The sequence below is a fragment of the Mercenaria mercenaria genome, chromosome 18 (genome assembly GCF_021730395.1).
Source record: "Mercenaria mercenaria strain notata chromosome 18, MADL_Memer_1, whole genome shotgun sequence".
NCBI classification, from domain to species: Eukaryota; Metazoa; Mollusca; class Bivalvia; order Venerida; family Veneridae; genus Mercenaria; species Mercenaria mercenaria.
In genome coordinates, this window is record NC_069378.1 from 10,615,962 (window position 1) to 10,688,050 (window position 72,089).

Below are 72,089 nucleotides of genomic sequence, written 5' to 3' on the forward strand. Positions count from 1 at the left end.
TATAAGTAATTTAGATCTTTCAGGAACCAGGGAATTTGATTAAGATATTCATGGTTCATAACCATTTCCATGTATTGAATTCTTACAAACATTATAAACATCAATCGTCAGATGAATATTAAAGCATCTGCTCAATTCATTGATCTTGCCAAATCGTTGCTTCTTTAAGTATTGACTCTCAAGGTCAAGACCTATTTGGTTATCATTGGAAGTAACCCAATTTTTCTGAATCTTATTCAAACCACATTTGTGTGTATTTTCAATACTGTCAACACAACATTTTCATCATATACCATGTTTATACATCTAACTTCGGCACTACAACGCAATTGTTCCTGGTGAGAGAAAACAAATGACAGGAATATATCGAAAATATGGTTTAAACAGTATTTATTGATATAGTTACAATTGTTACAGTTTTACAAATATACAAACATAAAGGATTAAGTAGGAAGCTATAAGCTTTTTTTTAGAAACTCGCTATTAGTTCAGTTAATTAACACATCTTGAAGTGTTAAGACTTGCTCTTACTTGGACTCGGTATTGTTTTACTTTCTGGTCTTATATATCATTAAGTCCATTAAATACTAATGTATAAAATAATTAACTTAAGCCGACGCTAGTGGGGGGGGGGGGGGGGGGGGGGGGTTTACTTTCTGGTCTTAGATATCATGAAGTCCATTAAATACTGATGTATAAAATAGTGAACTTAAGCCGACGCTGGGGGAGGCGGTGTTTTACGTTCTGGTCTTAGGTATCATGAAGTCCATTAAATACTAATGTATAAAATAGTTCACTTAAGCCAACGCTAGGGGGCGGGGAGGGGGGTTTGGGGAGTGACAGATTTTGGTATTTTCCATAACCTCACATGAACTGTCTTCATCTCAAACTAAGCCTTCTGAATTCCTGAATATGTCAATACTTACAAACGCCTAAATACAGAACATTTATTGAAATTTGGATCAAATACCATTCAAAATCGTCTACTTTCCGCATCCAAGTGTAAATGGTATAAATTGATGTATCATGTATAAAAAGTACATACATACAATTATAAGTACTAAAACACTAAGTACTAAAAACAGCACTTTTACATGCCATGCTGTTTTGTCACCACTGCGTCAATCCTCTGTCAGGAATAACTTTTATTTACACTGTCATATAACCTTGAAAACATGGTGGGAATTAATAATTAAATATGATGCACAATCAACCGGTTAAACTCATTTTTTGTTTTTGTTGGGTTTAACGTTGCACAAATATAGCGAGTATTCAGTCTTGATGGTGAAGGAAGACCCCAGGTGTCCCTATGTTCATTATTTCATCAGGGGTGGGCACCTGGGTAGAACCACAGGCCTTCTGTAAGCTAGCTGGATGGCTTCCTCACATGAAGAATTCAACGACCCGAGTGAGGCTCGAACAAACATCGGTGAATGGCAAGTGATTCTAACGCAGTAACCTGAACCACTCGGAGACAGACCCCTAATCACAGTTCCAAGACGGTGCCATAGTGCTCCTTTGTTTGTTCGCTACGCCCTCGTTGTATTTAAGCTTAACTTAATGTTGTTATAAATGCTGGTCCTTTTGGGTCAAGTAGTCTATTCAGTTTATATGATTATGTGATAGAGTTCCACTTGATACAGTACTCGGGGTCTTCTAAGGTTTGCTTGTACCATTCAGACTCACACTTGCCATTATTCAAACTGAAAAAAGTAATGTTTTTATGTACAAATCAGAAGAGCCTACAGTTAAACATACTCTCTAAATGTGATTAACATCACGAACAATCAAAGGCCTGAAGGGCCTGAGAGTCGGCTAATGATTGATGTACTGGTAGTAAAGTCTACCAGTTTCAGTTTGGTTTTAGTTTTTTTCCCCAACTGAACAGAGATTGTGTTACAACAGATGAAATGGACATTCAATCGATGCCTAGTAAAACTTTGATTGACATTATACAAGTATTTAAACCCAATATATTTCTCTAAAATTGAAGAGTGGTTCGCAAAAATAAAAATGTTGAAAGTACAAACTACAATTTGACAGGTGACACTAAGATACTGCCCATGACTATAAATATTTTTCCAGTAAACATTTGCCTCCGGCATTACCAAAACAGGCAATTATCGGCTGGTATATATTCGCACATGATAAAATTTGAATATGAAAATTCATATATTGAAATTTTATAGCGCGGATTGCCACATACAATTTGTAACGGATGGACGAAAGAACTGTTCAGATATTTTACAGATAAGGGGCCTGGCAATAACCGTGTCACACGCTAGGTATTGTTCAATCATATTATAAGGGATGTGAATTTAAAGTATACTTACTTTTGCGTTTAAAGATATGTAAATGTTGCTGAGTGTCAATATATAGTGTCATGAATGTTTACACTGACAGGAAAATTGCGCATTCGAAACTAAGAGAAGTTACTCGGACTAGCTACCAATTTCGGAAAAGATAACCAATATTAATAAATGCAGTTCTTTTTTAGTTAAAACCATCATTTATTCTATTTCAGACCTGTTAACCCCTTCAAAACCATGTCAGTAGTCCCCAAGTCTATGTACTTTCAATTATCCGTTTTGATTCATGTAGACAGACAGGCCAAGACTGGGCTGAAAAAATGTTTGAGCCATTTTTACGTGGTCGGTAGCAGGGTGGGCGTGGGGAGGGGTGTTCCTTCTCGCTTTGAACTGCAGTCAGATTTTGAAATGGGCATTGTTGCAGGTGGTAAAAGGGCAAATGTATCAAACTGTAAAGTGGCAATATGGGGGGAGGGTGTGGGAGGATACCCACTCCTTCAAGTAGGGTTTGTTGTATCACCACAAGGAAATTTTGAAAATGTAGACCCTTGATACAGCCTTTGGTGCGATTTCTAACTGAAAATTTTATGTTTCAATTTCTAAATATTACCAAGATTCTTTTTAGTATTACAATATTCAAAGTATGAATGACTGTCACTTCATATTTTTACTTTCAGGTCATGCCTCAGCACTAGAATATAAGTCTGATTTTGATTCTATGTATGTATTATAAAAATAAATTCTAGAATCATTTCTGTTACAATAATATCTATCATGTCTGTTACTTTAATGTTTAAATTTCATAACACAGCTCGATATTTACCCAAAATATATCCGGATATGATTACACTTTCTTTTATACTGCCAAAATCTCCAGTTTCAACAATATGTTTTACAAATTGTGATGATATGAAGACAGTTAAGCAGCAATTGGCAGTATCTGACATTGAAGTTTACGGTGAAATTATTTAAATCATTTCATAAAAAAAATTGTTTCGTTTCGTCAAAGCACTCCAACATAGACGATCTACTTTCGATTTCAAAAACTACAAGAAAATACAATTTAATGTTTCGCCGATTTGTTTATTTCTCGAAAAATAAGAAATAAAATCATTTTTAAATACAGTAGTAATTAAACAAATCAGTAAGAGCTCTTTCTCGGGATAATTTATCCGCTTACTGACTGCAAAATCAAGCCATGTGTCATCATGAAAAGCAGAATGGGTGACGGTTTCATTTTTTTGCGAACCTGAATCGTAAGCAAATTATCCAAACCAGTCAAAATTCCAGAAAGGTTACGATCTAGATTCTTTCTAGTATTACAATATCCAAAGTATGACTGTCACTTCATCTTTTTACTTTCAGATCATGCCTCAGGACTAGAATACGAGTCTGACATAGATTATATGTAGGTGTAATAAAAATAAATTCTAGAATCATTTCTGTTACAATAATATCTATCATGTATGTTACTTGAATGTTAAAATTTCATAACACAGCTCGATATTTACCCAAAATATTATATCCGGATACGATTACACTTTTCTCCAGTTTCAAAAATATATTTTACAAATTGTGATGATACGAAGACATTTAGCAGCAATTGGCAGTATCTGACATTGAAGTTTACGGTTAAATTACCTCTTATTTAAATCTTTTCATAAAAAAGTTGTTTCGTTTCGTCAAAGCAGCCAAACATAGACGATCTACTTTCGATTTCAAAAACTACAAGAAAATATAATTTAATGTTTGCCGATTTGTTTATTTCTCGAAAAATAAGTATTAATATCATATTTAATATCAGTAGTAACTAAACAAACCAGTAAGAGCTTTTTCTTCCGATAATTTATCCGTTTACTGACTATAAAATTCAACCCATGCAAAGTCGTAGAAGCATTGTTATAAACAGGTCACGCGTGTTCGCCGAGAAGTGTCCAGAATTTAGTTAGGATTCATCCGCGAAGTCTCGCGGAAGAAATAACGTACTGCACATATCTTATTCGGGTCATTTAAAATGAAGCTGTCATAATTAAATTTCATCGATGTGGTAAACTCTTTGATAAGAGACATTCCAATGCTTTCAGAGGTACCCACTCAATAAAATACTAGCAGTATGTTCTGGAACTATATTTTGTCTTTCGCTGGATGGTACGCAAGCTTTGTAAGTCTGCGCAATTCATAAAATGCACAGCACAATAAATTTGTTATTTGCGCAATGATTTTAAAGATTATTTTTTGAAACGGACAGGGTAACAAATGGATAATTTGGCTAATAAGTTAATATGCAGTTTTTATTTGAACTTGTGAACATCATATTTGCTATTTTGTGACAAAAGTGCATAAAATTCCTCACCATAATCATATGCGCAAATGTATTACCAAATCCCGCAGAATAGTTATGCGTGTTTATGCTTAATGAGTTACCGCGGAAGAAAATACGTGGCTTTATTCGAGTATTGCACAATTACAAGTCATAAATATGACAGATTACATCGTATATTGGTCATAGCAAATAGGATTGACATAAATGAACTTCATTCGATCAATGAACTCTTTGAAATTAGAGACAATCCAATGGAACTACATCACTTCGCTGTGTCGTGAGGCCATATAAGAATGAGAAATCGTGCGATAGCAAGGACTCGTCAAACGCTTGACAGCGTTTAGCCGACTCAAAAATTGCCTTTGACTATAATATAAGTAAAAGATCCACAACCTTAGCAACTATTTTCATAATTATTTTACCATATCTGCATATGTTTCTTTTTTTGAACTACCGTCCATGAACAGGCTCAACCAAACCGAGCCTGCAACATTTTCATTTTTGTCATATTGAACGACCTGTGGAGTTTCCAGTTTTTCTATCTTATCATTTTTCATTTCCTTTAGTTGACGACGCTGACATTTTCGTGACTGTATTAAGAAACAAGATATGTTGCCAGAAACATGATTATAGACAGGTTTTACAGAAACAGAAAACTCTTATCTTCCATAACTACTAATTTTCTCCCAACAAAACTCGCAATGTCATTAAACTCTACTGCAGAACAGGAATGATTAAAAAAAAAACTGGATTAGTCAATATATCCTGATTTAAGCTATCATTAATTTTCTGCCCGTCTTGAGAGAAATTTGCATTTCATACAGTAGCTCCATCTTTAAGATGATCAATGATATCAATTGTCATTGTATTTCCTGGTGAACCATAAAAGGATTTTATGTCATCGTAGCCAAGGATGAAATAAGTCATCAACAGGATCTCATATAAAATGTCACCACTCAACCATACGAAAGTGTTTGTTACCATTCTCTAGTGTGTTATGGTAAAAAGCAGTATTGTTATTATCTAGCAATCAATTAGAAATCAAATAATTGTACTTAAGGAGGTAGGTTACCTTGTTACCAGGTAAAATTCAAATTAGTTGAACCCCAGTGATTTTTTGTAATTCGTGTAATTTAATGTTTTAACTGCTACAATCTCAGTTCCGTTTATCTCTGTGCCTTCAAGTACAATTTTATCCAGGTTTGAAGTACATGACCCTCTTAAGGTATTTTATATAGAAAGAAGAAGGAAAATACGGATATTTAACACTTTTCAGTGTATTTTGGTTTCATTGTTATCCGTAGAAGTCTGCATAATTAATAGTTTTACTAGTATGCGCATTAGCTTTCTAATAAAAGCTTAAAATGTATATGTCGCGGGGCTCGTGTTTCCATGGTGACGCATTTTCTTTCATTTTTTCAACAATTATGTATGAAAACGGGTTTTTCGACGGCTTCAGTGCCATTCTGTTATTGACCAACATGGAATATTTGGGTAATATGATTAGCAAAATACCAAGAACTTTTCATGGTACTATGTTTTTCTTGAAGTTTAGAGTAACCATGGCAACAGAGATGTTTAAAATAGCTTATATGTTGCTTTTTATCGTAATTTCTTATAAAAAAATGTTATATAAAATTATCTTTCTTGTTAATGTAGCTTTAAAACATCTTATTTCTAACGTTAGTAATATTTTCGTATAAACTGCAGTTAATTTAACAAATTTCACAGCTTAAAATACTTACAGCAGTGCCTGTCGTCTGACATTTTTATTGAAAAATCGTTCCGCATGCTGCTATTATTCTCGTGGATATTGTTGAAATAAAAATAAAAAGCCGAAGCTGTGTTCCTTAAATAGACCAGTGTCAACGCTTTTGAATTTTACAATTAGACATATAGGTCACGGGCTTCGTTTCCATGGTAACATCAATTTAATTCAAGACACCACAATTTTATACTGAAATTTGAACAATTTTGGAGCTTAGTTTTAGTATTTAAGTAACAAATTATCAACGGAAACTGGGAAATAGGTATAACAAATCAAACTGTCCAATTTTTATTTGTAAATGACCGTAATAAGTTACCTTTCACCCAGCTATATTCCCAATCACATCAGTTACCATCATCCATTTTCTTACATTCCGCATAACATTTCAACATAATTACATAAAAGAAGCAAAATATTGATCATCTTTCAGAGCAAAAGTCTAATAAAAAGTATTTCAGCAAATAATGGCTGTTTGAAAATAGTTCAAATAAAGAAAAAGCACAGAATAACGTGCTTTCAAAATAAAAGCTATTAATTTTGCGCGGTAACTGACACGTAACGTCATGACGTCATTTTAAGGCAACAATGTTTTGAAGCGTTTCTGCGGCAATTCATTCATTATTTCTGCATTATTAAACCATTAAACATAAGATCGGAGGCAGGTTCAAGATTTATTTCCAGAAGAATGGATATACAAACACATTTAGTTTGTCGTAAACGTCGTCGTAAATCGTCACGTTAGCTTCCGGTTGGACATGCGCACTTACAAATATCAAGGTAACCTACCTCCTTAAACATAACACTTATAAACAACCAAAGTCTAGTTATTGTAATAACTTCTATTTCTGATACTTATTATGACAGGGTTATTATAACATACAGAGCGAACAATACAGATCTTGTTTATTTATTTGTACGGTTAAACGTCACCCCAACATAATTATAGGTCATATGGCGACTTTCCAGCTTTGATGGTGGAGAAAATCCCAAGGTGCCTCTGCATGTATTATTTCATCACGAGCAGGGCACCTGGGTAGAACCATCGACCTTCCGTAAGCCAGCTCGATGGCCTCTTCGCATGAAGAATTCAACACCCCTAATAAAGGTTTGAACACACATTGATGAGGGGCAAGTGATTTGAAGTTAGCGACCTTAACCGCTTGGCAATGGAGGCCCCCAACCTTGTATTCATCACAGTGGTATATACGTTTTAGCTAAGCTATTGACTGGAACATGTTTATATTCCTAAGTATGTGATAAAATGTAAATATCTAATCATCAGATAAGCGGATTGTGATATAACAAGCAAACAGTATTTGAACTTGAAACACCAGTGTTCATTTTCAATTTCGAAATTCTAAAAAATTAAGTCACGATTCCCCGGGTATTGCAAAAGCAAATAATACAAGAAATCACCTCATAATATGAAGTTTCACTGAACTAATATGTGTATATTATGTGAAAAAGTACGAAACATCTTTCTAATGCAGTGTTCGTATTCAATCACAAGCATTCAGTTTATCCTACAGCATCTTTGCCTTTTATTCTTTGTTTTGTTTAGCTTCGCAAGCTTGTTCAAAATTTGTTATATCTTTGTTGTTTTGATATGATTCTATCAATAAAACATTAATTGAAACTCCATTGCAAACGATCAGAGAAATTCTGTGTATACAATAACAAACATGTTTTAAAGTCATACCATAATCAAACCCTCTTCTCAAATCAATCTAAGTTAGATGTATCATTTCGCGTGAAGGCGTGTATGTCGATACATGTACACTTCTAATCAACTGACGTCATCACAGTACCAAACAATAAGTCATAGAAATGTTTGCTTAATATGCTGTGAAGTACTTTTATCTGAGGTGTGATGTTTTCCTGTAAAAACGTAATCGTCAAAGAAACTTCTATATATGCTAGTACGCATAATTGGAGATTACTGCAGTAAGAGATTCAAGAACATGAATGCTATCTTCCGCTTACTGTACTTGATGGGCATTTATAAATTAACCTAAAATTGGTACTTTTATAGATTTGATACAAACGGAATAATTTATCTCGCAAAATTAGTATGTTATACTACGACTCCGGTTACAGGGACTTTCTTCTGACATTTGCATCGAGTTTCACATAATTACTACACTATACGAACTTTGTAATAACGTTAGATGTTCTGATAACCTTGACAAAATAAATAGTATAAGAAACACTTGTATGAAGAGCTGTTAGATATAATTTTATCATTACTTCTTAGGACATATTGTTGTGTAAAGTGCCGTATTGTGGCTGTAAAAATATTCCCCGTTCTTGGATTCAGTGTTGTTTTATTTTCTGGTCCTTTGGGACCATATAATCCATTCAAAAAATGTGTAATAGATTTCCGCTTAAGACGGTGCTGCGTGGGAGTGGTGTCCGGAGGGTGGGGGGGGGGGGGGGGGGGGCTGAGGGCAGTTGCACTTTAATTACCATTCAAGGTCAAACTCAACCTAACCAAGTCTGCTATTATTTTGCTTGTTGAATTCTATGCTTGTTATAGTTACACGTTCTGGACAGGGTTTTGGTATTTTAAATCATCTTTTTAAATTGCGTAAACGGACAAAGCACTTTAAATACACAAAAGAAAACGATGAAAATGTTGGGCATCAAGATGTTGAACAACAAAACATTTGCTTTATTGAAAATAAAAAGTAAATACTGACAAGGGATAAATCACATTGGTTGTATAATTCCCTAATACCTTATCAACAATAGGTCATGTAGCAGTACCACCAACCATCACTATATCCTTTTCAATAAGGATCTTTGTTGCCGAGTGCCTGTTAAACGTTACTGTGTTCGAATTTCTGTATGTTTGAAACCACGCGCGAAATGCAGATGTTTAATGGTAGTTAAATCAGTATCCTGCCTTGTGCAAAATCTGTTGTTTGATCCGAACATGCCTAAAATGATAACCAAAGGTTTTCCCCAAACATTACAAGCTGGAATGTACTTTTTTTAAACACATGAGGTTCCTTTATTTTTTTAACTGTTTCTAATTGACGTTTTTTTTCAGAAATTTCAAATCGATTACATCAAATGCGCGGCCATTCTACACATTTGCTGAGAAAGTTTGGATCTTTTATAATACCATCATCTCTCCGAATGTCGTTTTCTTCCATTCTATTTTATATATTAAGATATTTTATAATACATGTAGTTGAAAGTTATTTATACGCCAGGCGCTGTGAGTTTCCAAGAAAGAATGAAGTAATCAGCCAACGGCTTAAACTGATTTTAGAAATTCCAGCATTTTGGCATCATGTGGGATTTTAATAACCTCAAAATACATTTCTATGCAGAATGAGGACATGTAACATTGAAAAATGAAAATGAATGTAGTGTTTAACAGTTAAGTCAATGTTTTGAAAAATAGAAATTCAAACAACACCCAATCATAGAAAGAATGAGTTGTTTTATATGAAAATTGAACATCGTATAAAACATGTATATTGCTCTACATAATGATTGCAAATCTACTATTATATGCATTGAATTCCTTAAAAGGACAGCATAAAGGGCCACATTTAAGGACCGTTCAGCGCCTTTAAAACCTCACCATTCTCAAAGAACTGTTGCACATCTTTGTTTTGAAGTATTTACAATATCATCCAAGTGCTGAATTTTCAAACGACTAAATTTAACATAGTTTTCATCAATTGTTTATGGCAAACTTTTTAAAGGGGGCAACTTTTATGTATCCTGTCACGTGGGACAGTACTGTACATCAAATATTAGACAAGTCGGTCGTTGGTAAAGACGTTGTTCGTTTATTAAATATTTGTGCGGTTTGGTGATATACTGCTAAACCTTGAAGAAATATGAAACAAGGATAAAACACAAATCATAATGGCTTATCGTGCACATATACAATATCGTATAACGCTGGTCAGAGTAAAACCAAAACCGCAAAACTCCGTCACCCTGAGGTGTAGTCTGGGGTTTTGTGTTTTTCAAAGGGGCGTACATTTAACATCAGGAAGACTTTCTCCAGATACGCAGGCAGATATTATAACGGCATTTAATAATACATCACGCTATCTAGATGATATTCTTAATATGGATAATCCGTTTTTTGGTCAATTGGTGGGTACTATTTATCCTAGGGAGCTTCAGTTAATTAAAACTAACAATTCGGATACTGATGCTTCATTATTAGATTTACATCTCTCTATTTATGACAATTTTATACATACCAAAATTTATGACAAGAGGGATGATTTTAATTTTAGTATTGTAAATTTTCCCCATTTGGATGGGGATCTACCTCAGGCTACATCTTATGGGGTATATATTTCTCAATTAATTCGGTTTGCCAGAGCGTGTAGTCATGTCAAGCATTTCAATGAACGTAATCAATATATTACAGGTAACCTTCTTCAGCAAGGCTACCGTTATTACAAATTGCGTAAATATTTTGCTAAATTTTACTATCGTAATTCTGATTTAGTTTTAAAATTCAATAGTAATTTAAAGACACTTCTGCGAGAAGGTATTTCTAAACCAGTTTTTTATGGGGATGTGGTTTACAAACTTCGTAAGATCTTGGGTCACGTTAATTTTCCAAATGCATTTGGAAAGATTATCAAACGTTTTATTAAAAGAGGTTACGACCCAACTGTTTTGAGACATACAGCATGTTTAGTGTTCAACCCGTTTACAGTTGGACACTACGCTTCCCTCTTTGATTGCGTCTGACGGAAGAGGGGGGAGGACTCTATGATGAGCAGTTTTTAAATCCTACCAGGACTGAACAACTGTTTTGATATTTGTCTTCTGGCCTGTTTCGTCGGGCCCTTAAGGGTGTTTCTCTTGTTGCTCTGTCTTCTGAAAAGGCATTGAGTACATACGTTTTTGGTTCTTAATGTTTGTTTTTTATATATTTATACACGAGCATTTTTGTGTTTTACATGCCATGCCTTTTTGTTTCCATTACGTGTGTAAGAGATTCACCTGGAGGGGATTACTTTTATTTACACTGTCCCATGTCTTGAAACATGGTGGGGGTAAGAGTGAGGTTAGGTGCACCATAAACCGGTTTAAGCTCCCCAGTGGTGTTTTTGGCACTGACCGTTCCAAGGCGGTGCCCCACTGTGTTCCTTTGTTTGTTCGTTTCGTCTTATGTGTTGGCTTTGTGTGCGTGTGTGTTGTTCGTTTTGTCCTTGTGTGTTGGCTTTGGGTGTGTGTGCGTGTGTGTGTGTATGTGTGTGTGGTGCGCGCGTCTGCGTGCTGGGGGTTTCGTTTTGGGGAGGCTGCGTTTTTGGTGCGTGGCATTCCCTGTTTGATATTTTTCTTTGTTTTTTTTTTCAGTAATATGCAGCGGTGTACCCTCACCTTTACACAGGGTATCCGCCATCAAAACTGTATTTATCCACTTTAATTTTGTAACCCGCGTTTACAAACGTAGTACGCGGCTTATCTAGAGGGCGTGGACGGTAGCATGCATTTTAACTACCGTCCGTGAACACGCGGATGTCTTTAAATTGTTTTTTGTACTTTTAGCATGTGTAAATGTTGAGTTCTGCTCAACCCGGGGCTAGAGGGCGTGGACTGTAGCATGCATTTTAACTACCGTCCATGAACAAGCTCAATCAAACCGAGCCTGCAACATTTTCGTTTTTGTTGTGTTGAGCGACATGTGGAGTTTCCACTTTTTCTATTTTATCTAATTGTCTCTAAACAACTACAATTTCCTTGCTTTTTCAAGATACTTCGACGATTTGTTTCAATTATTTACGTGTCGTTAAAACAGTTTAATATTTTTCCTTGACAGTATTCCTCTTAAACCGGTGTTTTGAGGTAAGAGAATTGTTGCTAATTTGTTAACCACTTGAAAGCGAACCAGAGGAAACCTTTTTAATTTTTGCATGGTTGCATTCTGGGCTTCCAAATGATCATCTTACAGATTTATAAGAAGAATAATGACTGATAGATTCGCCAAACCGATTAGCTTTTAATAGTTTCAAATTTGTCGGAGAAGCATCAACTATACTTCTAGATGTCAGCATTTACATAAAAATTATTCACCTTGAAACTCGGACCAAATATCCCAGACGATTTCAGCATGAATCAATAATTAAAATCGTTATCTCATAAATACTAACTAGTCATGTATATATAACATGCTGGATAACGATTCCGATAATAGCATGTATGTTGCATTCATTTAAAAAGCTATGGCGTGTATAACATCTAATCGAATGAAAACGCCGTAGAAAATAAAATGTTAGCTCTGCATAAGGAAAGGAAATGCTTCTCTTTCAACTCATATTGAGTATTTTGAAACAATACATGTTTATACTTTTCACATAGATGTTGTTACCATGCGAATTAAATTTCAGGATAGGGATAACCTTTTTTTTCTTGTCATAACATCAGCAAAGTTCCGAGAGATTGGTTTGTGCCTGGTTCTAATAAGACAACCAGGTGGGACCAATGTACCCCTAATCCCTAGGTACATTTTGTATATATATATATTAGTATAGTATTGGTCTGGTATACTGTGGTGGTGATTTAGTTCGTATAAATTCTCTCTACTATATAATAATTTATAATGCGAACTTGTATCCTAGCGGATCTCACGTATGGGAAAGTCAACTGTTCTGAATTTAATTATATCCCTTAATGCAAACTATCTCTATAGATTCAATGTATCCTCGAGATCCAGTTCACTTTCAGAGAGAGAAAATATAGCTTCTCTGGTCCCAATCAGTTAAAAAGACTAAAATGTCACTACTGATTTGGGAGACATGAAAACAGAGAAATGAGTATATATATATATGCAATTGCTGAACCAGTACGAATGTGTAGTACAATTCGGGCTCGTATATAAAGCAGCATCGAAACTAATCTTATTGGGTTAGTGGACTTGCTGTGGCATGTGCGTGTTCGTTTGTACTGCTAGGCGCTTTGCCGTAATTGGTCTGGTTACTGTGGTGGTGATTTAGTTCGTATAAATTCTCTCTACTATATATATGTATATATATATTTGGCAGCATAGAATGCAACCAAGCAGAATAACAGCAGACTCAGTTTGATTGAGTTGTTCATGAGAGGTTATTGAAATGTGCAGCACCTCTCACGCCCCCTAGCTCCGGCTTAAGCGACTTAAACCATTTGTTGTGCAATACTTTTATCATGTCACTAATACACAGGTTTTCTACTGGAACGACCCATATATATATATATAATTTTATAATGTCACTAATACAGGTTTTCCTATTGAAACGACCCATATATATAATTTTATCATGTCACTATTACAGATTTTCTCCTGGAACGGCACATGAAATGAAAATAGCATCAGCTTCAATACTTTCACAAACAAATGAGATATACGAACCGAGAGTTAATGTATTATCATGATTATACACCCACACAATAAACGAATAAACGAATAATGTAACAACATTTCTCTCAAAGGGGAAATTTTACTATCATAAATGACAACATGTTATAGCGTAAATCTCATGTTCAAGTTTGATAATTTGTATTTTGAGACAGAAATGAGAAATGATGTTTAATAAAGAAATATCGACTTTACAAAATTTGCGCATGAAAAAAGTAATTTCCTGGCTGCAATCAAACAGTATTTGAACATTACTTGAATTAATAAATATTTCCGTTTCCAAAGATGCTTCTCTATAAAAATCGTTAGAATGCAATGTGAAATAATTGAATTAGGCATTTTGATGGAGACTGCTGAATGTGATCTAACTGTACTTCGAAGTGCTACGCTCCTATTTGATTGCATAAATTATTTAATCCCACTAGCATCTTCATGCGAAATACGGAGTAAAGTGTTTTGGTTTATTAGATCGGTGACGTGACCCAATAAGGTTTTGCCGAACTTCTTTTTTCAAAATTACATAATTTTGCGTTTGTTGAACGAGTCTTAAGTACATGCGACCGTCACAGTGGGGGCTAGTATCCGGCTTAGTGACGGTAAGTATCCGGCTTAGTGGGGGCTGCTGTCCGGCTAAGTGAGGGCTGGTATCCGGCTTAGCGAGGGCTGGTATCCAGCTTAGAGAGGGCTTGTATCCGGCTTAGCGAGGGCTGGTATCCGGCTTAGCGAGGGCTGGTATCCGGCCTCGCGAGGGATGGTATCCGGCTTAGCGAGGGCTGGTATCCGGCTTAGCGAGGGCTGGTATCCGGCTTAGTGAGGATTGGTATCTGGCTGAGTGAGGGTTGGTATCCGGCTTGAAATAATTTGGATAGACTTCACATGGCAGCCAATTAATATATGTTTGCGGTATTCAAATATAAGGAACAAAACATCAGTAAGATCTTAATATTTTCTCTTCAATTTCATACTATCAGGGATTTTTGACAGCTATTTTAGTTCTAATTAGGTTGTGGTTTGGCACCATACATCAGCAGCACATTGAGTTTTCAAGTATTGTGTAAGATAGGCACATACCTAGTTAAGTAAACTGAAATTGCTATCAGAACATACGATAAGCAGAACATTACGTTACTGTCTGTATAAATTTCAGTTGATAAAACTCATTTTAAAAGCAATGTAAGTTTTGTTTGAGTCTTATCTATTTTTCATCGACTTGTCCAATAAGTTTAAATTAATGAGACAGTAACCTAATATTCTCTTTCAGGTAACTAAAACCTCTGGAACAAAACTGAATTTCATGAGCCTTTCAGCTGCGTTTTGGTAAAACTATGCATACTTCAAACGGTTTGCTAACATGTTTCAAGCTTTGATCTTAACATCGACAAAGGTGCTTGTGAAAAGTGTTTAGATATCTAATCTAAAATAATATCATTTGAAGGCGTTCTTTTTTTAATAACATTCAATTCCGTAGGTAACAAGTTATTCTTAAATGTCAATACCTGGCCATCCGGACGGTACCTCGGGATGGGCGGGCAACGGGCACTGGAACGAACATCTTGTTATCTTCCTGATATGAATACATTTTTGGCCGGGTTTTCGAAGAAAATCCGGCTTGTAAATTAGGTCTGTCCGGGCGGATGGATAGCCATGGAATACTGTAAAATCCTTTAATTTCGTGGGCATGAAATTTCGTGGTTTTGGTCAAAACGGCAATTTCGTGGGGATATGAATTCGTCGATATCAACTTTTGAACATAAAATGAATGGGAATGTTACTTGTTCGTTGGGATAACATTTCGTGGATTGACTCAACCACGAAATCCACGATATTAGTCCCCTACCAATATTAATGATTTAACAGTAATGAGTCTCATGTTAACTTTTTTGTTCATTCAGTATCTGGACAAGTATTTCATCTAGGATCTTAAAACTTCACAGGTATGTTGGTCTTCATGTGTACGTGACCTGAACATTCTGCACGATAACTGGACAAGTATTTTACCTAGGATCTTGAAAATTCATAGGTATGTTGACGTTGATATGTACATGACTCCTTTTGATTTAGGGATTACTGGGTCTAAGGTCAAGGTCACAGGGACCTGAACATGTTCACCTATTTGTTCACTAAATATCTGGAGAAGTATTTCACCTAGGACTTTGAATCTTTGTACGTATGTTGGTCTTGATGTTTTCTGGACAAGTGTTTCACCTACGACCTTGAAACTTCATAGATACGTTGATCTTGATGTGTGCATGACCCCCATCGATTTCGGGGTCCCTGGGACAAAAGTCAAGGTCATAGAGACCTGAACATTAAAAATGGTTTCCGCTCAATATCTCGACAAGTATTTCACCTACGACCTTGAAACTTCATACGTTTGTTGGTCTTGATTTTTACATGACCCCCTTTGATTTCGGGGTCACTGGGTCAAAGGTAAAGGTCACAGGGACCTGAACATTGAAAAGAATTTCCTCTCAATATCTGGACAAGTATTTCACCTTGGACCTTGAAAAGGTATGTTAGTCTTGGTGTGTACCTGACCCCCATTGATTTCGGGGTCAAAGGTCAAGGTCACAGGGATATTAAAATAGAAAATGTTGTGTTGTTGTTTTTTTTTACTTGTATTTTTTTACACCAATTTATTTCTTTAATTTCATTTTCTACCTGTTCATTTCTTTTTTTCCCTTTTCCTTCAAGAATGCTTATTAATTTGGGAGTTATTTATTGTGTGCCATTATTAGAACTTTGACTCATTTTCACTTAATTCGGAAAACCCGGTGAAAACGCCGTCAGGCGTTAGCTTCTTGTATATTATAAACAGGTTTTAAACAGCAACCATAATAAATCGTAGCTTTTGATGCAATCAAATGCGCATCGTCATTAAATATAATTCTTGATATGACCAAATATTTTGCTACAAATTAGTATACATTCTGATTTGACATTGCCTTCCTCTTTAAAGGACAAGATGTACTTAACCACTGAGTGAAGATTGATTAGTATTTTGCAAGTTTAATTTGCAGACGCAAAATGTTGATTATGTATCCATTTGTGAAATACATTTGAAAATATTCATGAACAACAGACCAAAAATAATTACTTATTCAAATTATTGAAGTTTATTTGCCAGTTCAATCCCTTGTATTACATGCAACATAGTAAATGTTAACAATAGAGAACAGTATTACAAGCAACCGACGGAAAATCAAAGTGACGTATTTGTCAATAGATTCCACATACAATTTCCGATGTCTGTTGTTCCGGATGATTCCTGATCTTTTATCACTTTCGAAATCCCCGTGAGTTGACAGATTAATAAATCACAGGCAGTACCGTAAAGAGTTTCTAAACTCATACTTTTCCAGCGATAAATTTGAAGAAATTAATGTCAAATTGGTTGCGCATTCAATTAACGTTTATAGATTTCATGGACATGAACGTATATAAATTCATTTGTAATCTATGAAATAAAAACGTGAAAATAAAACGTTAAGAAAACAAACAACGAATCTAATTCCCATCCGCTTTCTTATTCATTTTTATTATTTTCAATTATGATTCGCCATTTGTTTCCATATTTCGTACATAGAGAACTTTGCATGGTTTTCTGTAAATTAAACGCAGCGTATATAGTCAAGTCAGTGCTGCTTTTTAAAATGCTCTGTGTACAACTTTGTGTTAACAATGTTAAATTGATAAAAGATATTTTCGACAGATACACAATATCAAATGTTATCAACCGAATTGAATTCCGTCTTTCACCAAGTCTTTCAATATGAATTTTCTTTATAACTTGTATATTTCTATTTCAGAATCTTATTTACTAAGATCAATGGGTTGAAAGTCAATTCAACATTTAGATTAATTCTTTGTGTAACGCGAATGCGAAACACTATAGTGACTGATAATGGCTGACAGCTTGAAAGTGCACTCTGCATCCTCGTGAAGGGAGATAATATCATACACAGTTTCTAATATGTATTTTCTAGTGTTTGAAAACAATGCTATGAATGCGGCTTTGGTGCAATTCTGTTTCACCTAACAAAAACATCTTTAAATAAATGTATAATTACGCTGAAGTATCTCATTTGCACTTAGTTAGTTTTTCAAAACAGTAATTGTTCCCTTTCCGACAACAGACATTATGCTGTAATACAATTTTGTCTATACTTTATATATTTAAACTTAAGATACGTATAGTGTTTAAATGTGTTTTCTTTGTGTATATGTTCCAACATTTAAAACCAGCTGCACAGTAAAGGCTTCAAGATTTATTTATCCTAGTCTTAAAATATCCCGGAAATATATTTCATGATGGAAGCCATATTTGACGTAGATTCACGTTTGGACTTTTACTTCAACAATAACATCTAACTTTGGATCGGATGAGGATGAGGTGATATATTTAACGCACCATTAACAGATTTTATCTCGCGGCTTGTTTTATTTTGTCACTGACTTTTCCAAGGAATGGGCCACTTTATTCTTTTATCTATATGTTACGTCCACGTTGTCCATACGTATACCCTGTCGTTCTATTTTTGTATATAATTTAATTATTCATATATTCATACATAGATTTCAACGGGAACATGACTTGGACAGCTGCGTTATTTAACGCGGTATTTCATGCTGGATATTTATCCATGTTTTTTTCAGTCGCATGTGAATTCCATCGGTGGAAAAGTTGTATCTGTAGTTGCAAGGGAATATGGTTTGCTGCAATCAGCATGCGTTAAAAACATTTCGGAAAAAATCAAATGTTTTACATAATCTTGACTGAAATGTAGTTGGCAGTTATTATAGAGGTTGAATGTAGATGTACATGTATGTAGAAATTAAATTCAAGAAGCAATAGCGCACATGATATTTTATCCACCCTCGTATTTTAAAGGAGATTGGATTTATTTGAGATATTTTTATTTAGATCAGAACTGGTGTAAAGGGCTTTTAAAGTACGTTTTTATAAGCTTTAAAAGGATTACATGATACAATGTATAATACTAGTATCGTTTATCACGTTCCGCTTTCAGCAATGTAAATAACGGACACATTGTTCCGCATGTATTGGCGTTTTATGGAAGCCTAACTGATGCAACGTGAACAATTTTCTTTTACAAGAGTATTAAGACCAAAGTGGAGGTTACTACACATTAATTAGTTTCAAGTCAGATATTATCAAAACTGTACAAATCTTTTTAAGCGACTTCCAAACGAGGACTGCATACTACATAGACTTCAGTGTACACATTGCTTATTGTATTGCATGTAGAATGCCAAAACGCAGTTGTTCCGGGTTACGACCGTTCATATAGTTTCAAAGTCAAAACCATAATATAGTATAAATAGATAATTGAGCTAATATTGAGCTAATATAGAGACAGTGTTATCTGGAAACACCCTATGTACATTATCTCATTAATTATCTTTATTCCAGTATAATTAACAGCCACCAGGATATCTTTGCAAAACCAGGATTTTGGCAAACTTCACTAGCATTTCTAAGTGACTTAGAAACTTCTGTTTTAGCTTGGATGGTAGTTTAGGGGCTAAGGAGCAATAAATGATATACTTTTGCATTATTTTTAATTTTTTATGTACGAAAAAGATGATTAAAAAAAATTTGTCCAATTGGATTTTTCCAATCGGATATATGGCGTCCGATTGGAATTTTTGAAAATCCAATCGGACTTTTTCCCCATATTTTGGCGGGCTGGACTTTTTTCCGGGCGGAAAACAATAAATTTTCCATAACAAATTTTAAGGCATATTTGTGTTACTTTTGTGTTTGACTGTCTTTTTGTCTGGGTTTGAAATCCATTCTACGGTAAATAAAAAAATCCCATTTCAAAAGCTGGAAAAAATTCCGATTGAACATTTTCAGAAAAAAAATTCAAATTTATTGTTAACACTTAAAAATAGGATTAATGAACACCCTTAAACTTAAATAGTAAGTAACAATATTTTTAGACATGGTTTTAAAATAATTTAATATCCAATTGGATTTCTTTCCAATTTTAGAAGTTGGAAATTGTTCCAGCTTTAAAAGTTGGAAATTTTTCCAGCTTTAAAAGTTGGAATTTTTTCCAGCTTTAAAAATTGGAAAAATATCCAGCTTAAAAGATGGGACTTTTTTTTCTAATTTTGAGTGACTGTGGTCATTTTATAATACGTAATTTTTCTAAGCATATATCAGTGTTTTTGCAATCTTTTCTATTTATTTTGCTAAAAACTAAATCAATAAAGTTACTCTTCGTTGTCTTCATTTTTGAATTCCATTAATGTTAATTTTCTGACCAGCGAGCTATAAAATACGGTTCGTTATTTGATACTTATTTATAAATTATTATGAGTTCCTATAGAATCTGAAACGACAACATTTTTCTACGTTGACGTCCAAATATTATATAGGGCCTGCGACGTCATTTGTGACCACAGTTTCATGTATGCCATTGCGTTTAAAAGTTCTTATATACAGGACTTTGTTCCATTCGTATAGAAATTATATACTTTTGTGAATGTTAATTAACAATTTAGTGTCAAATCAGAGGCAGGTTTACGTAATTGTCCATAATAGTGTAAAACAAACACCTTTGCTTGTTGTTGATGTTGTTATACACCAAGTTCCGTTTCTGGATAGACATGAGAACATTAGATTCTTATGACATATTACACACTTAAGAAATCTTCTGGTATCATGCGATAGGCATCGTCGTCTAAACTAATTTGAATGATGAAAATTATAAGATTAACATTCAGGATTATATTTAAATATGATAATAAACAGAAATAAAAGAATACGAGGGTTGTCCAGAAAATGGCGAACTTTTTTAATCACAGTCAATGCTAGTCGGGAACACTTATTTTTACCGGCATACAAAAAGAAGCGGCTTCCTTAAATCCGAGTAACTTCCCGATATACATCTCACACAATTAAAATTTATATCGTCGTTAATCATTGACTGTCGTCCATTATTTAAAGAATACTCAAATAATATGAGAGGTATTCAATTTTAACCTCTATAGTCCTGTCGATTATACAATGAAATACCATCAGTTAAAATAATTGTTTCATGCGTCGCTTATTTTCGAAATAATAAGACAGGTTCACGATTTTCTGGGACAACCCTCGTATATAAGGATAATATTCGCCACACACAACAATTGTGTTAGACGAATAAAAAAATAATATAAAAACCGTTTTCAATGAAAAACTCCAATTGGACCTTTTTCCAAATTTTTATATTAGAAAAAAAGCCAACTGGATTTTTTCCAATCGCAAATTCATCCGCGCGGATATTTTTCAATTAAAAATGTTGGAAAAAATCCTCAGGAGACCGCTATTTGATACAAATTATGTTCATAAATACAATATATACAATAACCAATTGTTTTCACAAACTTGGAACAAAAAAATGTTTTCCGCCCGGAAAAAATGTGGGAAAAAATGTGGGAAAAATATCCGATGTGATTTTCAAAAATTCCAATCGGACGCCATATATCCGATTGGAAATTGGAAAAATCCAATCGGACAAATTTTTTAAATCATCTTTTTTGTACATAAGTAAATTAAAAATAATGCAAAACTATATCATTTTATTGCTCCTTGGATCCTAAATTACCATCCAAGCTAAAACAGAAGTTTCTAAGTCACTTAGAAATACTAGTGAAGTTTGCCAAAATCCTGGTTTTGCAAAGATATCCTGGCGGCTGTTTATTGTAAATTTTGTCCGTGCTTGGTTCCAAGAAATACTGCCTGTCATATGAAATTCATGAATTGGAAGTTTACCATAAAAAAGTAACAGTCTATGGGCAAACATTTTTATGTTTTAAAAAATATTCCAAATTAATGCTTATTTTTAACATTGGTACTTACATATTGAGTATATCATACATTAATATATCCATAGCGGACAAGAGATCAGTTTCATACACGCGACTAAAAATTTGTTTGATTTTAGACATAGAAGACAAGTAATATTATTTGCATATTTTTACAAGACCTCATACTCAAACGCATTGCATTAATATTTATAGGTTTAGGAAACGTTATGTAATGGTTTTTAATATGTTACGAATATGTGATAAAATGAAACCATAATAAACATTGTACTTGAACTTATACTTGAACGTGTACTTGAACTTGTACTTGTACTTCTACTTGTACTGTACCGTACTGTACCAAATTGTGTTGTTTTGCATTGCATTGCTGTTCTTAACTTTATCCTGCCTATAATTGCACTCTATAGAATTTCAGTGATACTAGTACTTCCAAATCTGATATTTTAGATATAGGGAGTAAAACATCAAGTTGACATTTTATTTAACAATGAAAACAAAGACAAATATCAAACAGGGAATGCCACGTACCAAAAATGCAGCCTCCCCAAAACGAAACCTACAGCATGCAGACGCGCACACCACAAACACACACACACCCACACACACACAAAGCTAATACACAAGGACAAAACGAACAAACAAAGGAACACACACGCGCACACACACAAAGCCCACACAAGAGAGCAAAACGAACAAACAAAGGAACACAGTGGGGCACCGCCTTGGAACGGTCAGTGCCAAAAACACCACTGGGGAGCTTAAACCGGTTTATGGTGCGCACCCAACCTCACTGTTACCCCCACCATGTTCCAAAGACACGGGACAGTGTAAATAAAAGTAATCTCCTCCAGGTGAATCTCTAACACGTGTAATGGAAACAAAAAGGCATGGCATGTAAAACACAAAAATGCTCGTGTATAAAAATATAAAAAGCAAACCTTTAGAACCAAAAACGTATGTACTCAATGCCTTTTCAGAAGACAGAGCAACAAGAGAAACACCCTTAAGGGCCCGACGAAACAGGCCAGAAGACAGATATCAAAACAGTTCAGTCCGGTCTTATTGCAACATATTGCTACAAACTCTCAGTGTTTCTATATGTAAAGTATTACATTAATTTTGAGAGCATTAGATATCAATTTTTAGATTGTGCGTTGCCTACAAATCAAAATACATCTAGGCCCATTAGATCTAATAACCAAGCTTTGCCTAAGTTTGCTCGATATCTGTCAAATCATATACGAATGTAATTTTAGAACAAAACTGATCATCAGCATCACAGTATGCTGTAGCATGTGTCTTCGTCAATATGTAATTGATTCATTACTACATAAAAGCACAAAGTCAAGCAATATCTGGTGTATGGTAGAGATTGTGTTTTTCACGCAAGGAAGTTTAGGTTCCATAAGGCTTTACATTTTATGTTAAACCAGATGGAAAAGCTGTCCAAATAAATGTTATGTATAATTATATGGTTAGAAAAGCACAGCATTTAAACTACACATGAACTGTTAAAGCTGGGGCCAAAAAGGGAGGTAATAAAAACTCAACAGATTCAATAAAACTTTCTACTGTTTTCATTAGTACTCAAACCTTAAATATTAGAAAAAAAAAACAATAATTTGAAATAGGATTTAAGGAGGTAGGCTACCTTAATATTTGTATATGCGCATGTCCAACCGGAAGCTAACATGACGATTTACGACGACGTTTACGACAAACTAAATGTGTTTGTATATCCATTCTTCTGAAAACAAATCATGAACCTGTCTCCGATCTGATGCTTTATGGTTTAATACTGCAGAAATAATGAATAAATTGCCGCAGAAACGCTTCAAAACAATGTTGCCTTAAAATGACGTCATTGACGTCATGACGTTACGTGTCAATTACCGCGCAAAATTAATAGCTTTTACTTTGACAGTACGTAATTCTGTGCATTTTCTTTATTTGAACTATCGTCAAACAGCCATTATTTGCTGAAATATTTTTATGAGTCTTTTGCTCTGAATAATAATCAAATGATAAAAGTCCTGGATGTGATGGTTTTACTTCCGAGTTTTTCAAAGTGTTTTGGGGGAAATTAGGGCATTTTGTTGTTAGAGCAATAAACTGTGCTTTTTTATCAAATGCTTTTTCAAAGAATATTAAGCTAGGAACCGTAACTTGCATCCCAAAAAAGAATAAACCAAAACAATTTTTAAAAAACTGGAGACCAATAACACTCTTGAATGTACTATATAAACTGGCTTCTGGTAGCATCGCAAATAGACTGAAAAAAGTTTTAAATATACTAATTTCAAATGACCAGACGGGATTTGTTAAAGGTCGTAATATTGGTGAAAACACCAGGTTACTATATGACATTATGCAATATACTGAAGCAAATGTTATTCCAGGGCTACTTGTACTGATAGATTTCGAAAAGGCATTTGATTCAATATCCTTTAACTTTATTGAAAAAAACGTTAGATTTGTTTAAATTTGGTAACATGATGAAGAAGTGGATTAACATGTTCTTGTATAATACAGAGGTTTGTGTACAACTGAATGGATTTTTATCAATTTTTTTCAAAGTTGAACGTGGCTGCAGACAAGGAGACCCAATTTCACCTTATATCTTTATTTTGTGTACAGAAATTTTAGCTATCAAAATACGACAATGTAAGGATATTAAGGAAATACAGATTGAAGGTGAAGAATATAAGATTTCTCAGTTTGCTGACGATACTTCTATATTACTAGATGGAATTGACAGGTCTCTGAACTCTACCTTGAATCTGTTAGATAGATTTTCATTGATATCTGGTTTAAAGATAAACTATGACAAGACAAAAATCATTTGGATAGGCTCCCTCATATATAGTACTAGGTCAATTAAAACACGATGGAAACTATCGTGGGGGGATACTCAATTTAAAGTGCTAGGCCTAGTTTTTGATGTTGATCTAAACAGAATGTATGACTTAAACTTTAAAGAAAAATTAAGGAAACTGAAAAATAGTATTACATACTGGAAAAGACGTAAATTAACACCAATAGCTAGAATAACAGTTGTCAAGGCAAAGTTACTTCCTCTGTTGACAAATCTGTTTATAAGTCTGCCAACTCCTGCTGTGAATTTTATCAAGAATCTTACTGATATGCTAAATGAATTTGTCTGGAATGGTAAAAATAAAATAAAGAATACAGTGTTTATCAAAGACTACACTGAAGGCGGACTAAAAATGATCGATATTCCAAGTTACATATATATTCTAAAACTTAAATGGCTAAGAAATTATGTTTGTAACAGCAAGAGTAAATGTTATAATTTGGTAAGATCAATATTTGATATGGAGAAACTTTTTAATTGTGGCAAAATATATGCCCAAATTACTATTAAAAAAATTAAAAATACCTTCTGGATAGATGTACTGAAGGCTTACATTTCTTTTATAGATAAGCTGCCTGTTGTTAATACAGCACAGTTACTTAATATGCCACTTTTTTATAATAACAACTTTTGTATAAATAGAAAGCATATCTACATATCTTCATTGTATTCAAAAGGGATAAGATTTGTAAATGACATAATTGATGATAATGGAAGTTTTAGACCATAACCATTTACAAGAAGTAACTGGAAGGCCGCTTAATTTCCTTCCATTATTTTGGCTTAAGAAATGCTGTTACTAGTTATATTAAAAAAAAATACCATTAGAAAAAACGAAACAATTCTTAAATCCAAATATTAGTTGTTCTATGCATCCCATTCTATTAAAGACAGATATAAATAAATTTTTATATAAAACTCTTACCAAAAATGAAGATATACCAACAAGTCAAACTAAGTGGGCCTGCTTAAGTGAAAATAGTATAAATTGGAACCTAATGTATAGTTATGTTTTTAAGTGTACACGAGATACATATATATAGTGGTTACAAACGAGAATAATACATAGAATTTTAGCAACAAACTCCCTACTGTTTAAAATGAAAATTAAGAATAATAACTTGTGCACTTTTTGTCTGAGCCAGGAGGAAACTTTGATCCATCTCTTTTGGGAATGTTCAAAGGTTAAGCCAGTCATACAATATATAATAAATGAACTTGAACATTTTGACCCAAATGGTGAATTAAATAAGTTGACTGTTTTGTTGGGATCTGGGAGAAAAGACTACATGTTAGATATTCTTTTTTTAGAAACAAAAAAGTATATATACTTATGTAAACGGAACTAGGTTATGCCTAGCATTGCTGGTTTAAGAAATAGCCTTAAGTTCTCATGGGAGATATATCAAGCTTCAAATATGACTGATTTAGAATTTGACAGATGGGCAATTGTAAGACACTTTTTATGTTGACTACATTTGAATGGTAATTTTGAAACTAAATAGTACTGAATATTGTGCAATGAATATATAAACCAATAAATTAAATAGTTATCAAAAAATTATCAACCTTTTACAGTAATGTGAAAATCTGTAGCATTCTTTCATGTTTGCACTTTATACAATATTTATATTTTTTGTTGCAATTTATTTTGTCTGTTTTCTCGTTTGCTCTATTCTGCACCATAAAGAAGGGGGTATTGAATCTGTATAGTTACATATATGTTATATTGAATGATGAGTACATGTAGTTCCTTGTTAAAATGTTAGTGTAGTCATTGAAAAGCCATAGAGCTTGTCTGTAATTATTTATATGTCTTATGAAATAAAAACATTATCAATATTTTGCTTCTTTTATGCAGTTATATTGAGATGTTGTGCGGAATGTAAGTAAATGGATGATGGTAATCAATGTTATTTGGAATATAGTTGGGTGAAAAGTTACTTGTTACGGCCATTTTCAAATAAAAATACCAGCAGTTTGATTTGTAATACCTATTATTCAGTTTCCGTTGATACTTTGTTACTTATATACCAAAACTAGGATCTAAAATCGTTCAAATTTTAGTAGAAAAATGTGGTTTCTTGAATTGAATTGATGTTACCATGGAAACGAAGCCCGTGACCTATATATCTAAATGTAAAATTCAAAAGCGTTGACACTGGTCTATTTTAGGAACACAGGTTAGGCTTTTCATTTTCATTTAAACAATAACCACGAGAATAATAGCAGCATAATGAACGATTTTTTCCATTACTGTTGTAAGTATTTTAAGCTGTGAAATTTGTTTGAATAAATGTGAATAACACGAAAATATAACTTACGTTAGAAATAATATGTTTTAAAGCTACATTAACAAGAAAGATAATTTTATTCAATATTTTTTCGTAAGAAATTTCGACAAAAAGCAAGATATAAGCCATTTTAAACATCTATGTTGCCATGGTTACTTTAAACTTAAAGAAAAATAGGGTGATTGGTATTTTTCTAAAAATATTACCCAAATATTCCATGCTGATCATTAACAGAATGGCACTGAAGCCGTCGAAAATCCCGTTTTTTATACATAGTTGTTTAAAAATTAGAGAAAATGCGTTACCATGGAAACACGAGCCCCGCGACAAATACATTTTAAGCTTATATTAGAAAGCTAACACGCATACTAGTAAAATTATCAATAATACAGACTTCTATGGATATCAATGAAACTAATATACGCTGAAAAGTGTTAAATATCCGTATTTTCCTTCTTCTTTCAACATAAAATACCTTTGAAGGGTCATGTTCTTCAAACCTGGATAAAAATTGAACTTGAAGGGACAGAGATACACGAAATCGAGATTTTAGCCGTTAAAACATCATATTACACGAAATACAAAAAATTGCTAAGGTTCAACTAATTTGAATTTACCCTTGTATCAAGGTAACCTACCTCCTTAACAAATAATTGATATATTTTATGTTCATAACAGAAATACGGTAGCCACATTTTAAACAAAGGCATTATGAGCCTTTAAAGTGTTAGAGAATCAAAATGATCCAAATTATTTAATTACAAGAAATATCTTTAAAAATGATGGTCGGTGAATTGTAATAAGGAAAGAAGTTTATGAATTTTTCATCTAACATTCATCTTTCATCTAACATTCATCTTTCATCTAACATTTTTCAAATTGCAAAACTAAACATCGCACTTTAACAATTTAAATGGTTCTCTTTTAATTTTTCGCAAAGGTTTCGTAGGGTTGCAATTTTGTTTCGTTTATCCTTAGACGAATAATGACAGCAGTAGTTTGATGAAGATTCATGAAGCGGTTCATGAGAAGAGGTCATTAAACGTGTTTATATTTTTAGCTAAATTGGTCCCTATCCCCATTTGTAACAAAATAGCAGGAGACCTTACGATATTGTTACACATCGAGTTTGATAAAAATCCATTACATTTTAGTGGTTAATGCGAAGAAAGGCATATCTACTTTTAGCTATAGTGGTCCCTAATATGGCCCAAGTTCCTATATAAATAAATTTGGAAGTGGACCGTATAATGATGCTCCAGACCAAGTATGACAAAGATCCACCAAGCTGTTCATGAGACGCTGTATAAAGGCATTTCTAGTTTTAGCTCTAGCAGCCCCTAAAAGGGGTCAAATGTCCCAGCTGAACAAAGTTGGCTGCGGGCCTAATACAGATGCTACAAATCAAGTTTGATTAGAATACATGAGAAAAAATCAATTAAAGGATTTTTTTATTTATTATTTTTATTCATTTCTAAAATAGGCCAACTGATCCCGCTTTAACAAATGCATATTCGCTATTCATGAATCTTTCGACAATGACGTCACACCTATAAAAAAAGTGAAGGTCAAGCAAAACATACAATAGTAATTATTTCAATATTTCTGTTTCATAAGCTAAGTTTGACCGTAGTCATAGATAAACTGTATGCAGCGTACCTTCATTTCAGTGTAATGAGATTCAATCATTATATAGCATATACATACTAAAACAGATTTCAACTGAGTTCAATATTTGCATACCATACTAAAGAAAAATATTCACATATAATAAATCAGTTAAATAATTTATAACAAATATATCAAAGCAAACAAGTACTCATTTTAATATGCAATCTGAATAAGTCACAAAAGCAAGAAACCTTTTCATATACAGACGACAATTGTAACAAGGAAAATCTTTTAAAAAGCTCTTCTCTACATAAAAGACTTATCACACCCTTATTCATGTGATACGCAGACCGTATTCAGCTCTTTCTTTCATTTGATATATGTTGGTATTTGAACAGGTTTTTATCATATTTATTAAACTTACTTATCATTTAGAGATATATCAATATTCTTGCTAAATATACTGAGCCAAAGTTAGCTTTAAAACTGTGAACAGCGCCGTTTAGGATAAACGCTTTGTCTACATTTCACTCAGCGTAGCACAATCAACAGAGTGAAAGAAATTGACACTCTCGTCCAATCAGGCAGAGTGTTGCATAAATCTTCCATTTTGATAAATTATCTATAATGCGTTATCAAGTAGTTTGATTTGCAAACTGAAGTCACGTGGCATAGGTAACGAATTCGTTCTTAGAGGCCGTTCGCCGAAAAAGCATTATAGTAATTCTCAGCCGATCATATACATATATTTGATTAAAAAGTAAGGAATTGTTTGGTTAGACTTACGTTACATTTATAAGTACGAGGGTTGTCCCAGAAAATCTCGAACTTTTTTTTATTATTTTGAAAATAAGCGACGCATCAAATAATTATTTTAACTTATGTTATTTACTCCACAGGACTATAGAGTTTAAAATTAAAAAATTATGGATGACAGTCAGTGCTAGTCGGCGCACGCTCCGTTTTCTGCAAATATTTTGCATGTTTTATATATCTCTATAGAATAATGATAAATACTAACACTCATTGAAAAGAGCAAAATTGTTCATTTCTAATGCCTTATACATTTTATGTCCCGTCACGCCATCATGCTAACAAGCATATTTCTTTAATGCATCTAAAATTATAATACTCTCTCATAAATGTTGCTATCATGAAAGATACTCAATGTTTTACTGAATGCTTTGAAATCTGACCTTATATGCACGAGAATCACTGTTCCGTTATTCACATGCCAATATCTTAAAGATACGTGTACGTACGTAAATTATATTAGCCTAAGTTTAACACCTCGCGAAGGACTTAAACATAAATTCTAAAACGTAAATATCCCAAGAAGTTGTGTGTGTACTGAATTGCATTTACTACTGTAATTATTTTAACTATACATCAGGAACTTGCCAGTATTGCTATATGCCAGTGTTGTATAATTTTCACCTTTATATAACATTAGATATTATTCATCATTTCAACCTAAACCATTGAAAACTTGCAACATGGCCACAGTTAAAATGCTATCATGTTATTCCGATTAATTTCCGTACTCAGTCATAACAAATGAATTCTTCCTATTATATTCCTTGATGCATACACACACACTCTTATTATATCGTTTAAGGTAAAAACTAAATTTCCAAGCAACAGTATTGCTTTATTTTTATACCATGGTCATATTTCATGTGAAATCTTATTTTCGATCATAGATTTTCTAACCATTTTGTCATAGGTTTGAATAATTGATGAACATAAAAGAAAGTATAACTGACTGTTGTTTTGATTACCTCCCTTTACACCCATGATGGTATATGTTCATGTGTAATATTAATAATAGTGTTTTTCGAACTATTCAGATAATATGCCTATTCTGTATTTAGACCGTTGCTTTTTCTGTTTTTAACATAAATTTAAAACACTAAAGGAATTTTAACAATACTTAACAACTTATGAAGTAGTAATATATTCAAAACAAATGATACTAATAAGCATCGTGGCTAGCACCCTACGTTTACTACGAAAAATTAGCAAACGACTGCTAGCTATATTGTAGGAACCGATACTACCGATACTCCAAATTTCAAATGAATTATTCTAAACATAATGTTTTCAGTCAAACTGTTTCACGGAAACATCAAAAAGGAGAAAATGATGATTCTGATTGGCTGATATATAGGTTTTCTAGGTCGAAAGAAAATGGTCATTTATTTTCTTTATATGGGTTTCATCCTGAATCCTGACAAAAATGCCATCGAACATTTCAGATCATATTGCTTTAGTAGTTGCTCACGACATGCTGATAAGAAGTTCATAAGGTTTCCCAATTGTAATTAAAATCAGAGATTTTCATTTTTGTCATGTTGTGCGAGTTTCCACCTTTTCTACTTCTTTGACTTCATGCTTCCCATATTTTCGTTTGCAAAATGCAGAAGAAAAGAAACATTGGGAATGCCATCAATTTTCTTCGTATAAGGAATTAAGAATATGAGAAAATTTCAATGCTGTCTAAGAACAATCTGTTTAAGTGTCTTTTAACTGGTCCAATAATGTAGAAGGAAAATATTTGTTTGTTTCCTTGTAAGAGGGAAAAATATTTCACTAAGTGAGCACAAGATGAAAGATTTTCAAATATTACTCAACCAAGAATGGAAAAGTTAAATATGGTCTTCAGTGGGAAAAGATATTTACATTAGTTTTGTTCCATGTATTTTCAACGGTTTGAACCAATGTTTACAAATTTCAACCACGCAATGTCACGTGCATGTTAAAGTTGAAATTAATGTTTAAATTATTCCTTGAGCTTTCTTGATTTCTTATTTCTTTTACATTTGAGTAGGGTAGAGCTTATACCTTTATGTTAGATATTTATGTGCATGTATGTCTTTAATAATTTGTTTTTCGGAAAAAGTTGCCAAATGTTTATTTTTCATAATATCCCGTTTTCAAGTATTGTGCTGTGCCAGTCAAAAATAAAATTGATATTTTCACTGCTCTGATGTACTAAATTTTCCAGTATTTAACCAAAAGCATGAAATAAACAAGAAATATCTTTAAAAATGATGGTCGGCGAATTGTAATAAGGAAAGAAGTTTATGAATTTTTCATCTAACATTCATCTTTCATCTAACATTTTTCAAATTGCAAAACTAAACACCGCACTTTAACAATTTAAATGGTTCACTTTTAATTTTTCGCAAAGGTTTCGTAGGGTTGCAATTTTGTTTCGTTTATCCTTAGACGAATAATGACAGCAGTAGTTTGACGAAGATTCATGAAGCGGTTCATGAGAAGAGGCCATTAAACGTGTTTATATTTTTAGCTAAATTGGTCCCTATCCCCATTTCTAACAAAATAGCAGGAGACCTTACGATATTGTTACACATCGAGTTTGATAAAAATTAATTACATTTTAGTGGTTAATGCGAAGAAAGGCATATCTGCTTTTAGCTATAGTGGTCCCTAATAGGGGCCAAGTTCCTATATAAATAAATTTGGAAGAGGACCTTATAATGATGCTCCAGACCAAGTATGACAAAGATCCACCAAGCTGTTCATGAGACGCTGTATAAAGGCATTTCTAGTTTTAGCTCTAGCAGCCCCTAAAAGGAGTCAAATGTCCCAGCTGAACAAAGTTGGCTGCGGGCCTTATAAAGATGCTACAAATCAAGTTTGATTAGAATACATGAGAAAAATCAATTAAAGGATTTTTTTTATTTGTTATTTTTATTTCTTTCTAAAATAGGCCAACTGATCCCGCTTTAACAAATGCATATCCGCTACTCATGAATCTTTGGACAATGACGTCACACCTATAAAAAAGTGAAGGTCAAGCAAAACATACAATTGTAATTATTTCAATATTTCTGTTTCATAAGCAAAGTTTGACCGTAGTCATATCACATAGATAAACTGTATGCAGCGTACCTTAATTTCAGTGTAATGAGATTCAGTCATTATATAGCATATATGTAATAAAACAGATTTCAACTGAGTTCAACATTTGCATACCATACTAAAGAAAAATATTCATATATAATATTATACAAAATTATATACTACATAAAAGACCCTTATTCATGTGATACGCAGACCGTATTCAGCTCTTTCTTTAATTTGATATATGCTGGTATTTGAACAGGTTTTTATCATATTTATTAAACTTACTTATCATTTTGAGATATATCAATATTCTTGCTAAATATACTGAGCCAAAGTTAGCTTTAAAACTGTGAACAGCGTCGTTTAGGATAAACGCTTTGTCTACATTTCACTCAGCGTAGCACAATCAACAGAGTGAAAGAAATTGACACTCTCGTCCAATCAGGCAGTGTTGCATAAATCGTCCATTTTGATAAATTATCTATAATGCGTTATCAAGTAGTTTGATTTGCAAACTGAAGTCACGTGGCATAGGTAACGAAAACGAATTTAGACGGCGTCGCCGAAAAACATGAACAATATTGATTTGTAAGATGTGCTATTACGAGTTTTTCTTTAAATAATGATGATTACGCGCTGCTGTAAAACATTGACAGTCAAGCAACTCGTGGATGATACATGAATAACTCCTTCATAACCCTGCAAAGGTTTATTGAAAACTATCAGATATTTAGTGTTGTATAACATGTTCATATACACTTAACAAAATACAGTAGCTATGAAAAGCGAATGAAAGTCTGACATCAGAGCGTCCATGCAAGGCAGATACTCAGAGAACTGCATACTTCATATTAAAGAAAACTGTTTACAGATAGGTACGTAAATTTTAAAATGGCTACGCAGTTCTTAAAGACAAAGCTCATACTGACAGGCCCAAAACAGCAGTGTGGTCATAGAGCTGGTGGAAGACGTCTAATTAATGAAGACGCAAGGTAAGCAGTGTCTGAGATAGCGTCTTTTCTTTGCATGTCAACGGAGAGAACTCGTGAGATTCTCACAAAGCATCTCACAAAGCACTTGGCGTGTACCTCAAATGGTAACCGAGAAAGAAAAGGTAAATGTGCAAATGAAACGTTGAAAACGGTCTCGAATTCTAACAGGGGATGATATCTTGATATACTTTGATGAGCCACAGCACCGCGTGTACAACACAGTGGTGACCGTAGAAAATTAATTGCAAAAAGAACTAAAAGTATCAACAAGGTTTTGTGTTCCATCTTCTTTACCCCAAAGGGTACTGTTCTACAAATTCCTACACCGTGAGGAGAGATCAGTCACTGAAAAGGTTTATAGAGACAAAGTATTAAAAACTGTTGAAAGACAAATCAAAACATGCATCAAATGATTGGTCTTCGCGGTCTCTAGTTGATTAATTCGCCAGATCTAAGTCCCTGTGACTTTCCCCTCTTTCAAAGGCTTACTGTGTTCCTTTGTTTGTTCGTTCGTTTCGTCTTATGTGTTGGCTTTGTGTGCGTGTGTGTTGTTCGTTTTGTCCTTATGTGTTGGCTTTGGGTGTGTGTGTGTGTGTGTGTGTGGTGCACGCGTCTGCGTGCTGGGGGTTTCGTTTTGAGGAGGCTACGTTTTTGGTGCGTGGCATTCCCTGTTTGATATTTTTCTTTGTTTTACATACGATAGATGGGCGCGCATATTTATCAAATTAGGGATTTTCACCTTTCTGTTGATAGGTTCTAATTTAAAAGTGAAAAAGGGATTTTACAGAAACTTTACTGATATAAACATATTTAAACAGACTGGTACTTTTGTTTTTACATGAAATAAAAAAAAATCATAACCGTTATGATCTCAACAATTTCACTTACGGCGAAACTGTTCTGAAGCTAATTCGTATGCCTGTATACTCTGGTCATTAATGACCTGTACATTGATGACCTACCAGTATAATGAAAAATCAACACAAATCAGTCCCGAGGTTACATAAGTTTCATCACCACATGAGATAAGAGCTTTTTCCGGAAGAATCAAATACAAGGGATTAGTTTACAATTAGGACAACTCGCTCTGAACACTTCCAACTGCATATTCAGTAATCAAATACTTCTGTATAACATGTTCTGGACAGGGTTTTCATTTTATATCTTACCTTAAAATTCCATAAAAGTACAAAACACTTTAAACACAAAATCAATAGAACCGATGGACATGAAGACGTATGAACAACGAGTTTTTCTTCTTTAGAATACCACGAAAACGTTGACATACATGATTCACATTTATTATGTTATTTACTAGCACCTTATCATCAATTCCATCAACGGGGACCATAACTTGAACTATAGAGATCTTTGTTGCTGAGTTCCTGGTTAAAGTTGCTAGCTTCGAACCTCATTCGAAACCACACACGGGATGTAGATATTGAATTGTGAATATATCGGTTTTTTTTTTCAGGTACCTGGCCATGCCTAAAACCATGTCAATGGGGCGCTCAGGGTCTTCTCCAAACCTTAAATTAAAAACTGAAATGTACATGTACTTTTGAAACACAAGCAAGTACAAGCGAAATTTATAAGCTTTACATTTATCATCATCTTTCCCATGGCATAAAATACAAGTTTAAATGTTCAAAATGTTTCCACTAACGCTTTTTCCAAGGCAAACATAAAAACACCCAAAAAGAAAACAAAACAAAAATGCTACACAAATGTTAAGAACGCTTATTGTTCTATTTTCTGGTCTTTTGGGATCATTGGTTTCAACTCATTTAGATTTGAAGATTGAATACTGCTTAAGCTGGTGCTAGGGTGTGTGGGCAGTGTTGCATTTTCCATTACTGCCCATGAACAGACTCAATCAAACCGAGTCTGCAATTTTCACTGTTTGCCTTGTTCTCGGTGCTTCCGAAGTATCTACTTTTCAGATTTTATTTTATATTACTTTCACTTAAATGTCCGAACTTCCCTTTCTCACATTCTCTTTTATATGTCCTTAATTGAAATTTATTACTACGCAAGTACTGGAGCGTTGCAAAAAAAGAATAATTTAAAGTAATCAGCAAAAGACTTAAACTGATGAATTGTTTTTTGCATCTTATTAACTACAAAACAGATTTTGTTGCCAAATAAGGAAATGTAACATTGTAAAATAAAAAATGAATGTAGTTATTTTTACGTTTAGGACCTAGCTTTGAAAGATCAAACATAAACAAACCATAGAAAGAATGAGTTGTTATGTATTAAAATTGAACTGCATATAAAACATGTATACTACTTATAAAATCGTTGTTACCATGTAACTTACAAATTGCACATAACAAGGTTTAACATTGTTTATTTTCTTAGAAACGGCATTCTAAAAGGGAGACAACTTTCAGAGAATATTTTAAGTATCTAGTCGAGTGGGTCTAGTGTAAAAAAACAAGGATAGATATCTAACAGGGAATGTCATGTTCCAAAAACGCAGCCTTCACAAAACGAAACTCAGAGCAAGGAGATGTGTGCACTACCAGCACATACACTCGCATGCAAAGCAAACACACTAGGACAAAACGAACAAATAAAGGAACACAGTGGTGCACCGCCTTGGAACGGTCAGTGGAGGGTCGGCTAATGGTGCGCACCTCAACCTCAATCGTACCCCATCATGTTCTATAGACACGGGACAGTGTAAATTAAAAGTAAGCGTGTATTGGATAGGTAGTGTGTTGACTAAGATGATGTGCATTTACCAAAATATTTGAGTGGTTTGGTGATATATACCTAAAACCTTAAAGATATATGAAACAAGGATACAAAACAAATCGTGACGGCATATACATAGCTAATCAGAGGAAACTCAAAACGGTTAAACATCGACTTCCTTAAGTGTATAGTCAATGATTTGTTGTTTGTTAAAGGGAGTTGCATCGAACATGTTGTTTTTTTAGTTTGATTGGCTTCAAAATGATCATCTTTTACATTTATTAGAAAAATAATAATACCAGATAGATTGACCAAACCGATTAGTTTTATTAGTTTTAAGATTCATTTCAGAAATCAAATTAATTGTACTTATAAGCAATTATATAAAGGGTACGCACTATGAACCACCGACAAAATATGCCAGACAATTTCAGCATTAATCAATTATTAGTAAGATCGTAATCTAATAAACATTTTATCAAGTCACTGATACAACCTTTTGTTGATTTAAGTATGAAGATGACTAGGTGGACGAAAACAATAAATCGAATTATCTCGCCTTCCTCAAGTTTCTTCAATTTCTATTGGTCAATAGAGTCAACATGCAGACAGTAAATATTCAATATCTTGCCACTAAATTGACGATATGAATTTTGATTTAAACAAAATGGCTTCCGCATCGCTGGCGTAATCAAATCAAGTCTGATTAATATTGGCTTTTTCTACAGATATCGTCTCCGAGAGTTAATTTAATGTGTTATTACCGTTTTTATTCCCTAACTTAATTTATGTTTGTGAAGATAACCATAATTTAAGCAACAATAACTCTACATAGGAGCGCGTGTTTATGAAGTTCAAACAAATAGAAAAAGTGGAAACTCCACAGGTAGCTCAACACGACAAAAACGAAAATGTTGCAGGCTCGGATTGATTGAGCCTTTTCATGGACGGTAGTGGAAATGCATGCTATCGTCCACGCTCTCTAGCCCCGGGTTGAGCTGAACTCAACATTTACACATGCTAAAAGTACAAAAAACAATTTAGAGACAGCCGGAGATGTGTTCATACGGCGGTGCACATGGATCCCTTCAATGCTACTCTAGTGTGTAATTCCGTGAAAAGCGGCGCATGGTCCCCAGTTAATATGGGTCTGTCCTAAACGAGAAAACAATAGGCAGAACTAAACAAACTAGAATTTAGAAAGGGAATCTTAGGTTATGGAGCCTGCATATCACAGGAACTGCCAAAAGATAAAATTAAAAAGCAGGCACCATATCCAAGGGGTCATTATACAATACCCAAAGCTATAAAAGCGGAAGTATTGGAACCACCCGTTTCACACAAATATTTTAAGGATGGGGATAAACTTTTCTCTTTATAACATCAGCAAAGCCTCGAGATATTGATTGCTGGTAAGGGCATCAACGTTTCCTGAGGTATATACATTCCTGATATTTGTTACAATATCTGTTGACGTACAAAACGTTACTACCGCAGCAAAATAGTGAACATATCAAGTGCCATAAATGACTATATACATGTATATTGTTAAAATATTAATATACATGCACATATTGCAATAACACAACAAATCAAAACTTTCGGTGCAGATCCAAGGTAAACTGGTAAGTAGGAGATAGTGTGTCGAAAATATTCGTTCTTCGTCTTTCTTTGATTCATACGGAAACATTGGCTGTTACTTATGAAAACACCTTAAAGCAGATTGGGTGAAATTTTCAACATGTTCATTTCTACCAAGTTTGGCATAGAGTGTACAATTATGAGACTATGAAAAATATGGTAAAGTGGGTGGAAATAAAAGTTATATATTAGTTAAAATGCAACATAGGCGTAGGAGCGAGTTTAACTTTAAGGGGGGGGGGGGGGGGGGGGGCAAACCTTTTCGACGGGGACCGGGGTCTGGCAAGGGATTCCCGGTGCATTCATGACAAAACTTTGTCCAGGGGCCAAAAGGGCCATAGACCCCTCAAGCCCCAGTCACTGTGTTATTCTGATGACTTTCTAATGAACCACACAATGGTAAAACTTAATCGGTCAAAATATGTATTGTTCTAAATCAAGAGTGCCATTTTTTACAGTCTTCGGTTGAAGCCCTGGAGATACAAACAAATAACGCTGCATTTGTCTAATTGTGATATAAAATTGTTGAAATATTATTTCTCTTGAATAGACCATGAAAAATGTAAATACATAACGTTTACATGCGTAAACAGGCTAAATACTTACAATGATTTTGCAGACGCTCAAATCGGAACTGTAGTGATGCGCTAAATTTATACTCTTTTTATAAAATATAATCGAACAATCTTAGGCGCATACGAGGTTTCAATACTCACCTTACAGAGACAAGTCAGAATGCAAAGAAAGGCCAAATGCAAATCAGAAATCAGATTGAAGTGAATTAGATCTATATGATACTAAATAAATGTTATATTAGACTGCAAGTTATATCTCTTTTCCAAAATATTGCAGGGGCCAAACTATAGTTCGCCCCCCACCCCCATGCCACCCCCGGCTCCTACGCCTATGTGCAAGAATGTAATTTCTGCATTATTGCAAAAGTGTTACAATGATATACTACCTAATTTCTGCACACACTTTTTGCTGTTTATAAGATTCTTGCAAAATCAATCGAGCAACCTGTGTTCAATATTGATCATCATGATCATTATTAAAACTACTTTGTGCAGTTCTTGGATCATCACCATATGTTGTTGAACTAAAGTGAAAACTTCAAAAATACTACAATTGATTTCTGATGCCATGTAATAAAGCTCTTCTGTCCTCGTATCAGCTTTTGCTATAGACTGGCAAACTACTTATTAGATATATAAAATGTTAAAGATATTCTTTTTTCAAGTAAAACATATGTTCTTTTGCTAATTCGAGAGCGGTATTAACTCCGGATCAGTTTGAATATTTTCCCAAACAAAAGAGTAATGCGAATCAAACGTTGATACACTCATGATATAAATAAATAATGAGGCAGCACTTCCCTCAAAAGAGAAATTTCACAACTTTAAAGGATAAAATGGTACAGAGCAAAGTTAAAGTTTGATCAATTGTATTTTGAGGCAGAAATGAGAAATGATGTTCAATAAAGAAATATCGTCTTCCCAAATCTGCACATGAAAATAATGTAATTTCCTGGCTGCAATCACACAGTATTTGAACTAGTTAATGTGTCCTTTTCCAAAGAATCTTCTCTATTAAAATCGTTTGAAAAGAAATCGTGGAATAATTGCAGAAGGCATTTTGAGAGAGATTGCTGTAAGTAGTCCAACTGTACTTTGAAGTTCTGAGCTCTTATATGATAACATGAATTATTTTATCCTATCTTAATGCGAAATAAAGAGTAAAGTTTTGGTTTATCAGGTCAGTGAACAAATGAGATTTTGCTGAACTTTTTTTCAAAACGATGCCATTTTGTTTTTGTTAAACGTCTACTACAAATATATTGATGCAAGAATGCAATTATGTATGTCCAACCGTCACGTATCTAATTAAAGAAAGTTTTATAACTGAAAGACATTATGAAACGTAAACCGACTCATCTTGCAAGATGTCAGCTCTTTGCACTCGAATCAAGGAATATTTCATTTTCAATGTTATTTAATTTAGATCGCCAAGAAAAGGTTATCTGTTACCTAATGTAAGAATTCCAAGTTGTCCTGCGTGGTGACTGTAGGTATCATGCTTGCAAATTGAATTCGGATTTACCTTCACATGGTAGCAAAATACTGTAATGTGTGTTTAACAGTATACATAATATCAATAATTTGTACCAAATAATTCAGAGATTGTCAATGGCTTGGAGCTTAAAAGTGCACGGTATCCCCGGCCGCGTCATACCAAAGACGTTAAAAAATGGTACTAGTAGCTTCCTCGCTTGCGCTCAGCATTAAGTGGATAATGCTCGGACTGGTCAGCCCGGTGTCATTATAATGTGACTGGGTGGAGTATCATGCCACGTGTCTATGGCGTGATATTCCAGTGAGGCAGCACTATAAAGTTGGGCATTGTGCTCACTGCGACAAGTAGACACCGTCGTTTATATAACTGAAAAATTGTTGAAAAAGACGTTAAACCCGAACACACGCACTGTACACAACTACATTATCATAAAATTCTATTATTTATTTTATAGTGTTTGCAAAAATACTATGAATATGGCTTTGGTATCACATAATTATAACATAAAATATAATAAATGTATAATAATGTTTAAGTATCTCATTTGCACTTTAGTTAGTTTTTCAAAACGGTAATAGTATCATTCCGACACCAGACACTATGCTGACACACAATTCTAAATACAAATATAATTTTGTTTACACTTTATATATTTCATCTTTTAAATACACATGAAATGTTTAAATGTGTTCTCTTTGTTTATATGTTCCAACACTTAGAACCAGCTACACAGAAAAGGCTTTAAGAGCTATCTATCTTAAGAGTCCTAAAATATCTCCGAAATAGATTTCATAATAGAAGCAATATTTGATATAGATTCATGTTTGGATTCTGTTAAAGCATGTTACTTTGGAACAGTCTGAGGTTGTAAAATTGTAATTTTAATAATGAACTCATTGCCCCGCATTTAGCACATTGGCGTTTAATGGATGCACAACGGATGCACTGTGAACACTTGACAAGAGGATACAGATGAAAGAAATACTCTTAAGTCTTATCGAAAATATTCAAACACATATCATACAGTCTCAGGGAGAATGAAAGCTGGAAATCCAATTAGTGTCATCTGATTGACCGGAAATTCAAAGAGAAAGCAATTATCGGCTTATTGTTGACTGGCATTCAGTTACTTTATATTAAGGGCTTCTGGAAGGCTTAAAACAAAACACACACACAAAAACAATAACAGTTCAATGACTTTCTACTGGATTGGACTCAGCAGAGTATTTTGTCTATTTTGCGATTTTTTTAAGAAGTTAAAATATTCTGCTGATCTCGAGGAGTGTTGACCTTTTTAACGTTAAAACATATTTTCCTTTAATATGTTTTCTTTTAAAACCTGAAATGAAATTACAGGAAACTCTCTGTACACTTGAATGAAAGTTTAAAAAAAAACAAACATCTATCACCACGTTACCCCTCCCTTTCCCCCATCCACTCGAAAAAAATCCTGAAAGTTGTGGTGAATATAAAATATTTAGAAACTGGTGTGCAATATCTGCATTATTACCTAAGAGGCCTAGAAATTGCTTTTGATTGCATTTTCTGTTAATGCTCGACAGCCATGTTCGATGTTAAATTTTAAAAATGAAAACTCGCCTTCTAAGGGTAATACTAAGTTCACATCACAAGTTCAACGGTCAAATTTACGCCATATTTACTACATTTTAATATAAACTTGCATTTTTTGGTGATAATTATGAATTTGAGCAATAAAATAAATTACGTCGTGTAGATTTATTAAATCTCAAGACAGGCATAATTCAAACAGACTTAAATTAATTGTATAGAATGAGCTTAATATTTCGTACTCTCTGACATTTTGTTATTATACAGAGGCTATCCTTCTAAAACTTCCGGTTTTAAGCTAACACATTTTAAAAAGGCTGGTTTGCCGTCTGTATTTCATCAAAACTAGTTCTAACTATAGACAGATATAAAGATAACTATAGACAGATATAAAGATATCCTTCGGAAACATGAAACTCAATGATGTAGAAAAAAAATAGCAATCTCAGTTTGATTAATAAAAGTAGATCCCTCGGAAGCACCGAGAACAAGGCAAACTGTGAAAAGTGCAGATTCGGTTTGATTAATAAAAGTAGATCCCTCGGAAGCACCGAGAACAAGGCAAACTGTAAAAATTGCAGACTCGGTTTGATTTAGTCTGTTCATGAGCAGTAATGGAAAATGCAACACTACCCATGCCTGATCTAAAACGGCCAATGCCGTGAAAGAAAAGTGTATTACAGTAGTTTCAGTAGTTTACGCATAGTCTATAGTGATTTCAGGATAGTGTGAGTGTTAATAAATAATATCTAGTATGTATAAAAAATCAAGGGATATAAAAATTTGAAAATAGATATTAGTTACCTGCAAATCAATTTATTTTATACTATTAGCATGAAAATGGTGCTCTTCATATATTTGAATCAGCGTAAATTATTTCTTTGCACACTAATATTAGGCTTTTATAATACCTGGGAACAGCTCTTCAAGTGTTTTTGACATCGACAATTGTGATATTGTTTATTCTGGTTCTGTGGATGTCTTAACTTCACAATGCTTAATAGTTAACTTGTGAATTTTATATTTTATCGATTGAATTTTATTAGCATGATCTTAATGACTGTTAATGTCAGGATAACGCATGTTTGTTTTTCTGTTATAACATCTTCAGAATCTCGAGGGATTGGTTGGAATGAATGAATGAATGAGTTGGGTTTTACGGCGAATCGACACAAAAAGGTCATATATCGCCGAGAAAAAGTTAAACGAATCACGTTAATTGTAAAGCATCTATAAAACTATTAAAGTAAAAAGGTATATACATATATAGCGTAAAAAGACAATTGCAAACATAAAAATGTAAAACATGTAAATAAAAATCAAATAAAGTTCAGATTTTATGATACATGTATATGCCTATTTGTTTCAAAAATTGCAAAATTTTGTAGGCAGGAACTTGTTCTAACAATTCTTTTAACGATTCTACATTATAGTATGAATTGCGCTGTGGATCGAAGTCAACACAGTTGATTAAAATATGTTTAATAGAAAGCGGTGTTTGACATGGTACACATTCAGGTTGATCTTCATTGTTCAAAAGATACGAATGAGTTAACCGAGTATGACCTATTCGACAACGAGAAAGAACAACTTCCTCCCTGCGAACAGATCTATTTCCCTGGTGCCATTCACCTAAAGTATGTTTAATTTCACGAAGTTTATTGAACGAAGCATTGTTCCATGAAGACTGCCATTTAGTTAAAATATATTTGTTGATATTTGACCTAAAATCAGTATATGGTAATTTCAATTTAGATTGATTTAATGAAAGTGATTTCTTTGCTGCGGTATCAGCATCCTCATTTCCATGAATACCAACATGACTAGGAATCCAACAGAATATGATGGACTTCTTAAAAGATAGTTCATGAACCTTGACAAGAATATTTTGAATGAGAGGATTTTCTGTATTACGGTTGTGTATTGTTTGTAATACAGAAAGTGAGTCGGAAAAGATGATAAACTTTTCTTCATTATATTCTGAAATAAAATTCAGGGCTAAATCAATAGCTTTTGTCTCGGCTGAAAAAATTGTAGCGTTATTTGGCAAACGTAATTTTGATTGATGCAGATTGCTAACGGCGGCACATCCAACCTTTGAATCATCTTTAGAACCATCTGTATAAATTGGAAAATGATCTTTGTAAGTCGACCTGATTTCATTATATTTGGACTTGAATATTTCAGGGTTTGTTTCAGTCTTTTTCAAGGCGGTTTTCATATCAAAAAGAACTGTTGGAGAACTAAGAGTCCATGGTGGTGTATTCAGAACTAAGTTTTCTTTGATATCATCAAATTCAAAATCAGTTTCCTTCATAGAATTGCTGATGCGAAATCCAAAAGGTTTTATTTGTTTTGGTTTTCTGTCATACGAATCCTGGTACTTGGGTTTAAATATGATTTTATGAGCAGGATTGGATTTGTTGGCAGCTACCCTCAGAGCATATTGTAATGACAGTTTTTCACGTCTCGTGTTAAGGGAGGGTTCGTTTGCTTCAACATACAAGCTTTCAACAGGCGATGTTCTAAATGCGCCAAGAGCAATACGAAGACCTTGATTATGGATAGTATCCAACATTTGTAAATACGATTTTCTGGCCGAACCATATACAACACAACCGTAACCTAGCTTGGACCTAATCAAAGCTCTATAAAGTCTTAACAAAACCTTGCGATCTGCTCCCCAATCAGTATTTGAAATTACCTTTAAAAGATTCAACGATTTCAAACATTTGGCTTTCAGGTATTTTATGTGTGGTATAAAAGAAAGCTTTTTATCAAAAATAACACCAAGAAATTTTGCTTCGTCAACAACGGGTATTTTTGTACCATTTAGAAAAAGCTCAGGGTCACATTGTTGTTTCCGTAATTGACAAAAGTGGACACACTGAGTTTTTGATTGGGAAAATTTAAAACCATTTTCCATGGCCCAAGTTTGAACTTTGTTCAAACACTGCTGTAATTGGCGTTCAATCGTATGCATATTTTTTTAACGATAACATATTAGAAAGTCATCAACATATAATAACAATCTATCCCTGGTGACAAACATTTCACAATATTATTAATTTTGATGCTAAAAAGTGTGACAGATAAAATAGAACCTTGTGGAACTCTCTCTTCTTGCTCAAAAGAGTCAGAAAGGGTAGAACCAACACGTACTTTAAAATTGCGATCTGATAAAATTGCGATATAAATGTTGGAAGACGACCTTTTAAACCTAAATCGTTAAGATCATTCATAATACCATATTTCCATGTAGTGTCATAGGCTTTTTCTAAATCGAAAAAGACAGACACTAAATGCTCTTTTTTAACAAATGCATCACGAATAAAATTTTCCAGTCTAACAAGATGATCAGTTGTGCTGCGCTGCTTGCGAAAACCGCTTTGAAAGTTTGTAATTAGGCCTTGAGATTCAAGATACCAAACTAGTCTAGAATTGATCATACGTTCTAGCGTTTTACATAAACAACTGGTAAGTACAATCGGTCTATAATTACTGGGGTTAGTGCTATCTTTCCCGGGTTTTGGTATTGGAATAACTATAGCTTCCCTCCAGGAATCTGGAAAAATGCCAGTTTTCCATGTAATATTATAAATTTCAAGTAGGAGGTCTAATGATTCTTGTGGTAAATGTTTTAAAAGTTGATAATGAATTTGGTCCGGACCAGCTGCGGTATCGTGACATTTATCTAAAGCGTCAAGCAGTTCTGTGAGTGAAAAAGGTTTATTATAATCTTCATCATTACTTGAATCAAAATTTAAAGGTTTACTTTCTTTAGTCGATTTTATGTTTTGAAACTTTTTATCATAATTGTTTGATGAAGAATTTTTTGAAAAAGTTTTACCAAGTGTATTGGCAATGTCCTCCTTGGTAGATGCAGTAGACTGGTCTGACTTTGTAAGATGGGAAACATTTAAAGATTTTCCTTTTCCACTTATTTTGCGAATCATTTCCCAGACTTTTTTAACCGATGACCTAGAATTAAGTTTTGAAACGTATGAATGCCATGATTTTTTCTTTGCTTGTTTTATAGTTCTGCGAGCTTTTGCTCTCAGAATCTTAACTGATTGTAGGTTTTCTTTCATCGGCCGTATATTGAACTTTTTAATGGCCGCTCTACGTTTTCGAACAGCAGTCTTACAATCATCATTTATACCAAGGCTTATTTTTATGTTTACCATTTCTTGAAGTTTTAGGAATGGACTTTTCAGCAATATCGGACAGAAGAACTGAAAATCGATCAATAGGGTCATAAAAATTAGTAAAATTCTCCAAAGTCAAATCATTTTTACATAGCGTTTCAAATTGCTTCCAGTCAGCTTTATTAAATTTGAAATATGAAGGGTGGTCTGATGGGAGATTAGAAGTATTTGAAATAATAATTGGAAAATGGTCACTACCATGCAAGTCATCCAGTACTTTCCATTCAAAATCCAGAAAGATGTTCGGTTGACAAATTGTCAAATCAAGCGAAGAAAAGTTACCTGTTGCAGGATGAAGGTAAGTTTTGGATTTATCATTTAATAAACAGAGGGCATTTCTTTCAATAAAAGTTTCAATAATTTGACCTCTAGTGTTGCTGTCAGAACAGCCCCAAAATTCATGATGACCATTAAAATCTCCCATAAGCAAAAATGGTTGTGGTAATTGTTTTATAAGATCATCAAGATCTTCAAGATTTAGTTTAAATTTGGGAGGTATGTAAATCGAACAGATAGTAATTGGTCGATGTAATGTTACGTTTATTGCAACTGATTGAATACTTGTATTTAGAACAATTTGTCTGTGCGGACATGCATTATTAATAATAATAGATGTACCACCAGAAGCTCTATCAGTGTTAGTATTTATGAAGTTATACACTGAATAATTTTTGAAAGCTATTTTGTCCGTTTCCTTTAAAAATGTTTCACTAAGGCACATAAGTGAAGGATTATATTTTGATAAGAGAAGGAGAATTTCATTATAATTTGCTTTAAGTCCACGGCAATTCCACTGGATAATTTTACTTTCCATTTACACTGGTAAACAAAAATTAAACGACTGGAAATTTAAAGTATTAGTGTTGCATTGATTCAGGAGGTGGGAACCTTTTAATCTTCCCCTCCTTTGTGCTAATTACACTGGTCGGAGCAGATAATGGCGGATCGTCATCATCCTCCCCCGTCAACCGGTTCATATCAAGAGGGAACCGGTTATGAGTTTGAATGGGATCGTTTGATCCCTTTCCAAACCCATCAGTTTTCAAGTCAATTTTTTGTTTGGGTGTTTGACTCACCCCACGTTGATTAGAATTTTGCTTTGACGACTGCGAATTTGTGTAGTTCGGAACATTTTGTACAGCTGGTGGCAGCCTTGGTTTAGCAGCTGCATTTTGAACTACTGGTGTTTGAACAGGTTTTGCTGGTAGTTTTGGCTTTTCGTTTGAGCATTTGGAATAGGCACGGAATCAGTTTGTGTAGACGCATCAATACATTGAGTAGATTTGTTTGAGTTCGATTTTGTTATGGAAGAATATGTTGCTGTCAGTGATGGAGATACTAATTTAGCATTGGCAATTTGTCTAGCCTCAGGAAATCCAATGCCCTGTGTGAATTTGACATGGAGAACTTCCTTTTCGATCTTCCATGTCTTGCAGTCTCGAGACTTGGCTGAATGGGGTTCGCCGCAATTCACACAACGCAATGGATATCTGCAGGTGTCATGTTCATGAGAATAGCCATCTTGGCAGCACTTTGGGCAAATGTGATCAGCTTTACAGTTCTTTTCATTGTGGCCAAACTTGAAACAATTATAATATTGAAGAGGATTTGGAATGTAAGTCGAAACTTTTGTACGAAGATAGCCAATGTTGATAACAGAAGGAAGAAATGGAACGCCAAATGTTAGGATGATAGTGTTCGTTTGGATTTCTTTGCCTAGTTTCTTTATTTTGATGCGTCTAGCAGCAGTGACATGTTGCGCAGCAAGTTCTCGCACAATTTCCGTCTCCGATACTCCTGCAAGATCAGGACAACGAATGATCCCCCTTGAGGAGTTCAGAGAACGGTGTGGGATACACTTGCATGGGTGGTTAAAAAATGACGTCATGCCAAGTAAATTATGTGCATGCGCTGCTTTGTCAACCTCCACGAGCAGGTCCCCTGTACGCAGTTTCTTAACTGATTTTGGAACACCAGCGACACTCTCGAGTGTTTTCTCAATCACAAATGGAGAGATACTTGACATTTTAAATGTTTCGTTGGTGGACTGAATCAGAAGAAATCTAGGGTAAATAGTGTTTGAGCCAAATGGTCGGTGAGAAGAATTTTCACCTTCCTTGTCGTCAGAGTCTGTTTCCGAATGCAGTCGTTTATTTTTATTTGTATTTTCCATGCTTAAATGTTTCAGATTCATCACTCGCAGCCCCCACCCGCCGCGGAGTCCAACAAGGGAACATGTAAACAAAGCGGATATCCAGCTTATACATGTTAGGGATACTGTAGTGATATACTCGGCCAGATATTTTGCAATCTTTTTATATCACCAGCTGTATTGCAGAAAACAATAAGGGGATTGAAGGGATTGCAACTCTACCCAACCAATTGACCCTAAGCCACCGCCTTCTAGGAAATAAGATGGAAATACATAATACAGTGAAGTGTTCTATAACTGTGTGAACGTACAATGAAATTTGCTGAGCGCAGTAAGATATGACAATAGAGAGAGACATAAGATTTTGTATAACATAAATTTGCAAAAGCTCAGAAAATTGTACAATCTAGAAATGAAAACACATAGATGTAATTAAAAGTGAAGAACAAGAAGATGCAAACGTAATTAAAGAGATTTCCTAGGGCTTGGCATGACTAGCCGATTGATCGTATCGGGCCAATACGACCGCCAAAAACGTCTACACCGAATCAGAGGCCAAAGATGTGTATTGGCATCCACATCCCGGAAAGAGTGTATACATGTAAAGAAGTACACATCATCTCCCCGAGATGCCATGGGGCACCTCAACATCCAGGACCCTCTTCTCCGGCTTACGGGCCGCCACCCACGGCAAACAGGTGGCTCCATTTTCGGGGGAGTCGTACCCCTCTGCATGGAGATACAGCCGGCATTTTCTATCCCCCCGCCGGCAAGGGGCGGGGATTGGTTGGTGTCAGAACTCGATAGAGCGAACATATCAATGTATCAGGAGGGAATTTGCTGAAATTATAAAAAAAACAACAACAAGCAAACGTTAAGTCAATGTGAAAATGCCAGTTTTGTTTGATCCCGCTGATGTCATTTCCATAACACGTTCATCTTTGGCCACTGAACGCGCATAAGTAAAAAAGTGTATAACAATAGGTGAGTGTGAGAATTTCTCTGTTAACACACTTCGAAAAGTGCCCTGTTAAGACACTCTTAAATCAGCAAAACAGAACTGAAATGACTTCTTATCTGTATATTAGAAATAGATAAAATCCATAACAGTCCCACAACACAAGATATAGGCATTTATGCTTTGTTTAACTTTTTACGCATAGTATATCTTTTATTTACTATCGAACCGCCCTCTCACATCATTTTGATTATGTGAACCATCTAGTAGTCATAAAAATATCGGTGGTATGAATGTGCCTTAGCGATACTTTAAAAAAATATAAATCAACCTTTTTTATGTTTAGATATTTTCTGATTGTTCAACGTCTGAATGACTAATGTTTCAGTGTCGAAATACTTTGTTTTCACATAGCTTTCAAAGACATCCTGTCTTAAACCAAGATTGTTACGATCTAATTCGATTTCGACTTTTGTTTTGAAAAGGAAGAGCGTGTAGAAACCAAGTCAAAGTTTGCTCTGTTTCGTTTTGTACACGTACTGTGGACACGTACAATGTGACCAAACTTTCCGTTATTCCTCCGAATGATCATATTTAACCATTACCGCATGGATAAGTTGATATCAAAATATATCATATACTGATTTATCACCAGTATTGAAATCGTGTCTTTATATGCTGGAAAAGCATGCCGTATACATGTATGTTAATGTTAAAAAGTGAGATGCATTTTCGTACAAAGTGTTTACTTCTTTCATTCTAATATAATAATAGTATATGTAAAGATATGTATCCTGTAACAGTTTTCGTTATACAAATTTAGGAGATTTTCATAAAAAGCAATACATTTTTTTCTTTCGCATGTTATATTGATGTTAACACGACAAATGTTAGAATACAGTATCGTTATTTCTATCAAATAAAGAACATGGAAAGAAAACTTATTATGCTGTGGTTAAGAATATATATCTTAAGAGAGTTATTATTATCTTTAATTTAAATACTTGGTTTCTTTGTTTGATTTGGGGTTAAGCGCCGTTTTTTTTTTCAACAGTATTTCAGTCATGTAACGGCGGTCAGTTCACCTACCCAGTGTTTTTGGATTCTCTCACATAACTAGCCTTTTCCCCGCAAGTATCTACAAACTTCTCCTTACGATTCATAGGTTGAGGAAAACATTACTCCTGCCACAATGTATATTATCTAATTGTCAAGGAGAACATGTGTCTCGCCAGGGAATTGAACTTGAAATCCTTAGATCCGCTTTTTCTTTATTGAGCTAAAATACTTGGTTGTATACGAGTATAAATAATATAAATAATTGAAATGAGAAATCTTATATATTTATTCTAATTCATTTTCGACCGTAGTCTTCTTTCTCAAAACATATTATACTTTCTCTTTCAAACACCGTTTTCAAAACGTGTACATAAAGTCAACTTTCTGTTTATAGTCAGTGTAAAGCTTAAATTCAAATTTTATTGTTGCCTGAAATGCAAGAAATGCATATGCAGTGTTATCTTATAATCATATTATAAATATACGCACCATTTTGCTATCTTTAATACGTTTGAAGTACGTTTCCTAAAGTTCAGTTTCGACCTTTGCCCTGTCTGTGACCTGGAAATGACCCTTGGGTACAACAGTATCAAAAGTATATCTGCTGTTGACCCATATATACATATTAGCATATGCGTCAAGCATTAACACACTTTGCCACCGGAGGCCGTTTTTTCCAGATATATAGACAGACTATAATGAATATATCAATATGCATAGACAAAAAAATCTTGATATTAATAAAATAGTTAAAGGAGTTGAGACAAAATATTTAAAAAACAAAGACAAATATCAAACAGGGAATGCCACGTACCAAAATCGCAGCCTCCCCAAAACGAAACCTACAGCACGCAGACGTGCACACCACAAACACACACACATACACGCGCACACACACAAAGCCAACACACGAGGACAAAACGAACAAACAAAGAACACAGTGGGGCACAGCCTTGGAACGGTCAGTGGCAAAAACACCACTGGGGAGCTTAAACCGGTTTATGGTGCGCACCCAACCTCACTCTTACCCCCACCATGTTCCAAAGACACGGGACAGTGTAAATAAAAGTAATCCCCTCCAGGTTAATCTCTAACACACCAATTTTAGGTGATTAGATAAAATAAAACGAGGGTACAGTGGCATAGTTTATATGTTTTATATGTAAAACATTTGATCCCATTGTACTGTAATGAGAAACTCTAGTTGACAGCAGCCCCTTTTAAATTTCATTTTTGATCCCAAGGACCTGTTTATACTAATATCAGAGCATTAACGAAACATACTATCTGAAACCACATTTACCCCAGATATTGGCACACTATCATTGATCATTTTGTAAGATAACAATACTTGTTTATTTGTTTCGTAAGTTACCACGGTTAAAGGATATTTGCTTTTAAATCATATATACAAACTTGATCAACAAATATATCCAAATAGTTTGTTCTAAACCTAAGCAGTGACCACCTTTAGATAAATTATTAACAAGCAGGAATAGCAGGTGCATAGTGCCAGTAGCTTTTGCAGACGGCATGCCTCTGGCTCATTTTGTTTTGTTTTTCAATAGGTCTATTTGTGGTCTTCTTAATAAATCAGGCAGGATCGGCCTGGTATTATCGTCAAATCGAAATGGAATGTCTGGCAATTGAATTATGTTTCTGACAACTTTGAAACCATATTTGCTCAGTTGCCTTACAGAGAAGATCGTTACGGTATCTATAATTTATATGATAAAGTTATTTCTGCGACATGTCTCTTAAACTACCAGCCCATTCGCCTAGCTCAGTAAGGGGATCGGCGATCTACGAAGTTCGATCGCGTGCGAGGTTATTGTTTCCATGAAAATTTTGTAAATGATATTGTGTCATTTAGTCCTACGCATCTTGGTGTGTGTTTTGGGGGGAATTTAGCGTCTTTTTCAACAATATTTCGGACTACTTGTTGCAGTGAGTGAGTGACTCTCATATTGCTGTCTCACTGATATATCACGCCTAGGCACGCAAAATAATATCACTAGTCACATTACATTGGCAATAGGCTGACCAGTACTACAAATATACTCTCAATACTAAGCGCCAAGCAAGGAAGCTTCTAGTACCATTTTGCACGTCTTTAGTTAGAAGCAGGCACTGTACAACTAGGGTACAGAAGCGATCGATTCCTTTGAAGAAAAAGAGGAAAAAGCTACTACAGGTACACAATCAAGTAACACTTTTTAGGTCAAGGTCTCAAAAGACTGTTGAAAGACAGTGCTAGAAATAAAACAAAGTTACACATTTACCGAAATGAAAAAAAAACATGATAACAGACTTCGAAATACTACAACGTAAGTTGAAAACCGGATAATTGATCTGTGCTAATTATGAGATTATTTCACTGGTTTAAACTGTAGACTGGAATGTCAACCTCGAGGGAAACTGTTTATACGGTAACGAGGCTCTGCGGAGTATATTCCCATCCACACCTACAACTAATTATAGAAACTTTGTCTTGCATACCATATTGAAGAAATAAAAGTGAAAATAAAATCAGACGAGTCAATATCTTTTTAGCACTATTTTCTTGTAGCAGCGTATTTTAAAAAGCTCGGGAAGTCAACAGTTAACATACGTCATGACGCATCAAATACAAAACAACAATATTTATTTCCGGTTTTGTTTTATCACTTGAAGCGTAATATAGTGTGTGTGTGTGTGGGTGGGTGGGGGGGGGGGGGCTTTTTATAAATAACTTTTTTAATCGAGAAACATACTGTAAGGAACAATCTATTTTGATTGAATAAAATTACTGTTATGGAAGTCCTAATAAGATAAGGTTAGCGATTGTTTATCGGTTTAACATTAGAGTTAAAATTCTGTGACCTGATGAAAATTAAGTACATATCCCTGGAAGCACGGATAAGAGTAACCGCAAACAAAGCCACTTAACAAAAAGTAGAAAATCTACAAATAGACACTGTTGTAGATTAAGTGCTTCACATCCCAGTCTCTTGTATAACTGATATGATTACAAAAATGTTGTTACACCACAGATATAATAAACAACAGGCTTGACGTATTAAACCGACAAAGAGAAAGCTGAAAATAGGGACACGGCATTCAGCAGTTTTTGTAGACTGAAGTGTTTTGTTGAATCTTGAATATTGAAATAGCGAACGTCTTCGCTTTTTATCATTGTTAATATAATTATTCTTAATATTATTAATATGGCGGAACTAAGTCGGTGCGACGTTAAACCCAACCAAAGAAAACAACAAAAAACAAAAAACTAATGCAAGAAGAATACTACTAAGCTATTTATCCTTAGTACAACCATCGTTAATACATAAGCATAATATGTTGCAATAACTGAACTACTTTCCATATGAATTGGCAACGTATATCAATGTTTGAGGGACTGTCAGCAAAAGTACTGTTGTATCACACATTACGAATACAGTATTACGTTTACGTTTTGTGCAAAAACACAAGTCTTTTCCTATACGGAAATTACTTATCATCAATACACGCCATTCCCTCCTTTGAATTTAATGACATATCACTTCTTCCTAGTAATAACGGACATCTTTGCAAAATCGCCGGTTTTTGTTTTTCATGCTGGTATACATTAACTTTAATAAAAGTACAAAGTCGTAAACAATTTGATATGTACTGTAAGACTAATTGGCCATTTATATAAGTGACTGGTCTTATTTTACTCAAAATTAAAGTTTAATTTCCACTTCTTATTTAAAGACAACAAACAGCAAACGTATAATAAGCTTGTTAATTGGTTTTGAATATAGTAATATCTGTGTAATAATCCTTTAAAAGTATAGCACGCAACAAAGCAACGGCTTTACTGAATCTATTCATGACCGGTAATGAAATGTGCAACACCCCTAACTCCCCTTACACCGGATTAAACGGAATCATATTATACTGTAATTAAATATATTCTCTGATCCCGAAGAGCCACACAATGAAACAAGTACGAGGGAGGCTTTTTACAGCCGCTACACAATAGGGAGAGAGCAGATCTACGGATCTCGGGGTTGCGAGTTCGATCCTCGGGCAGGGCGTATGTTCTCCGTGACGATTTGATAAAAGACATCGTGTCTGAAATCATTCGTCCTCCACCTTTGTTTTATGTGGGTTAGCTGGCAGATACTTTCGTAGAACAGTTTGTACTGGTACAGAATCCACGAACACTGCTGGTTAGGTTAACTGACCGAAATACTGCTGAAAATAAGCGTTGAACACAAAACAAATGACTTGTAACCAAGTGGTTGCATACAGGTGCACAGATAAATTCCACATAGGATTATTATTTCTGTCTTTGATTTATCTTTAGCACCGTATCTATTGGGTGCACTGCTGGGTACAAATTCCTCAAACGAAATAATTTAACATCGGGGAAAATTTTACCTTACGCTTAAAGATGACATAACGTTGATCATTTCATTAATAAAATCTATTAAAAGATCCATTGGAAGCAAAGAAAGCAACCAAGAAGAATAATAGCAGACTCGGTTTGATTGAGTCTTTTTATTGGAGGTAATGGAATTGTGCAACACCTCTCACGCCCCCTAGCACCGGCTTAAGCGAAACTATAATACACATATGTTATCCCAAAGGACCAGAAAATATAACAACACTGAATCCAAGTACGGAGAGACTTTTTACAGCCGTCACACGGCAGTTTATTTGGTAGCATTTTCCAGTGGACCTCAGCCACATTTGTTCAAATCATGACCCAGGGTCACTATTGGCCCCTCCCAAGCCTAACATTGTCACGCTAGCATAAAAGATTTATAACAGTCGCAGCACAAGTAACACGCGATGCACTCTGTGCTATGCCCATTAAATTCAGTTCTCCGGCGACTTGATGCTCTACATCAAAATTCTACTTGTTTGATTTGTAATGCTATTATCTCAGATACTTCGATCCGAGACAAGTGATTACTCAAGCAACAATGAGTTTATTTTTTTAGATCAGATTCGATTCTTAAGTTGTACGCTAGAGTTTCTGTATATGAGATAGGCGAAATTTTTCCCAATAACAGAATTTCTTCAAACCTTGGATATTAAAGGACAATTATCTAGGAAACAAAACTACGCAATAAAAGTCATAGGTCACCAGTATGGAAAAATTGTCATCTGCCATTGAAAACGACATCCCTCCAAAAAAAGTATTCTTATAATCATAGTAACGCGCTATCGTTTTAAATGTAAAAAGCACCAATAACCGATTTTTATAAACAAAACGTCAGTATCCGCAACAGGAACTCTTTAATACTCTTAATCCTATTTAGAACATGCATTCCACGTCTCTGCAGAATTTACCATCAATCTGGTCTTTACGGTATAAAATAAAACTCGTTTTCCATTCGTGCATCCTGAGGCGTTCATGTACGCCCGGTGTTAAATCACATTCGCAAGATCAAAACGTAAAATAATGCAAGGACCTCGGGAAAAACAGCATAAACAGATAAGAGTCCTTGCAGACCGACACAATTAAAGTGAACGTTATCATTTATGACCTACAACTTTCATGATTTCTTGATATTAAAATTAACGCCAAATAAGTATCAGTATTTGTGCGTTTATTGACGTGGATGTCTCACTAATAATATTCGTATTTATTAAAAATTATTTGTTTCTATAGGAAACTTTTTGTAGAAATGTTTCATAGTTACAAAATAAAAATAATCATAAACAAAATGCTTACCCCTTGATTAAACAAATGATGAGAAACAAAATATAATACACGTTATCCATCTCAGATTTAGTACACATTTTGGATTGGTTCAAATGAATCATATCAAAACATAGTTCTATATCTGTTTCCTAATAAATCATTACAACAGGTGTCTAACTATATCATCTTAAAACGCACATATGATACTACAAGCAAACAATATCATGATGTTTTCGTATTTTTAAATTGGTGGATCAGCTATGAGTTTAAACAAGAGTTAACATTTATGACGGCTATTCTATTAAGCATTTTGTCTGATCTAAACTTAAATTGTGCGATATGACTTGTCTTCCTCGTATTTTCAATTGATTAACATGCAATTTGTCTTTTTATGCTATTTTGTTGCCCCTTTAAATTCTGATCAGTTTCACATCCCGAGGAGAAAAGATTATGTTCTTCATTGTGTGAAATATAATTCTCTTGAACAGAAGTGTGCCTCCTGCTTCTACGTAAATTGGAGCAAAAAGAAATCTGATTAAGAGAAAACCAAAGCCATTCAATAAAAGAAAGTAAATTGAGTTCAGAAAATGTCAATATATACAATAATTGATTAGTGGCTAATTTGTTTTTTTTTAAGGAAACTTGCCACCAAATCTGTTTGCTATACGAGAACGATTCAGAAATGACATGTCTTTACACTGTAATGTCAATTCTGTTCAAATGGTATTGCATAATATACAACAGTAAGTCAAGGACTGTGTTGTGGTAAAAAATTACTGCCATATCTACGTACAAATACTTTATGGTATGTTAAATTCAGTAAGCATGAATATGATGCCCTGATTTACCTTTGTTGTTTTACTGAACAGAACAGAACATAATATTTATTTAGATTTAAGCATCACAGCTTATCATCTGTCTCCACAACACATTAACAAATGGCATGCAATTTACTATTTAAGTTATGTTTACAAATTTATTGCTCAAAAATTAAAAAAAAAACTAGTACTAATAGTATTTCAAAATATTTAATTTACTATATTTATTGCTGCACGTTTAATCCTTTGCACTATTTCAAATTGTCTTTTGTTGTTTTAATTGCAACAAGGGAGGATTCTTAGTGCTTATAATTCTAAGCATTTTGCAAGATATTTTACAAAAATTCAGGCATTTTTAAAAATTCCAAATGTTTACGAAATACATATAACATATACACCAAACCAACAAGATAACTTTTATTTTTGCTTAAAGAAATCGGGACATTTAAATTTATGTTCACATTAATTAAAACATAATTAAACCTAATAATAAGTGTTCTGTTATTCTTCATAAAATACACTTTTTGTTGTATAACATCCTAAATATAGTTTATTACTTCAGGTCTCACATCATGTTTGCAAATATCACTTTTAAAATACAACTGTTCACATTTCTTTAACAATGTCTGTTTCATGTTATTTATGAAAATTCTTTCAAAATTCAAATGTCTTTGCGCCACAGTTTGAGTCTATATTTTAGAAAGTATTGTGTATAAACCCAGTATATCAAAAATGCTAACAATAGAATCATAGTTACATAACTTTATATACAACTAGTTCGTTTGAAATTGTCAAATATTGCTTACATACATTTTGAAAGTCTAAAGTTATAGCAGTTAGTCTCTAATTCTAAATTTAAAAAATACATATCACTTTTAAAACTCAACATTTAACATTTCTGTCATAATGTTTGTGTAATTTTATTTAATATGTAATTATATGCTGCTAAGACCTTCTAAAATTCAAATGTCTTTGTGCCACAGTTTGAGTCTATGTTACAGAATATTTACCATCCATAATCAAGGTCTTCGTATTGCTCTTGGTGCATTCCGAACATCGCCAGTTGAAAGTTTATATGCTGAAGCAAACGAACCCTCTCTTTACACACACCGAGAAAAACTTTCATTGCAATATGCTTCAAGAGTGACTGCCAACAAATCCAATCCTGCTTATAAATTATCTTTAAACCAAAGTACTCCGATTCATATGAGGAAAAAACAAAACAAATCAAACCATTTGGATTTCGCATAAATTTATTATTAAGATCTTTTATGAATTAAACTGACTTTGAATTCGATGGTATTAAAGAAAATTCAATTCCAGATACACCACCATGGACCTTCATGCCCCTACGTACTTTTCGATTTGAAAACAGCCTTTAGAAAGTCTGAAACAAACCCTGAAATATTCAAATCCAAATAAAATGAAATCAAGTCAACTAACAAGGACTATTTTGAAATTTACACAGACGGTTCAAAAGATGAATCAAAAGTTGGTGTGCTTCCTTAATCAATCAAAATTACGTTTGCCAAATAATGCAACAATATTTTCAGCCGAGGCCAAAGCTATTAATTTAGCTCTAAATTTTTCAAAATATAGTGAAGAAAAATTAATTCTCTTTTCCGTACTCGCATTCTGTTTTACAGTCAATTCATAATCGAAATATGGAAAATCCATTCATTCAAAATTTTCTTCTCATTGAAGTTTCCTCTTTTCTCTATTTCATGAACTATCTTTAAAAAAGTCTATCATATTTTGTTGGATTCCCAGTCAAGTTGGTATTGCAGCAAAGAAATCCCTTTTATTATCACAATCCAATTTGAAATTACCACATACCGATTTTAGGCCCAATAAAACAAATACATTTTATCTAAATGGCAATCGTCATGGAACAATGCTTTATTCAATAAACTTCATGATATCAAACCTACTCTAGGGGAATGACACCAAGGGAACAGATCTGTTCGCAGGGAGGAAGTTGTTCTTTCTCGCTGTCGAATAGGTCATAACCGTTTGACTCATTCTTATCTTTTGAATAAAGATCAATCCAAATGTGTACCATGTCAAACACCGCCAACTATTAAACATATTTTAATCGACTGTGTGGTCTTTGCTACACAACGCAGTACATATTATGACGTTTAATCTTTGAGTTATTTGAAAACGTTTCAGTCGGAAATATTTCATCGTTTATAAAGCAGACAGGGATATATAAAAAAATCTAACATTTCATATTTTTATTTTCATCTTGCAATATTATTATGTTTGCAGCTGATATTTTAACACATACGTATATATATTTTTACATAACTGATTTTAAATATGCTTTACATTTTTACATGGATGTTTTTAGATGTTTTACATTATGTATAGTGTTCTTTACATTTTTACATGGATGTTTTTAGGTATGCTTTACATTTTTACATCAATGTTTATGCTTTACAGTTGGCGTTTGCAATATGACTCACTCAATGTCAGTCTCGTCAACGCTGATACACTTCAACATGTTTCCATTTTTGAAAAAGGTGGTTCCTGCACTAGAAGAAATACTACTAGCTTATCAAAATATGTATTATACTCTAGTGAAGGAGTGAGTTGGATTTTACGGCGAATCGACAAGAAATGGTCAATTTATATGGATTTCCGGACCTACAAATAATTCGATATTGGACTGGTTACTGGATTCCTGGATTAAGAGTCTTGATATTTGATTATCCAATCCGTTTGAACATGTTGAACACTAAATCTGAATAAAGAGACGTTCTCTAGATCAGTATGTTATCTCCCGTTCGAAAGATAAAAATATCTACATATAAGTGTTGAAACATTGTGATAAGTATCAATTATTGTAAAAACGTATTATCTAAAATTATTTTTTTCCATAAATATTTGCTTAATATGGGCTAAAATGCTGAAAATGTCTCCCATTGTAGCGATTAGGTACGCTTTATCAATTCGTAGATAAAGATTTCTGATTAAATGTTATTTAAATAGGAATTCCTATTATGAAACTGATTAATTTGATTAAAGCTATTTCTGTACAAGACAATTTTAATGCGTTGTACCAATTTTTATTTAAAAGTTTAAAAATCTAAATTCAAAAGTGAATACCTCATCAAACATTTTAAAAATTACACTTACTGTACCATCTAAAGAATTATCCAAATAAAAAAAAGATTAAATAATCCAGAAAGTTTAAAATTACAGGTCTAGATTTTGTTTACATGTATAAGTGATACTTGCGTATGAACATACTCATACATTCCGTTAGATATAGCACGTACTTGCAATATCACAGCTTTAAATCATATTCCTCGCTAAGGACAGTTCTGCGACTGTTTAATACTCATGGTAACGCGCCATGTTAGTCATCTACAGTAGACATTTGCAATAATCCAGATTGACATAAAAATAGTTTCAGAACTAAAATTAAGTGGCTTGTTATGATAAATGATATTTGGAATACTATTACGTAGATAATTCACCATGGACTTTAGCAGTAGTACATCTGCATTCACTGATCTTCAAAGTCAAAGGTTTCATAAGATATGACCAAGATATCGCTTTAATCATCTACCACATGTAAATGAATTTGTATAATTTCTTCAATTAAATATACAAAAAATACAGTTTATCTTCAGAAGTTGACTTTTAAACATGATTATTTCTAACGTAAGTTATATTTTTTATTTGCATTATTCAAACCAATTCACAGCTAAAATACATACGGCAGTACCCCTCGCCTGACATTTTTCATGGAAAAATCGTTCAGCATGCTGATATTATTCTTATGGATATTGTTGAAATGAAAATAAAAAGCCGAAGTTGTGTTTCTTAAATAGACCAGTGTCAACGCTTTTGAATTTTACATTTAGATACATAGGTCACGGGCTTCGTTTCCGTGGTAACATCAATTTAATTTAAGGAACCACATTTTTCTACTAAAATTTGAACAGTTTTAGATCTTATTTTTAGTATATAAGTAACAAATTATCAACGGAACCTGAAAAATAGGTAATACAAACCAAACTGCTAGATTTTTCATTTGAAAATGGCCGTTACAAGTAACCTTTCATCCAACTATATTCCAAATAACATTGGTTACCATCATCCATTTTCTTACAATCCGCATAACGTTTCAATATAACTACATAAAAGAAGCAAAATATTGATGATTATTCAGAGCAAAAGATTCATAACAAATATTTCAGCAAATATTTGTTATTTGAAGATAGTTAAAATAAAGAAAATGCACAGAATTACGTACTTTCAAGATAAAAGCTATTAATTTTGCGCGGTAACTGACACGTAACGTCATGACGTCAATGACGTCATTTTAAGGCAACATTGTTTTGAAGCGTTTCTGCGGCGATTGATTCATTATTTCTGCATTATTAAACCATAAAGTATCAGATCGGAGGCAGGTTCATGATTTGTTTTCAGGAGAATGAATATACAAACACATTTAATTTGTCGTAAACGTCGTCGTAAATCGTCACGTTAGCTTCCGGTTGGACATGCGCACATACAAATATGAAGGTAACCTACCTCCTTAAACGCCTATTTCTATACAATGACATATTTTATGGCGTTGTACATTTAATTTAACAATAAAAATATAAATGATACAATGTAAAACCTCAAAAACATTTAAAAACTTACACTTACTGTTATCGCATTTAAAACAATTATCAAAAAATAAAAAGAGTTAAATAATGCCAGAAAGCCTTTAAAATACAGTGTCTTAAGATTTTGTTTACATGTATTAAGTGATTCACTTTTGCGTAATTGAACATACTCAGTCATCAGTTCCGTTAAATATATAGGAGCTCTGCCAATATCACAGCTATACATGAAATCAAATTTCCTTCTGCTAAGGACAAGTTCTGCGCACATGTTTTGAATACGTTACATCTAACGCGCCTCATCGTTAGCTACATCATACAGTATGACATTGCAATAATCCAGATGTGACATAACTAGAAACAGAACTAAAATTTAAGTGGCTGTTTTGGTTTGATATTTTCGAATATTCTTAATTCGTAGATAATTCAACATGGCTTTAGGCTGTATGACATCTGCAATTCACATGATCTTCAAAGTTCAAGGTTTCATCAAGATATGTACCAAGATATCGCGTTTGACATCATCACCAGCAATGTAAATGGAATTTGTAAAATATTTGTTCAATTAAAGTATGCTACCAAACATAATTACACTGTTGAAATATCTTCCGAAACGGTTTGATTTAAAGATATCGACGCCATATTTTCATGTACTTTAAATATATTTTTTTTGCACACGACAGGAACGGCTTCGCCGATGTTAAAAAAAACCCATTAACATCAGAATGAAATTTTAAGTGAAAAGCTGTTTTCACTTGTTAAATTATGACATGAATGTATTGTTTCTACAGACAAAAATACCTGTTTGTCATGTTTTGGTGCTCCTAATAAACTTTGATTATTGTAAAACAGTACGGGTTTTTCATTTCTATTTTAACTTGTGATAGATCTATATCAATTGATACTGCAAAATTGTAGAAAAATCTGTCCGCTAGAAATAATTGGGAAAAACATCTTTAAATCACACTTCGGAATTGAACCCAGCTGCTCTTCCGAAAACACAACTTTAGACACTCGCGGACACTTTGGAAGAGGCAAGCTTGATGCTTTGATAAATTACTACACTTCATTGACAGAGAGGGAGGGGGGTGGTGTGTGTGGGAGGGGGGCGGGGGAGGTCTCAGAACTTCGAAAATGTGTGGTATGAAACATTTCTTTTATCGTTATATAATTATGTGCTTTGGTATAAATTATTTTAAATTATATATTAAATTATATCGAGGGCTTATCCAGACATTTGCAAACATTACTATTTGCATAATATATTTATGAACATATTTTTACTGTAATGGGCGTAAATATAACATCTTGTTAAATTAATGACAAAGTTTAAAAACGATACCTCTTATAACAACAGAGATGCCAGACCAGGGAATATGTATGTTTAAAGTATACGGTAATACCTTAGCTCACTGATGAAACCTTATGTGATTTCTTTTATTTAATGCGTCCTTAATGTGGACACAAAAAATGTCCGCGATTTCTATGACAACTTTTTATAATTTCAACGCACTTTAATACAGAAAACTACTGCTTTGCAATGATTAATGGATCTGTATTTTCCTCTAGTAATGTCTCATGGCTACCCTGTTTCTGGCGGATAATAACAATATTATCTTTTACTAGAAGTTCATTGCCACTTCGATTAATAGCGGGAGGGATAATGCCTTCGGGTAATTGCGATTTATAGCCATATGTGTTAGTCCCTGTAGTGTCCAAACAAAATTCACGGTGTTTCAAAACATTGTCATTATGTTTCGAACAGCAGTGTTCAATTATTTTTCGTCAAAACTGCCAAAAGATGTATCACAATATCATATACACATTTAAATTTTGGCCGATCAGATATATTCACACTAGGGTTGCTTTGAATGCTTTCTATGCTTTTAGATTTTAAAGGGGTCTTCACATTTCCTGTTCCATACTATGACTACATCGTCTTTTACAACAATAAACATATTGATTTGGGAATGACATAAAAAAAAGTTCCAGCATAGGTAAGATACAGCCACGGACCAAGGCAACTGCTTTGGGGCAGACTGCATTCAAGCCTGTGGTCTAATGAACATGCACTGTTGATATCAACATTTAAGTACGAGGCCTTAAGTAGGAGTCCCATTGAAGAGCTGTTTCACAGACACCATACTGTGCTTTTAGGACATCTAGCAGAATAGATAGCATGGTCGGCAGTGTTAAATGCATTTCAGTCAATTGCAATAAGGGCCGTGACTTCCTGTTCTCCATACCACACAGAAGATCTTTAACCAGATTTACACAAGTGGTATTTCCTATATGCAGACTGTTTTGATTCACACATACACACAAACACGCACGCACGCGCACGCACAAACACACAAACACGCATGCACGCGCACACACACACACACATGCAATCCTTATGAACCTAAAATGCATGTACTCAATGCCTTTGCAAAGACCGAGAAACAAGGGAAACACCTTTAAGGGCCCGACGAAATAGCCAGAAGACGGAAATCAAAATAGCTCAGTCCTGAGGGATTTAAGAACTACCTATCATAGAGTCCTCCACCTGTTCCGTCAGACACAAAGTGGAAAGCGTAGCGTCCAACAGTAAAAGGGCTAAACACCAAATATGCGGTGTGTCTCAAAACAGTTGGGTCATAACCTTTTTTTAATAAAATGTTTAATTACTTTACTCAATACAATTGGAAAATTCCCATGACCCAAAATCTTACGAAGTTTGTAAACCACATCCTTATAAAAGACGGGTTTTGAATACCTTCTCGCAGAGTGTCTTTAAACTACTATTGTATTTTGAAACCAAATCTGAATTACGATGGTAAAATGTAGCAAAGTGTTTAAGTAATTTATAATAAGTGTAGCCCCGTTGAAGTAGCTTACTTGCAATATATTTATTGCTCAACATGACTACACGGTCTTGCAAACAGAATTAACTGAGAAATATATATTCCATAAGATGTAGGCTTGGGCACATTCCCATCCAAATGGGGGAAATTTAAAATACTAAAATCAAAATCATCCCTCTTATCATAAATTTTGGTATGTATAAAATTGTCGTAAATAGAGAGATGTAAATATAAATATGAAGCAGAATATCATCTAGAGATCTTGATGTACTACAAAATGCAGCAATAATGTCTGACTGTGTATTTGGAGAAAGGCCCAACATAAAATCTCTTTCATAACAATATAAAATCAAATCTGACAAGGGGTGCACAAGTTGTTCCCTTGGTGATACCAATTACCAGTCTGAAAACTGCATTCCAAAACCTGACGTAATTATTGTTCAATAAAAAGAAAAGGGCTTTACAAACTTCGTCACAGGTCTACATAGTATAATTCTTTACAATGCAACCATTAATGCTTTATCGAAATTGCAAGCGAAAAAAGTAGCACTTTCCCTGACAAAATTCTTTTCAATTAGGGCAGTTAGTTTTCCACTTATTAAGTTATTGGTAAACTGACTGAAGATACCTTGTAATTATTAATTGTAAATTTATCCAGGATTTCGCCAGAAGTTTTTACCGACAAAACTAAGTTTTTTACCAGAGTACACTGTCACAGTATCTTTTTCACGTTAAGTCGCTTTATGCCAAATCAGTGAATTTGTCTAAATTTTGTACATCCCTACCTTGCAGCTCAGAGTTTTGGTATTCACTTAGGGATTGACGTATTTTTGAAATATTTGCAATGCAAAGGTCAGGAAATTTTCCGGTCAATGAATGTTAATGAATTATTAGACTCTCCTAGAGGCAATGTGTTTCTGAATTTGGAGCCAGTTAGATCAGACACTAATCCATTCTCTCTTATTTTGAAAATGAAAAGATATTAATATTAAAATAATGATATTTCTGCCTTCATTTGAAACAGGCTGAAGATGTTTTGTTTTTTTTTTTTTAAATATTTTTATAGACAATGTTTAGTTGTAAAGAATCAAAGTAAAGTCTCCGCGATTTGTTTGAAAATTAATGAATTCTAAAATTTTAACGGGGATTCAAAAGGATTTTCCGTTTATAGTTGATGTATACGTGTATATATCAAACTCAAACTATTTCTACTTAAGCACCGTTTTGATGTTGTGGTCGTTGTTGATAGTGTAACCGTTTCGATGTTGCTGTATAGCATGTAAGGTCGTCTGCTTTAAATCTCACGGCGAAGACATTCAAGCACGACATTTAAGTATTACAATATTGAAAAGTTAATTTCCTGTGAAGATATTTCAAAGACATTAGAGACACTATGGTAAAAATCCTTCAGGGATCTCTTTTATTCAATTGTCCCCAGTCGATTTTCTGGAGAGGACTTTTGGTTTACCTGTTTATCCTTTGTCCGTTAGCCACACAAGGTGGATCCTGAAATAACTTATATATTTTCTCATACCACTTGATACATACTGTAGTGGAGAATATGTAGAGTATGAACACCATTTTCATTTTGTTACAATTATTATTGTATATTGTTCGTTAGATTGCATCCCTATTAGTCACAAATGCAATCTAAACATTGGATATAATGTTAGATTTAAATGAAACATGATCCATTCAAACAAGGCATTAGATTTTCGGCAGCATATCATTTTGTTTAGTTTATTTATCTGTACGTTTCTTGTCCGTTTGTCTCAGCATGTATTCTTTGAAAACTTGATAACTATACGATATTTTTGGATCCTGCAAATTGTTGTTGCTAAAGCAACACAACTTAAACATATTTCATTACAATTGCCCAACGTTAGGTTTTAGCTCTGCATTAAAGTTTAACAGCTTTTATCAAAAGCAATTTACCAAGTTTATTTTATTCAGTTATTAAGATTTAAAAATGTTTAACAATGGTTGGATTTAAAGATATACAGTTTGAGGCTAGCACCCTAATGCATCACAATGGACAAAATAAACGTTAAGATCTTTATAGTATTACATGTACCGTATATAAAATAAAAAAAAAACATTTCACAGACCTAAAGATACAGAGGAAGTTATATTAAGCACACAACTTTTATATAGGATAAAGTTCAATTAACAGAGCTGGGAAAATGAATTACTTTAATTGACATCCTGACGTGGCATTTAATTATTGTAAAGGATAGGAAGATTGATTAGTAAACTAATTGTAGAGACCGTACTCGGAATGTTTCTTGTATTTCGAATTTTGTAATGGATTGGAATTTATATGTACACCCTTAACGAGTAAAACTTAAACGATCGAATGAATGAATGAATGAATGAATGCTATAACACAGATTAAGAGCAAATTTGCTTATAACTTAGAAAATGCAGATACTACTGTTTGCAGATCAAATTGCCCTTTCGTCTTTTCTTAAATCGATAAACTTGTACCTTTACAGCGATGCTGGAGCTATTTTTGGATCTCGTCTATACAGGTAACTCCGCCTTTCCGATACGAGTAAAAATTACTGAATGAACTTGTTTACATAGACTTCGTTTAACTGGATTGTAACAGAAGTACTAGAACTAATCTTTATTTAAAATTTAAATGAATCTTGCCACAATGCAAACTACATTTAGGTAGCGCGGATATGAAAAAAGACACCCTCTTGTACATTACAGGCCTTTTTCTGCCTAAATTTCAGTACCTTTTGCTGCATACTTAAGAAATAATAAATATGTGCCTATATTTTATTAGTTAATTAAATATGGGCAGGAGTTCGGATGCGTAATAATTAAATCACGAGTGCGTAGCACGAGTGATTTAATATTCGCGTCCGAACGACTGCCCATATTTAATTAACTGATAAAATTATTGGAACATATTTATTATTTCGATTCTAACCACGCAAATTCTTCGCATTTTACAGCACTATATTTTAGCGCGATATGTCATTCGGTTGGCCATATGCTATTATAAAAACCTCCCCACGAATGGAAAGCGTTACATCAAACGGAAATTTCCGATATTCAATAAATTTTAATTAAATTATTAAGTAGTTATTGCCGTGAAAATGTTATTTTTAATAACATCTAAGGTCGGATATAGAAATCAGAGATAAATACTTAATGCAGAGTTTATATATGCAGTTTCTAAAAATAGTACACGTCACCTACATGATGGCACTGAAACATACACGCTAGGACATTGCGGCGGCATATAAACACGTAAACACTTGAGTCTGGAAGATTGGAACATGAATTATGATTTATTTACTGTCAAAGTAGAATCTAGTTGACATTTGTGGTGCCTAGCTACAACGCAGGAATTGTACACTACACACACGACCATACATAGATGCACTGGTGTTGAAGTTGAAACTTACCGGGCTGAAACATTTTCTTACGGTAAAAATATCAACAAATAAATTCATCAGTTAGAAATTGTTTGTTTCAGAAAATTTGATGTACTTTTTATTACTACTAGCACTGAAAAATCGAATATTTAGTCGGTATTATACTGTATATAATGGAAGCAGAGTAGAATCTCACAGTCATGTTACAATCGTAGGGCGGAATGGAAGAGCTATATTTTATCGTAGATTCATGTATAGGCGAATTCGCTATATGTTTATATTGCAGCTGATGCGGATCGTGTTAGAATTTTAAATAATGCACCTCGTGTTTATTCTTTTAACAATAATTATAAAACGTTACTGACTCGAGTTGTCCAGGATTCGCTCATCGTTGATTGAAGGGCATAAATTCGATTTCCGGAACCGAACATGCTTCCTTAATTGAAACAAGAGGACCATGATGGTACTGAATCGCTCACCTCTTCCCACATGACCCAGTTTTGAGTATGACGTCGTTTTTTCTATTATTTGACATAGTGACCTAGTTTCTGAGCTCATGTGACCCAGTTTTGAACTTGACCTAGATATTATCAAGATAAAAATTCTGACCAATTTTCATGAAGATCCATTGAAAAATATGGTCTCTAGAGAGGTCACAAGGTTTTTCTATTATTTGACCTATTGACCTAGTTTTCGAAGGTACGCGACCCTGTTTTGAACTTTACCTAGATATCATCAAGATGAACATTCTCGCTAATTTTCATGAAGATCTCATAAAAAATATGGCCTCTAGAGAGGTCACAAGGTTTTTCTATTTTTATACCTACTGGCCTAGTTTTTGACCACACGTGTCCCAGTTTCAAAATTGACCTAGATATCATCAAGGTGAACATTCAAATCAATTTTCATGAAGATCCATTGAAAAATATGGCCTCTAGAGATCAAAAGATTTTAATAATTTTAGACCTACTGACCTAGTTTTTGACCGCAGTTGACCCAGTTTCAAACTTGACCTAGATATCATCAAGATGAACATTCAGACCAACTTTCATACAGATCCCATGAAAAGTATGGCCTCTTGAGAGGTCACAAGGTTTTTTTATTATTTGACCTACTGACCTAGTTTTTTATGGCACGTGACCCAGTTTCAAACTTGACCTAGATATCATCAAGGTGAACATTCTGACCAATTTTTATGGAGTTCCATTCATAAGTATGGCCTCTAGAGAGGTCACAAGGTTTTTCTATTTTTAGACCTACTGACCTAGTTTTTAACCGCACATGACCCTGTTTCGAACTTGACCTAGAAATCATCAAGATGAACATTCAGACCAACTTTCATACAGATCTCATGAAAAGTATGGCCTCTAGAGAGGTCACAAGGTTTTTTTATTATTTGACCTACTGACCTAGTTTTTTATGGCACGTGACCCACTTACGAACTTGATCTAGATATCATCAAGATAAACATTCAGACCAACTTTCATACAGATCCCATGAAAAATATGGCCTCTGGAGAGGTCACAAGGTTTTTCTGTAATTTGACCTACTGACCTAGTTTTTAAAGGCATGTGACCCACTTTCATACTTGACCTAGATATCATCAAGTTGAACATTCTGACCAATTTTCATGAAGATCTCATGAAATATATGGCCTCTAGAGAGGTCTTAAGGTTTTTCTATTTTTAAAACTACTGACCTAGTTTTTGACCGCACGTGACCCAGTTTCGAACTTGACCTAGATATCATTAAGATGAACATTCAGACCAACTTTCATACAGATCCCATAAAAAAGATGGCCTTTAGAGAGGTCACAAGGTTTTTCTATTATTTGACCTACTGACCTAGTTTTTAAAGGCACGTGACCCAGTTTCGAACTTGACCTAGATATCATCAAGGTGAACGTTCTGACCAATTTTCATGAAGATCTTGTGAAATATATGGCCTCTAGAGAGGTTACAAGGTTTTTCTATTTTTAGCCCTACTGACCTAATTTTTGAAGGCACGTGACCCAGTTTCGAACTTGACCTAGATATCATCAAGGTGAACATTCTGACCAATTTTCATGAAGATCTTGTGAAATATATGGCCTCTAGAGAGGTCACAAGGTTTTTCTATTTTTAGACATACTGACCTAGTTTTTGAAGGCACGTGACCCAGTTTCGAACTTGACCTAAATATCATCAAGATGAACATTCTGACCAACTTTCATAAAGATCCCATGAAAAATGTGACCTCTAGAGTGGTCACAAGCAAAAGTTTACGGACGGACGGACGCACGCACGCACGCACGGACGACGGACACCGCGCGATCACAAAAGCACAAAGTGACAGGTGAGCTAAAAAGTCGGCAATTTCTTACGGAATATGTGAGTCTTAGTCTACCTAATTTGACGCGATCCTAGGAAACAGTTACGAGTAGTTTTCTCCACTTGAAGGAAATTGTCATTGCCAGATTTGGGTTCAAATGCTGATATTGTTGCGAATATAAGATAAATACAAATAAAACTTACATGTATCAAAAGGTAGTCCAAATAATTTTACTCAAGAGTTGAATATCGTTTTTTTTTTTTGACTGGTTGATAACAACTAGGGCCTATCTACGTCCGATACATTTCCATACACAGGTTTATTTTTAGGTTACACGCCACGCCTATGTCATCGACATTTTTTTATTTACTCCATGTACTTTTCTATTCGCATTATGGTTAACAATTTTGTTTTTACTGTATGTTTCTAAATTGATGGCATTTTCTTCTTATTAAAGATTTTTCTATTCTGTTTTTGCCTTTTCTAGCCGAAAGTCCAATTTTATTTTTCGCATTGATTTCAATTTATTTACTTATAGAACATAATAGCTATTTGCGATCGCACTGTATAAAATTTAACCGGTAAATTTATGAAAAATCGCCCGTTTTTATGTAATTGTGATTAGTTTAAAGTTTGTATCTTAATGAAAATGCCCTAATATTCTAGCTACATCTATCTTTTATCGACGTTGAAAGTTTGAAGCAAATCTGTTGGATATTAAAATCTCCACACGGGTTTCCTGTGTACGGGACACCTAAATTTCGCGGTATTATTCTTATCTAAAATTTACCTGGTTGCCTGTCGTCGTCTGCTTGTTTATTGTACGTTTTCACTACTGGATTTTCCTATGGTGACTTCTTTCTTATATCCATTACTCTGCTCTGTATGTTGTTTATGCCACCATAGGTCTCTAACATCTATTTACAAATGCTTGCCTAACTTTACTGTTAATGATATTTTCTTCCTATGTTTACTATTTGATTTCTTATAGTTGTTTTATTACCTTTGTTTCTGTTCTATGTAAAACATGTTAAAGTTGTGTCAAATTTTGCTTAAAACTGTTAAAACTAGCTAAAATATGATAAAATTTTATAAAATCAGAATCGGCGTGTGCAAGCGATAAAACCAATAAGTACTGTGATTTATCCTCAATTATTTTGGTCCTTTTAGAGTGACCTTCACAAATATAAAACAAACTAAACGTCGAATTATTTTGACTTATGTGAGTCTATAACTGGTTCTTTCCATGAACGGACAAGGCTTATCAACTGCCTGTATGTTAATAACTGATATAGTGTTTAAACGACTTCAAATAAATAGTAGATAAATTCACATAGTCTTACACGTAAACCCCACCAAAAATAGAATAAAAAAAATCAAGCAAATCAGTTTTTATGGATAGATCTATAACAATTACATTTTCTACAAGTGTTGCGGAGCTTGAAGGTTCAATGATCAATGACGATACCCTTCTATAAAACCAGGTTAGAAATTTCGTCGATAATAATTGTCATAACAAACAAAAAACGCTGTTTTCATTTGAACGTAGTTGAAATATTCTATATTCTACTTTTGAAACAATATATATCTATTATCTCCTTATTCATTGCACTTTACAATGTATGCAAGTACGGCGATACTTCAAAGATAGAGTCAGAGCGCGCGCTTTGTGTGACATCAAGATAAAGAAAAAAGTTTCACCACAAAGTGAATGAATGAGGCGGGGTTAACCTGTCAGCATTGCTCCAAAAATAGCTTCAGCTTCACCGTTTTTGTGACGTAAAAGAGTAACTCTATCGATTTCAAGAAGGAGGAAAGGGCAATTTGATCTGCAAACAGTAGTAAATGTTCTTGAAACTGGTAAAATTATTACTGAAATTTGGACAAAGCTGGCTGCCTTTACCTTTCGTCTGCTATCAAAGGGGCAAATATATGTGATTCGGTGTAAGTTTCATCATTTCTCTTGTACAGCCAGTTAGTTCAATTGTGACAAAAACATGTATGAGAAATTTAGCCAGTTTTAAATCATAAAGTACTAAGAGTACTAAGAGCGCACTTGCATAGCCTTGCTATAGACTCTGCTGTTGTAGTGAAGTGGTAGAGTGTCTGCCTTTTTGCATTCTGTTAAACCATATATTTAAAAGGTGTCGGACTGTTCCAGATGTTATTTATTATTAGCGAAAAGTATAATGGACTATCGGTAAGCAATCCAGACCAATGTTGAAAACATTCAACCAGAAAATATCCAGTATATCACGTCCCTTAGATGTTTCTGCTCATTGTCCAAGAAGAGTTACATTCCTTGATCACAAAATGATGTTTTTCTTTTACATTGTATATGAAAATATTAAATGCTGATAACGACTCGCTTTTCGTTAAAATTTTATAAATATATTACTTCTTGAAATATGTATTGACATTTGCGTGCATTTCAAATAATTTTAACTTCCTACTTGCGTGTTGAAAAAATGAGGTGCATTCTCTATTACGTATGTGTTTGTAAGTCCAGTTTTGTCTTAAATGAATTGAGATATCCTGACACTAATTAGAGATAGACCCTAAAATTTTCAATGATAGAAATACATTAAATAAAGTCTAGAAATTGGTTTCTATGTCCTTAAAATAACCAAAAAAAGAGTTCACAAATGTGAAATTTATAATAGTTTTGTTAATATTAATAACAAAAGTTTTTAATATTTGATTTAAAGTTGTGATCCGCAAAGAATGACAACTCTTGCCTAGGGCTAGTACTTATAAGCAGAGATATCTAATTGTGCTTTCACGTTT